This window comes from Lytechinus variegatus, chromosome 16, assembly GCF_018143015.1.
Source record: "Lytechinus variegatus isolate NC3 chromosome 16, Lvar_3.0, whole genome shotgun sequence".
Classification (NCBI taxonomy): domain Eukaryota; kingdom Metazoa; phylum Echinodermata; class Echinoidea; order Temnopleuroida; family Toxopneustidae; genus Lytechinus; species Lytechinus variegatus.
Window position 1 is genome coordinate 15,407,769 of NC_054755.1, and position 62,508 is coordinate 15,470,276.

General features: G+C 36.4%; 4 protein-coding genes across 4 annotated transcripts; 2 read left to right on the top strand and 2 right to left on the bottom strand.

Annotated features, from left to right (window-relative positions):
• The first annotated feature begins 895 nt into the window (after positions 1-895).
• Positions 896-10,834, top strand: LOC121429787 (putative per-hexamer repeat protein 5). Its single transcript, XM_041627018.1, has 4 exons — positions 896-1,067; positions 4,174-5,112; positions 6,630-6,869; positions 7,860-10,834. The coding sequence occupies exons 1-4, from the start codon at positions 1,002-1,004 to the stop codon at positions 8,130-8,132; spliced, it is 1,518 nt and encodes a 505-aa protein (XP_041482952.1). The 5' UTR covers positions 896-1,001; the 3' UTR covers positions 8,133-10,834.
• A 25-nt stretch (positions 10,835-10,859) lies between these two features.
• Positions 10,860-26,980, bottom strand: LOC121429788. Its single transcript, XM_041627019.1, has 15 exons — positions 26,341-26,980; positions 24,196-24,258; positions 23,669-23,725; positions 21,776-21,808; positions 21,355-21,447; positions 20,862-21,005; positions 19,402-19,672; positions 19,026-19,302; positions 18,093-18,329; positions 17,090-17,166; positions 16,799-16,906; positions 16,202-16,407; positions 14,711-14,779; positions 14,255-14,350; positions 10,860-12,004 (listed from the first exon to the last, which is right to left on the bottom strand). Exons 1-15 carry the CDS (start codon positions 26,532-26,534, stop codon positions 11,749-11,751), a joined length of 2,181 nt encoding a protein of 726 aa, XP_041482953.1. The 5' UTR covers positions 26,535-26,980; the 3' UTR covers positions 10,860-11,748.
• A 407-nt stretch (positions 26,981-27,387) lies between these two features.
• LOC121430249 lies at positions 27,388-48,085 on the bottom strand. Its single transcript, XM_041627527.1, has 12 exons — positions 47,896-48,085; positions 43,249-43,407; positions 39,903-39,978; positions 39,047-39,229; positions 37,325-37,450; positions 35,395-35,521; positions 34,827-34,985; positions 33,655-33,738; positions 33,135-33,217; positions 31,817-32,014; positions 28,151-28,264; positions 27,388-27,504 (listed from the first exon to the last, which is right to left on the bottom strand). Exons 1-12 carry the CDS (start codon positions 47,913-47,915, stop codon positions 27,388-27,390), a joined length of 1,446 nt encoding a protein of 481 aa, XP_041483461.1. The 5' UTR covers positions 47,916-48,085.
• Positions 48,086-49,770: 1,685 nt separating this feature from the next.
• LOC121430251 (testis-specific serine/threonine-protein kinase 3-like) lies at positions 49,771-54,562 on the top strand. Its single transcript, XM_041627528.1, has 3 exons — positions 49,771-49,793; positions 50,920-51,532; positions 54,311-54,562. The coding sequence occupies exons 1-3, from the start codon at positions 49,771-49,773 to the stop codon at positions 54,560-54,562; spliced, it is 888 nt and encodes a 295-aa protein (XP_041483462.1).
• The last annotated feature ends 7,946 nt before the right edge of the window (positions 54,563-62,508 follow it).

Genomic DNA, 62,508 nt, shown 5'->3' on the forward strand with positions numbered 1-62,508 from the left:
TTATCAGTGTCCATCGGATGATTGGGCGGATGATACCATACACCCATACCCAGCTATCAATCCATCATTCATTCTCTTCACTCGATCTTGAGTCATTTTTCCATCCAAGGAGATTGCTCTATCCGTCCATACGACAGCTTTATGATCTGTCCATTGGTAATAAGGCCACAACACTCTCTTCTGCCGCCCCCAACTTTCCGGCTCATGAGCTCGCATGAGTGTGTGTGAGCGAATTGATCTCCTCGAAATTGATACACAAATCATACACCATGGTGCTATAAATAGCTTCATGCTTACACATTACATTGGTCTGTTCTCTTCTTTTCTCGGACTTTTGCTTCTCCAAGTTTGCGTAGTCTTCTTCACGTACCTTGCTTCCCCGATTCCCCACGTGTTGATTGTAAATACCGTCTTAGGAATGAGACCCAAATACACATTGTATCTTGCCTGTACTCATGTTATTATTTGAACTTTGTGTATATTTTCATGATTGCATGTGACTGTGCTTTTTAAAGAAGCGAATAAAAAAGAATTAATAACTCTGGGTCTATAGCATAGAGTTCGGTCTTGTATATCCCCAGATAAAAATCAGACTTTTTACTGCTGAGCAATACTGAACTTCTCATTAAAAATCGAGATGCAAGTTTCCTTGCAGGGCTGCAAAATTTATAGCTATTTTGTCACTGTTTTCCCCCTTTTTTGAAATCTTGCCGAGTACGACATGACTGCCCCATCCCTCAATTTTCTCTGCTCATATCATCATGATATCATCTGCTTCAAAAATTCCCAAACGTGCATCAATACTCGCACTATTCGGTCTATATGTGTAGACTATACTCACGTACTTTGCACAAATCAACAGCTCGTACACATACAGATGGTGGTTTCAATTCAGCTGTGTAAAAGTTTAGATCTTTTCATCAGATGATTCGCCTCAACAGGCAATTGATATCTCTACACAAGTTAGATAGATCTAGGTCTAAAATAGAAGTCATATCATAATGGATTCGTCATTTTCAGACATTGAAGATGTATACCAGCGATATGCGTACGTTGAAGAGGAAGAGGTAAGTTTTTTTTTTTTTTTATTCTGATGGGTTCTGATGACTGCATGGCTGTCCGTCTCAATACCGGTACCGTACCGGTACTGGTACGCATGGTACGGGCGGGAGGGTCTGTGGATCGGACGATTGCTACTACTGGCTTAGTCAAGTGTGATGTAACCTCACAAGAGTAACAGCTCCGTGATAATAAACGTGTAAAATTTATGCATTTGTGGCTGGGCCATGAGAATGATATAGGTCGTCATCGAAATGTCATATTGAAAAAAAACATTCCGTAGCCTAGGTTAGGTCTAAGAAGTAGGATTTAATCAGATCTAGCCTTGGCTAATAGTATAAATAATACCGGTACCCTAGTCCCTATCTATATTGCCATGGCACTGCCACTAGTGTAGTGACTATGGCCACTAGATCAACTCGGCATAATTTGGCACTAGGGATATTCAACCTACCGTTAGTGAGGATAGATAGCGATTGCTAAATTAGATCTAGATCTACATGTATGTCAGCCTCTGGCTTTGATTAATTCCCTGTTTGGTCTCATCTCTATGGTCTAGTCCATAGTCAGATGGGACAGGGGCAGATTGAGAGACCAGGTCATCTTTCATCGCTAGGTTGAATACTAGTGCCGACAGATTGAATACTAGTGCCAAAAATCATCGCCATATAATTAGATCTCCCAGCGCACACAGTCGACTCGTTGAAGAAAAAAATGACAGAAAAAGAATACCAGCATTAGCTCTTTGAAATGAGATGGGTCTGAAATTTTTTTGGGGGGCCACTTACATTGACGAGTGGATACCATGCACGACCGGAAAAAAACGTAAAAAGGATGTCTTTTCCAAGACGGGCACGTTCCGTACATAATGTGAAAAGGGTGTCAAAAACACAAAAATAATGGAAAAAGTGTATCTATTTCGGTAGTTACAAGTTTAGGGTCAAATTTGTGGGGATGATAAAACAAAATGAAAATGTTTTATAAGGATGTCATTTTTGCCCCAACACTACGTGTTTAGAGTCCGATTTGCGAAAGGTGTGGAAGCTTGGGCCGTATTAAACCAAATGGTGTGTTAGCTGTAAAGGTAAAACCGACGACCGACGGAGCTGTGACATAACAATAAAATATCAAAAACCTTGGACTTGGACCTTTGATCCAATTTCATTTGAATCGTTCAATAACCATTTCGTCCAATATCCTTATTTAGTCCAATGTCCATTTGGTCGAACTTGATTCACACTTGCTGCAACTACCCCATTAACGTTTTTATACCAAGTGAGAATTGGACCAAATGGATGTTGGAGAAACTGTCAATTGGATCAAGTGGGTACCTGTACTGGCTATTGGACAAAATATCCATTGAACAAAGTGGCATATAGGCGAAATGGCTCTTGGACGAAGTTGCTCTCTTAGACCAACTGGTTAAAGAGTGTGCCTACTATTCAACAAAAATGATATTTGACCAAAAGGCATTAGACTACATGATCAATTGACAAAATGGCGTAAGATGTAGAGGCGACTACCACCCCCCCCCCCCCCCTCCACTCAAAGACAGATAAATACTTCCCCTGCCGAATCAAAGTTTCATTCTCAATAAAAAAAAATACTCATGGGGTTAACAGCAATGATGTCGGTGAGAAACATAATGTGATGAAATTAATTCTTTCATTTAATGTCATTACCGTTACAACACAGCGACTGATGCTTCGAAACAGTCATTATTTTACTATTATTCTTTGTTTTGGGGGAAGGGGAAGGCCTCAAACCTGATACCATAATTATTGATATTATGTCACAAAGCTGGCACATCCTCCACAATTTGGTACTAGTATCATAAAAAGCCTTCAGGCATAGGTGCACTATCAGCACTTTTTGCAGTTACCAAATTGTGCCGTGCAATAGTTACATAACGTTTGTGTAAATGGCATATTTTGGTAATTTACCAAAATGTGTTGTAACATTCTTATCCTCAATTAAAACACCCATCATCACCTGATGGATGTTATGCAGGGAGATGATTGGTTTAATACTAGTATTTGATAAAACAATAATTTTTTGAGGGTGGGAGGAATGGTGGGGGGGACTAGCTACTTGGTCACATCAAAATTAGTATCCTACGCATAATGCTGCCCACGATAGGTTATATACATTGTATTATATAAACCAATGCAGTATGCTGAAAACATTTCAAGCCCCTAGAAACACCATACAAAATCTTTAGTCTACAACCGTGGGTACTTTAAAGTTGTTTGTTCGTGAAGAGTGACTTTAAGAATGACTGGTTATCCATGATTATCATTGACCACAAGAAAGGATTTGAAAGGATCCCCAGTGGTTCTTAAATTCACTCTTTATGACTTCTGAATTCTGCAATTTCTATAGAATTTGTGCAGGAATTGTTAGGTTTTGATTCACGGACAAGTCCGCCCCAACCAAAAGTTGATTAATTGAATTCAGTAAATGAAGAGAAAAATTCAACTCACATAACACTGAAAATTTCATCAGAATTAGACGTTAAAGAAAAGAAACAACATTATAGAGTTTGACTTAAATGTGCACAACAGATATGCACATCCTTGTCAAGATCCAAATGAGAGGACTAAAGACATCTATATTTACATGTATTTTGTACTTCATTATTGCCTAGGTGTCATATGAAGAAAGTTTGTATTGCTCCCTGAACATGTGAAACAACACTTTCTGTTCTAGTCAAATTGGTCATTATTGTCTAATCTTAAAAAATTGAACTTTTGAATAATTCAAATGATAAAATCCCAAAGAAATAGTGAGGGACATCACCAACTCTCATTTGCATATCACTTAGTTGTGCATATAAGTGTTTTTTTTTATATAAATAAGTGGAACTTCACATTGTCATAACTTATTTCATATCAAATTTCAAAGAAAATTTCAGCATTATGCTTGTTTCATTTGTTCCTGTTGATTCAAATCAATATTTTGCTGGGGTAGAATTGACCAATTTGAAGGGGGGGGGGGATTTTTGGTCAAGCAATACCGCGTAAACCATTGTATTTCAATGCCTGTTTTGGCAAAGATTATCTATGTATATATATAGCTGATGTGTAATCACATCTTTGGTTTGTCGTTTTACAGCTCAGTGATATATCAGACCCAGCCGAATCACATGAAAATATAGGAGAGGAAGGAGGTACCCACAGACTGCAAGCAGGTAGGCGAGTAAGGAGGGACAAAGAACAAGGCCATGGAGAAAGCAGCGAAGGTCATGTTGGAGAAGGTACTGGTAAATCATCCAGAGGTAGTCAAGGAGGCAGAGGAAAAGGAAGACCCAGAGAAGGAGGCAGCAAAGGATGGGTAGGAAAAAGAGTAAGCATTGTAACAGGCACTGGCAGAGGAAGAGGCACAGGAACCAGTAAAGGACAGGTTGGAAGAGAATCCATAGGCAGAGGAAGAGGTGCAGGAACCAGCAAAGAAGGACAGGTTGGTAGAGAATCCATGGGCAGAGGAAGAGGTGCAGGAAATAGCAAAGGACAGGTTGGAACAGAATCCATGGCCAGAGGAAGAGGTGCAGGAACCAGCAAAGAAGGACAGGTTGGAACAGAATCCATGGGCAGAGGAAGAGGTGCAGGAAATAGCAAAGGACAGGTTGGAACAGAATCCATGGCCAGAGGAAGAGGTGCAGGAACCAGCAAAGAAGGACAGGTTGGAACAGAATCCATGGGCAGAGGAAGAGGTGCAGGAACCAGCAAAGAACATATTGGAGGAGGAAACAGAGGGATGAGAGGAAGGAGAGGCAGAGTGTCTCAAGTTGGGCGTAGAGGCAGAGGTTCTAGAACTGGACAAGGACTTGGAGGAATGGGTAGTGCCTATGCAGAAGATAGTGTAGAAGGAGGCAGCAGCAACCAAGGAGATGGTGGAGAAGGCCCCATTGAACGTGAAGGCAGAGGACAGGGCAGTGGCCGAGGACGAGGCAGTGGCCGTGGACGAGGCAGAGGTCGACGTGGAGGAGGAGGACATGATGCCGAGGTTGCTCGAATTGAAGGTCTGCGTCAAGATCGTCGTGAGAGATTGAAGGTTTGTTACACACCGTAATTCGACATGTATAGTAGTTCTATACACCTCAGTTCTCTTTTTTTTTGTAAAATGAAATGGGTCATAATAATTCATAACTCCAAAAAGGAGTCATCAATCCTTACTTGTTGCTTCTCCAAGATATTGCAGATTGAAGTGGAAAGTTGTGAAAAGAAGCCCCAAAAGGGTAAAAACATGTTTTTGCAGGGAAAGTAAGGGGGGGGGAACATTTCAGTTTATTTTCATTTGGTCTAATGCCAGTTTTTCCAATCATGTGTTTGTTTTTTATATCCCCCCAAATATGTCAGTTAGGGGGAGAAAAAAAATATACATATGTATGTATATACTTATATATTTATAAATATATAGTTATGCGTCAGTGTCATAATGTAGAAACAAAAGAGGACTTAATAGAAACGCCGTGAGACATAATCTTCTGCATCTGTCTTTATTTATAGATATAGATGCAGACCCTCAATAAGAGCAATTAAAGTATTCCTGGACAGGAATTTTGATAAAAACAGTTTTTACCTAGTCTGTGTAAGCAATGATGTTGATATTCATTAAAGGACAAGTCCACCCCAACAAAAACTTGATTTGAGAATATAAGAAAATTTTAGCAAGCATTAACACTGAAAATTTCATCAAAATCGGATGTAAAATAAGAAAGTTATTGCATTTTAAAGTTTCGCTTCATTTCACAAAACAGTTATATGCACATCTCGGTCGGAGTGCAAATGAAGAACTAATGACATCACTCACTACTTCTTTCGTATTTTAGTTTATGAAATATTTTAATTTTCTTGTCATTGTCATGTGAAATGAAGTTTCATTCCTTCCTAAACACAGGCAATTTCATTATTTTAACATTACATGCTTCAGGCAAGGAGGTTCTTATCGTCAAATTTGTAAAAATTGAAGTAGTGCATAATTCAAACAATAAAAAACAAAAGAAAGAATGAGTGAGTGACATCATCAACTCTCTCATGTGGATGTAACTGGTTAGTTCATATTTTGATAAAAATAAGCAAAACTTTGAAATGTCATAACTTCCTTATTTTACATCCGATTTTGATGAAATTTCCAGCATTGTGCTTGTCTGGTTTTTCTCCATTAATTCTAATCAGATTTTTTCTGAGGTGGACTTAACCTTAAAGAATGATTTCATTTTTTTCATATTTTTCTTCAAATTCTAAGGACAGAGCATGTGCTTTAGAGACCACTTGAGCTTATAAAATCAATTTTGGCTTAGATACCGTCCCCTTTTGCTATCCATTTTCAACATGTCTTACATGTCCTAACCAATTTCTTAGTTCTCCTGCCTAGACTTTCACTCTTTTACAAATATAAAAAAAACATCTAGGCCCATACAAACTTGACATGATACTTGCATAAGTGAATTTTCAGTGATGGATGTACTGGTTGAAAATATTTATTTTTTCAAATGAAAAAAAAAATATTCAATTGGGGTCATGCAGACTTATACCACATTAATTTCCCTTTCATTCTGCTTTTTTTAGGTGAAAGTAAGAGATATGACGAGGGAACAATTGGAGGACCTTGTCATAAGGCAAGTGGAGAGGGAGCCAGGGCTTATCATAGATTTAATGAACCAGGGCCAGGCAACACCCCCATCCCCAGGTGAAACACAACGAGACATCCCATCATGGTGTGTTTGCAACAATTGCACAGTGAAGCCTACAGATCGGGAGAATGTGTGTTGCGGATACACACCTAATGAGTGCCTCACAAGACATGGTGTAAGTCAAGTTCACTTGATGGAGAATCATATTAGGATGGGAATGTTTTAAGCAAACAAAACCAAAATAAATTCATGTCCTGCACAAGGGATTTGAAAGACCACAATTCCTCAAAATTGTATATGCAAGTATTCTCAGTTGTTAAACCAAATGCACATTTTGAGATGTACATAGTACACAAATAATGAAGATTTATGAGTGCAATGGGCAGAATACTTTAGGTGAAAGATGAAATGATCCATTCAACGAGGCGAAGCCGAATTGAGTGGTTCATTCATTTCATCTTCACCATATGAAGTGTTCTGTCTATTGCACGAATGAAAAGAACATTCATTATTTGGTTTATATGACACCTAAAATAGATTTTTTTTTCATGTTACTTATGACTTTTGATGCAAAATGTGCAAAATAAGGTTATGCTGTGGGAGCTCGGTCTGTTGACTATCACATAAACACTTATGCATGGGTGGCTCGGTGGCGTGCAATGGACAAACTTGTATGGATCCAAAATTGCACGGTTGATGACGTCATTGTAAAATGGGCTGAATGATTGATATTGAACAACCAATCAAGTGACAAGGAATATCTTGGTGTCATATAATTGCTTTTATCCCACTATGAATCAAACATCCTTTTCTTAGTCCTTGTGTGACTTTGCCCAACATCCAACAAAACCTTGGTGTTTTTTTCTCTTCTTTTACACAATTTAAATTCTTTCTTACATTTGTATCATATCAAGATCTAAATTGTCTTTTTTTTGGAAAGATTATTCAAAAATTTGTTAGCATGATGTAATGATTTTCAATAGCATAACTCATGGCTGAAAATTAGATTTACACCTTCTGTATTACATTCAAGATAAGTGCTTTATATACATATGTATAATGGTTATGTGGTGTGATTGTCCTTGTCTTTTTATAAGAATTTTTGTAACAAATAAAATACTAATTTTATAAAATATTATATTTCTTGTTATTTCTTTCTTTTCAGACCTTTGCTCTCATAATAGATGAGGCAAACCTGGCACTTCAGAGGGCAATGTGGAACGATGCTTACAACCTTCTTGTGGCAGCTGAGGAACCAGGCCAGGCCAATAAATCCATGAGGCACTCGGCCTATAGGTCCGTAATTTTTTGGCAGCATGGGACATTGGGAAGGGGTAATAGAAGAGTTGTCCCCAGCTGCTGTTCGGACAAGATTCATGAGAGATACCCATCCCCTAATGATCAGTACACTGGATTCATCCCAGGAAGATTTGTTTAGCTTGGTCTTCCTCATCTTCCGTTCAACTTCTGTAGTTCAATAGAAACCTTTATTGATTAGTGTCTTAGGTTTTGTTTGTTTTCACACTAGCTAACTTTCCGAAATTTCATTCTCTTTTAAAGCTCTATTCAAACACAAGAAGTGAAATATTTCTATAATGTTATCAAAAGGCAAAGTACACCTTAACACCGGGTCGGATTATAACAAAAATCAAACACAAAAAAAGTCAAGTAGAAATTACATCACTACGATTTATTCTGTTTGACAAGTTACATACGCATCAGGGGTGATATAACATGGACCACTGACAACACACATCACTTTTTTTTTTTGCAACTACTTCAACTGTAGGTAACAAACAAAGTAATTTCTCATAGTGCCCAGTTTCCAGGCTGACCATTTCTTTCCACAAGATAAAAATGAGTTGTTTTATACATTATAAGGTGCATATGTTATATGTCATTTTCCATGGTATATGTTTGATTCTTACGACATATTGATCAGATGAACCATATTCGAAGTAGCTTACTTAATTACATTGCCATGTCATTACATTATAGCAACTGACAAGATATAGATACATTGTAACTGTAGATCAATGCAATTAAAGTTACATTCATTGATCGAACTTATTTTGACATGCAACCTTAGTTGAAAACGTACTCATACATTGTATAAGCATGAAAGTTGTAATGATAAAAGGTAACCATTTCTGATTGAGAGAAAACAGACAAACTGTAAAATGTATCAGTGAAAGGACTTATATGAATGTATATACAATATGCAACTGAAGACCATTATTTTTTCATGTAGTTTTAATTCTAAACATTTATTTGTACCTTGATTATATGTATAAAGAATGCCATGATCATAAAATCATGTCTTTTGAAAGAAAAAAATACAACTTCCTTTTGGCGATGTAGGCAAGTTACACCACAGGTGCCTCATATAAAAGCATGAACAAAATTATGTTCTTCAAATGGTTGAACGGTTTGGGTTCAGTGTAATACTGGCTTCTGCTTATATTTAAGATTTTGCAATGTCATGTAAAATAATCATAGGACATATACTGTACAGCTATTCTACAGAGGAACATTATTTTTTGGTCGTAGAATTTTTTCCTTCTCAAAATATTGATGGTGACGACAGGGACAACATAAAACTGACAATAACAGAAATAAACAGGATTATATATCCAGCTTGTCACAAAATAAGAAAATATACTGCACTTTGAGCAACTGAAATACCCCCCTCAAATAAGTGCGACAAGATCAAATTAATTTTCCAATAGATGTTTTGGAGTATATTTTCACAAGGAGTTGAGTGTGACACGCAATCTAATTGATATGCAGTAGTGCATGTCATCTTACATAACATGACTTGACCATGTGATATTCTTAATAATGCATGCATTTGGAAATTTAAGTGCAACTCTAAATCTTACTTTTAAAAGATCTTTGTGAAACACCCCACTGGTCTACAAATTCCTTGGACTTTTGAAAATAAAAACTGTAATATTTACTTTTGCATGTTTGCTATATTTGATATGTTATTCTTCATTAAACCAAACCAAAGATATTTGTTGATCTTCCCCGATAAAACGTGTGGTTGCTGGTAATTTGCATATCATGGTTACAAGAAAAGGAAAGAGTTTAAAAGAAAATGTAGAGAAGGCAGAGGGGGATATTTACATCTTCATTGAGTGAAAAAAAGGTAATGTGTCGCAAGTTACAGCAGTTCTAAAGTTGATTTTGAGCAACTTGTGTGGACAATACTAATTATTTTCTTCAATGAAATAGAGTACCCAAGTGATGTCACAAAAACCTTGGCTTTCATCGAATTCAATACCATATTTCGGTAGAGCATGGTAAAAAAATTCCTATTAGCCGATTTGGTGGGAATCAGTCCATGGGGCTCGAAGATAAGACCTTATATCTAAAGGCTCCATGAACCATTTCCACCAACTTTGGCTTAGAGGGGTTTTTTAATCATGCTATACCAAAATGTGTCAAAAATGCTGACATGCAAAACAGGAAAATTGGTGACATGAGTCTTTGGTACTCTATGTATGTATGTAATAATGGTATTGTTGTTCTTTGAAAAGTAGGATAACCTACAATACTGTGAAATGGGGGGGGGGGAGATAGGAGTATTATCTACATCAAATGAAAAATTTAAAGTGGGAATTACAAATGGTTGATTTCATTCAACCAAAGTTTGTGATAATAATATTAAAATTTTATTTTTTAATAAAAATAAAACGAAAACTACCACAAAAAGGGGGGGGGGGGAAAACCGTCTTCAATGCACAAAAGATTTCATTGCACAAAAGCAGAGTTCAAAATCAATCACCAATTTAATTTGTGCTGCTAGAACCTGGCTTGCAATGTTTCTTGCAACGACCTATTGCTATGGAACTTACAAACGGCCATCTTCTCAAAAACAATTTTGGTGATAATATTCTCCCTATTACTGATAAGATAGGAAGATAAAACCAACAATACCTTGAAAAGTGCAAAGAATACTTGAACAATGTTTGCGGTTGATCACTCAGAACATCATTCATTATGAGAATGATAGAAGACCCTGTGACCTTTGACCTCATTCGACCTTGCGACAGAAAAGTCTTTCAGGGGAGCGTTTCATCAATATTTTTGTCTGACAAGTTGTCAGATCTGACAACTTTCCTTGATAATGATTGGCTGAGATCGAGAGACACTGTTACCATAGTAACTGTCGGATAAAACAGTACTTGTCTGATAAAACGTCCGACAAGTCCTTTCATGAAACGCTCCCCAGATCTTTGTCCTCCTATGTGCACACATACTAAAAATGTTCTTTAGCTATCGCAAAAAGATATATTCTTTGCTACATTGTGACCTCTGTGTCATTAAAAAATAATCGCGTCATTATCATTGCAATATGTACACAATGTAAGTTTGAATTGGATCCCAAAAGTCCTTCAATCAATATCATGACAGTGACATATTCAGATGTATGCAATGACCTCTGTAAATTACATCACATGATCTGAAACACTACTCAAATTGTCACTCCTCAATGTAAACCTTGACTAAGACACTGACCCGTCAGATGTTATCATGAAAATGGAACCACAAAGGACAAACGCCCTCAAAGATTAGTGCCTCTGCCAACCACTCCAAGAAGATGGAGTTGTGAATAACAAACTGATTTCAGTTGTCCATATGGTTTCATGTTAATTATGTTTTGCAACTTACTCCAAAAGAAAAAGAAAATTAATATCAGCTATGCAATACAGTCAACTATTCCAACAAGTTTAAAATTCTTTTATAGTGATTTTTTTTTACGAAGACAATTTAATATATTTTTTACATTTGTGCACAACTGCATGTATCATTGTGTTCCTTATGGTGACTGGTCTAGTATTTTGGGTTTAAAAAATAAAAATAAGCTCATTTCTGGATATGTACTGGTTTACAATCAGAAAAGGAAATTGATATCAAGAATTAAACTTTTAATTCAAGCTTCTCAGATTGGATGAAAGAAAATCAACATTTAGCTTTGTTTCCATTTTGCAACCTTTTTTTGGAATGATTCCAACAATGGGTCCGAGATGGTCATGTTCCTGAAAAGTTTATACGGCAAATCTACTCCTCCTTCTCTCCAAAATTTCTTGAACATTGGGTAGAGGCATTGCTGTTTCAAGTCGTGGCCTTATACGGCGTGGATCAGTTTCCAGCATCTCGATAGGGGAGGAGAGTGGCAGTGGATCATTTGCGCGCATGATGAAGATTTCCTCCATCATTTCTCTCAGGTAGGGGTAGGTTTTTGCTTCTTTTACACCAACGGCTACATACTGCCTTGCATGCTTGGACCATCTGATTTGGTGCCTGTTAATTGGAAATATGAAATAAGGTAAATGTTCGAATACCTTCATACTAATAAAAGGAATATAAGGAGAGTTTACATGATAATAAGATGAGGAAGACAATGAGGAATAATTAAGTAGGGGAAGGCGGGTAAGTTGTGACACTTTTTGCCTTTTGCATGTTAGAATTGATATGATTAAAGCCAAAAAATTTCATCAAAATCGGATAACAAACCCAGTGGGGGATATACCCTTAACACGTTTGGCTAGTCTTTAAAAAAAAAAGTTTTTTTTTTTTTGGGGGGGAAACACACCCTAAATACGTTGGACCCTGCGATTGACCGTTGACTAGTCTTTCAAAACCTCCCTTTTTTGGAAAAATGAGTGTTTTTGATACCCTTTACGAGTCCACGCGCGGACTGTCCAAAACTTAAAAAACACCCCTTTAAACACGTTTTTTGGTCACAAGTAAGTACAGCAATATTTAACTGCCCCCCCCCCCCCTCCTGAAAACAAATTATAAAGTTATTGAAGTTTAAAGTTTAGCAATATTTTGTGAAAACAGTTGTCATAAATATTCATTAGGTGGGCTGATGATGTCACATCTCTTTCCGTTTTCTTATGTTATTACATACAATCATATTTTTTTCATTATTTCATACTTGTGTGAATAATGTCTCCCTTACAAGAAAGTTGCAACAATAAATATCTAACCAGTTGTCAATCCAATTTTTCTAGTTCTTGGAGGTAAAAAATTAAATAAACCTAATTTCATAAAATAAATACAAACGAACAAGTGGGGATGTGACATCAGCCCACCTAATGAATATTCATGATGACTATATTTTCACACAATATTGCTAAACTTTAAATTCAATATCTTTGTTATCCGATTTTGATGAAATTTTTAGCATTATGCTCAGTGAAATCTACTCTATTTTTTAAGCAATAATTACTTTCAGCCTGGACCATCCCTTTAACTTTCTACTGCCACACTGAAAGTCAATTGTCACCTTTGAAAAAAGAGATTTCAAGTGGCTCAATTTGCCCCATCTGAACGGTAAATTGAGCCACCTTTTGGCATAAGTTTAGCCACAAAAAAAATGTACAAAATGTATGGGGGAAGAACCAGCATGTCAACTTTTCTTTAATCCTAAAATGGCCGGGGGATGGGGGAATGGGTTTGAATCAACTCCCTCCCCCCCTCAACATTTTCTGCGATCATTCTGCTGCGCAAACTTTTTTGACTGGGCCACTCGCAGAGTTTTTTCTTTTAAAGTCTCACAAATCTTTTGAGACCAAATTTACGACACCCGGGTACGCGATTCCGAAATTACGCAATATTTCGTAAGTGCATGTCAGACCAAAAATTGTTCAAAAATGTGGAAATCGATGCAAATTGAGTTTTCTCATCTTATTCATAAAGATGTGATTATTTTTATGTTAAACAGCTGAAGAATGCTACAAAGAATATTTTTACCAAAAATTAGCATTCTAGGATCTTTACTTAATGAGAGCAAGTTTGATTTATGTATAAATAAGCATTAATAATTCACATAAAATAAAATCTCATTATTTTGGAAAATTTTACCATACAGCCTTGTAGATTACATCACACACTAACATCGTCAGAGGGGGGGGGGGTTGAATCAACCCCCCCCCCATAGAACAGCCAAAAAAGCCCGGCCTAGTTAGGGTTAAAGTCTTTTAACTCGCTAATTCTCTATAAATACCAACATTCTCTAAAAGGAAAACAACAGTCATGTAAATCTGCTATTTTCTGCCTCCATATTGCTGGCTTTTTAAAGATGTATTTTTCATGTACATTACCATAAGTTTTACCATGGCCCACCTTGCCCCATGTTCGTTTGCTCAAATTAACCAAGTATAACTTAAAATTTCGCATCCACACATTTCTTATGCATCTATCGTGTAAAAAACTACGACAAAAGTGAAGATCCACCTGGACAACAATGTTGTTCTTATGTCTTTCTTATATAGATGTATCCATGTAAAAACACTTATTTCACACCCTTTTCTACTTTTTTTTGCTGAAATTTGTATTTTTCCATGAAAAAATGTGTTGGGGTTAGGGGTTATGCAATGGGTCATCAATACATGACACCACCACAATGTCTGACTCATTCATTATTGACCTGGTGTTGTGGCTCAACTTGCTCCTATGCTCAACTTACATCCACGTTCCCCTACATTTATATGCTCAAAATGTACAATTACTTCCTATGACTATGACAGAGTAACTTTGTACTACCTTTTTTCGCCATTTGCATCCTTCTTGTAAGGTCTATCCTTGTGGGCTTGGTAATCAATGACTGCCATAAAGTTTCGTGCCCGAAATGCACGATACCTGAAAGTGAAAATCGATCACATAAATATGTCACACTAACTGGTATACTTATGAGGTTCAATGCATTGGGCAATTGTAAAAACAAAAGAAACAAGATCATCTAGAGTGTAAAATATTAGGAAGGGGCCAAACTTTCTGATATTTAATTGTAAATGTACATACAATGAAACAAGAGATATTTACATGTACTAAACAAATCCAATCTTTCCTAATTTATTTTTTTGCTATTCACCTGTAAGTAAAGAAAAAATCTTATTGTTAATGTTATGACCCAAACTGAAACTTTTTTATTTGTTCTTCTAAATTGAAAAATGAACAATTTAGATACAATGAAAATTATATACAAAAATGTCTACTTACCCAAATGAATATCGCTTTGAAGCATACATAAGAATGTGATTGTTCAGGCTTTCAATGGTGGAAGTGTGCCTGGGAGGACATAAATACCAAAAAACATGTAGGAAATATTTATTTAACAAGAGAGTCGATAAGCAAGTATATAATGCGCCTGCCTGTAACAAGCAAAATGGATTTATCGGTCAAGCAAGAAAAGTAGAAGGTGGCGACTTTACCTTTGACTGTCTTAACTTCAAAATCAATATAATTCCTTGGATCTATGCTAGCATCATACACACCAAATTTTATGAGCCTATAGCTTAAGTTAAACTAAAGTCATCGTGTTAACAGGGACATCAGAAGGGTAAGATATAAACATGTCAGTGTGAATTTGACCTTCAAATCAAAGATTTCCTGGGATCCACACAAGTATCATACACACCAAAGTATATGAGCGTAGATTAAGTTGAACTGAAGTCATCGCGTTTACAAGGAAAAGTTAACGATCAGATAGATGGACGGACACCGATCGTGATACCATTATACGTATAATGAAAAGCACATACAATCAAAATCCAAATGTAAGTATGGAGACCATCTTTGGTATATTTTCAGCACATGCAATGAATAAGAATAGAATTATAAATCCATGCAGTTACATGTACTTGAATTGTCCGTTTTGTTCTTACAACAGTAACCTTTGATGTTAGGGGAAGTCCATTTCCATAATGCAAATAAATGAACCAAGAAAACAGTTCGCTATCCAAGAACAAAGTATGTCAATGTATATGATAATGCCTTTGATCTTCGATTTCATGATGAAAAGCATTTGCCAAAAGGGTGTTCCATCCCATGAGTGGTAAGATAAAATAAAAACAGTGTCCCTCTTATATGCATATAAGATTCAAGTTGGGGTATTCAGTCATGACCAGAATTAGTCATTTTCTTTTCAACACAAATTCTAATCAGATCATTGCTGTTCCCATTTGCACAAATGGAAAAGTTGAGCCTTGAAATAGAAAGTTATTGTGAATTGAAGATACTTTCTGGTAATGATTTCTGTAACCTTTGAACCCACAAGATCTAAAAATAAGCAGACCATTACTCCTATATATACATATATACTTCAACCAAGTTTGAAGTTGATCAGTCAAAGATAATTGAATTATTCTTAGAATTTAAATGTGACATAATGCCTCTGGCAATCGCCTTCAGCAACCAGAACAGTTCGCAGACTTATCACGAATGAGGAAACGTACACTGTCACCAATTGCTCTTCTGAAGGCCACTTGATAAGCTGTCAGCATAGAAAAGTTGTTCTCATTTTGAAAGCTTCTATATAAACAGTCACAAACCAGTCAACCAATCAAAAGTATTTCACTGAAATTGTCAGCATTGACTATTATTCATCATCGCTGACCACTTTAATGAGAAAACAACAAATCCTACCATCAAGAGTATGAAAGTTCCAGAAATACTGTAAGCTATGGAAATTGTGGAAATTAAATAACTCACCTGAATGTCACATATCGCTCAATGTTTGACAAAAACCGCTTCTCATAGCATAACTCTACCAATGCACGATGTGGAGGAGATCCTGCTTGCAGCCATTCCTCCCTCTCAGGTAACTCCTCATGACTGCAGGTCACTGTGCCTTCACCCAAGCCAGAAACCCACTCATGCTTGTCAGTTACATGATGGGTCAGTCCTCTCCATTTTGCCTGAAGAAAGAAAACAAAATAAATTTAGACTTGAAAAGAAAAATTTCACTGACCTGCACCTTCTGAACTTCCACCTGAACTTCAACGGTGGGGGGGGGGGGTGTAATCTCTGATACTCCAATAATACATGGGCTATACACAATAGGCCAAGGGAGTATAAAAATGCTTTAGCCTAAACTGGAAACATAGTGAATGGGCTCAAGCCTAAATGGTTATTAGACCACAAGTGTAAATGAGAAGTAGACATATTGATTTTAAAGTAACTGGGATTAGATATGCGGGATAGGAGAGCAAATGCAATGTATAAAAAGCAGGTGTAGACCAATTAGCATTTTTCTAAATGAGGGGGGGAACAATACTTTCTTTTCACAAGTTGGAACATCAAACTTACAAGAAATGCTCGACTGCTCCTGCCACATGTCTCGGCGCACCACCAAAAGTGAAACACGACATGCCTCACCCAATACAATAGTGCACATGTTGAAACCTTGCCTGCTGCCTGCAAATGAAGAAAAATGTTGTAGAATTCCCTTAATAACAGGAACAAACACAATTGTTAGTGTTAACTTACACTCAAGTTTTCAATTCATCACAAAAACATCATGTATGAAAAAGTCATTATAGAAAAAAAATAAAAAATTTATAAATCAATTGAAATTCCATGTTTGTTCTCTCTGCTTACCTTGGTTAGCTTCTTTCCAAGATTTTTCCCAGCATGCCATACATCCCCGGAATGACGAATGGTGGGCCTTTTCTCTCCTGTTTTTAGGATTAAAAAAAATTATTAGTTATATAATTTTGAATGGAAATCAGTTGCCTAATCTTCATTTATCAAAGAACTAAATTAGTAGCCTAAGTTGTAGTAACAAGGCTGGACATATACGATGGACAAAAATGAAGGGGTACTGTACAAGGAAATCGTGTCCAACTATGTGCATCTTTATATGAAGGTCACAACATTATTGTAACTGCATATTCAACAAATATTACCATACATTGCATCATGTTAGTGCTTTCTCAAAGTTGAAACATAAAGTTTTAATGTCTAGGGCCCCGTAACACAAAGGTTAGCGATTAATCATAAATAAAGTAGCCTATCAGATTTTTGCTTAACAGACTGACCAGGAACCAATCAGACTATCCATTGCAAATCTATTTTGGGTCCCTAGATCAATCATATGTCTTTTAGTTAATTGCAAATTAGTGATTGATTGCCAATTTTCTCCTTGAAACAAGAATTTTAATCTGATTTGCTACAGCTAACATTGATCTATCAGTTGTAAAATTGGAACATAATATTTGCAATTGATCGCAAATATTTTCTTGCAACACCACCTTCGGCAATCAAATTAGCGATTAATCGCTAACCAAGTTTAACAATTAATCATGACAAGCTTTAGCTTTCAAATTCCTATTCCAGATTTTACTAAAATAGAAAAAAATATGAAGATGGTCTAACTTATGTAGTAAAAGTAAACTTACAAGTTCTATATGGACATTGTTTCAATGGATTTGAAATATGCAATGATGAAAAAAACTTAATTTATAACTCATTCATTATGAGACAGTCAAGAAAGCCAAAATGTGCCACTTAATTTGTAGGATCAAATTAAAAAAAGAGTGTGGTAAAATGGGTAGTCATTATGACGCTACAACAGAATTCTCTCACGTCTGTCCATACATACTCATATAGCGGGTAATTGAAGGATGAGCATCAGTCACCAGTTCATCAACCTGCACCCCTTCTTGTTCAAGTTTGTTAAGACCCCGCTTCAATCCCTCCAACTCCATAAGTGGGCTCTTCCCCCCAGTTTCTCTCTTTTCAACCACCTGCACGTCAACTACGTCTTTCGTGTCATGTGCCATGAGAATGTACGTCAGGTATCGCGCACAAAATCCTGGTGAATCATTGCGACCATCACCTACCCACAAAACACAATTTTGAAAGCATTACAAATGTGAAGTAAATTTTCATTATTTCTCATTTCATTTCATTTCATACAGAGATGTATTCAGATACAGTTTACATGTACATGTTTACAAGAGGATTGAAAGAGACTGACTATTGAAGAATCTTGGGAAAAGTACACCTGTTAGTTGTTCTTTCTGCTTAGGTTCAAAATCTTTCAAAATTTTCAGTACTGACCTATCAATCGAAAGCTGATAATATGCAAAAGAAGAGCATTCCATTACATTTCAAGAGGGGGAAAAAATGTGGCCGACTGACTGACCAAAGTAAACTGCAACCTTATGCAAGATGTTTGGTTGGGTTTTATCATATTGACACCTGCTATAGATTAAGCCCGAGTATGACCTGATGTACATGGAGATGACGATCCTGATTTGGTCAAATTTGTACTGTTCAAACATATTAGACATGACTGTCAGAATATAATGCACACCTAAATGGCAATAATTATTTTTAAAATTCTATGCTATTCTATTTCTAAATATTTGTTATTTGTCTGTCCCTACAAGAAAAAAAAACCTTGTTCAGAACTTCAAACAATAGAAACACAACTACAGATTTTCTGAAAATATGAAACAAAACGAATCAAGTAAAATAAAAAAGTCACCTTTCATAAATGACACAATTGAAATAATTATTTATTACTTACCACAAAGAACTATCCTTCCCTCCTTGTGTTTGGACAACACAGTTGCCTGCACTTCCTCCCATTTCTTCTCGATGGTCGGGGCAATGTACTTACGCTGGTGTGCATAGAAAGTTGAACTAGATATCATGTTCAGGGACATGAATCTGGCTAACAGGCTCACCTTATTGAAATTATTGCCTGTCATGACAATAGCCGAGGCCAGCTTCATGTCTCCCACATGAGACCTTTGTAGGGTTTCCTGCCCACACCAGCTTGTAACATGGCCATTCGAGCAAACCTGTCATAAATGAAAGATGAAGTAAATTAAATGTTTAACACAGAAAATCGAGTAGATTTGACAAAAATAATTAATACAGCTTGAATGACACATACTTACCCATTTCACATGCACAGATGTGCCAGATGGTGTCAATTCGACATCTAAGTCCTCTCTGCATTTGCACGATGACCTTACTTCTTTACATAGGCTTTTGAGTCTGCTCAAGGAGACAATACAGAAGTTTGTTTCTGCAGCCTGTGTTGGTGCGACTTTGGCATGGAGGCCACTCCTTGTGAATGCCTCGCATGGTTCGTCGAGCTGTTGGGGAGGTAGCTCCCCAATGACCTCCTCCTCCGCTCCAATAACATCAATGTCTTTAGGGAGAGGTCTGAAAGAAATACAATATGTTGCAATCTGATTAATTTCTTTTAACCCTATCTACATGTAGGTGGGTGGGGAGTTTCCTTGGAGCCCCCCCCCCCTCAACAGTTCGCACACTATTCTTGCCGCGCAAAATTTTTGGACCGTGCCGCTCACTAGCTTTCTTAATTCAAGTCTTACACAAGTTTTCATACAAACTTTGCAACATCTGGGTATGCAATTCCAATATTACACAACGTTTTGTAAGTGCAGACCAAAAATTGCTCAAAAACATGATTTTGTGTACAAAGTCAATGCAAATTGTGTTTTCAACCAAGAAGCATGTATGATTATTTTCAGATTTGCTGATCTAAATAGTTTAGTTTCAGGTCAATTATGGTTTCAAAAGAGTCAACAACAAATTTCAAAAGAATTGAATAATGAAAAACAAAGAAATGCAAAAGAAATTACACAAATAAATATTATACATAAAAAGTTGATCTGACATCACAATATTTTCGGCATACACTTGCTAAGAACACCATGAAGTGTTTCTTCACCATAATTCGATTGGAACATTTGGAGCTTCATTTATTGATTCAGAGGAAAAAGTATGATTATGCAAACTAATTATGCATTATCACTAGCAATTTGCATTAATAAATCACTCTACAATTTGGTAGACAATGTCAAGACAATTAGCATCATCACTAGCAATTAGCATTAATAAGTTACTCTACAATTTGATAGATACTGTGCAAGACAACCTGCATGCCAATTTTCGGCACGGTCAAAGGCCAAAATTTCAAGGGGAGGGGGCCTAGGAAGCAACCCCCCCCCCCCCCCCGCCCCAGCCATATGAACTCCACATGCGACATCTGAAGATACCATATCTGACATGAATGTATACATACCAGTACATGTACATCATGTAGAATTACAGTTTATTAAACACACCTTATGTTTCAACCAACTGAAATATTTTTGAGCAAATTGATACTGGTACTTGATTAGATGCAACCATGTCAGCTAAGGGCAGGTCATTTACATGTATTTTTAATCTTTTTAGAACAAGGACACTTCTCTAGAGTGAACATTTTCAAATTATTTTTCACACTATTCATGAAATAGTTTTCCATGTTGATCTGCCATTAGAAAAGCAAAATTCTTGTAGCAAACTACCTTGTACAGAAAATAGCAAACTAAACTCGACTTACCCTTCATGAAAGGTTATTTCAGGTTGAAATTCGCTTTCAGGTTCAAAGTCACTGTCACCTTCATACGCAGTCTCATATTCATCCTCCTCCTCCTCCTCATCGAACCACTCTGATGTGGCCACATGTGAATAACTGATGTTGACACTGTTGTGAAAATTTAATTTAATTAACAGACCAGGTAGCAGGAAAATATCACTTGTAGTAAATACTGTCAATGGATTTGCTTAGGTTATTAGAGGCAGAATATTGCATGATTAACAAGGTACATGTATTTCCCCGTTATATATGTTTCAGGAGACATTTCATTCTATAGAGACATAATGACAATCAAATTGCAAAAAAAAAATTAAAATAAAAAATGTACACTGATTGCACCACGACACAGCCATATATTGCCATCATGAAGAACTGCATGAAAATTTAAAAACAATGCTCTTCTTTCCTTCTTGGATATAAGTAACCGAACATATGAATCAACGATGGTAAAACTTACTCAAATCCCTGATTGACCAGTGTTTGCTCTTCAAGCTCTACTGTTGCACATTCCTCCTGCAGCGAATGAATCCCAGACACAGTTGGACTGGATCTGAATAAGTCAAAAAATATTCATGCGCGCATGATGAAAGGTTACAAGGTTTCACGTTTATTTTCCAAACAACTATTTATGTTTTAAGATACAAAATATATTCATGTCCTTGTACTGACCTACACAACACTTGAGCATGTGTCCCAACATCAGATCAGGTCATGACAATCCTATCTATCATAAATACACACACATGACCCAAACCAGTGTGAAGCAAAACATTTATGTAGCGGACAGAAACAGGAAGGACAGACGTTCAGGGAATATGATGCCTTCTATCCAGTAACACTACAGGTACTGCGGAAAGGGCACAAAAATGAATGCTTACCCATTTTCAGAGGGAGGACTGACAGCTGTGGAACTGTGTGAAAAGAAAAATATAAATCTTTAAAAGTATGACAGAGATTTTACAGACTAATCCTCAACTTCATTATACTACATGTATGTTCTTCATACAAAGAAGAAATATTCCATCTGCTGATACATGTACATGTATGTGGTGTACTATTTCTGTATAGCAGATCACCCCCCCCCCCCCCCCGGAAAAAAATTGAATTAATGAAAATCAGCTGACTTCTCGACGATACAATCAATGTCAAAATTGATGCTTTCACCAATGCCACACCCAGACTTTGTGCTTCCTAAAAATATTGAAAAGTACTCTAAACAATGGACGATAATGAACTATTAAAGAATATTAAACAATAAGATAAGCATTCGACTATCTCACACATACAACTTTTATATACCTGTGACCTTTAATCCAAGAAATTACTTACCGGTAACCATTTTTCAAGAGACATCAGTAAAGTAACAAGTAACTTTTAAGTCTTAATTCATATATGACCGATTATTCAAGTTTGGAAATTATGTCACTTGTTAGATATTTAGTTCTGAAGTCGGGTGACAGAATACATGTATTTTATTTAATTAAGTTCATTTTTCGGGGCTCGTCAGACACTGTAGGGTTATGTCTACATTTAACATTTAGCATGAAGGTTTGCATGTATACTCTTTTACGAAAATTTGCATGTATACTCTTTTACGAAAATTTTTGAAAAACCCTACACAGCAACGGGAAACTAATTACAAAAGTTACAGGAATTTTGTGAAAGAGCAAATTCGAAAACGTAAACGTGAATATTTTAACTCCAAATTTAACAATGTACGTGGAAAGATAAAAGACACTTGGAATGTTATCAACGAATTCCTTAATAAACCAAAGCCGCGTACACAATGTGAACAGATGGTGAGCAATGGTCGTGAAGTAGAGAATAAGCAATCCATTGTAGACATGAATATTTCAGCTCTGTTGGATGTAATTTTATCAATAATGCCCCTAGTAGTAACAAAAACTTTTGTGATTTTTTTAGGTAACAAAAACAGCCATACAATGTTCTTTAAACCAATAACAGGAAAAGAGATTTTAGATATTGTGTCCACTTTTAAAGAAAATAAAAGCCCAGGTCAAGATGCTATTACTGTTAAAGTTTTTAAACGATCAATTAATTAATCTAGTAATATCTTTAATAGGTCTTTGGAAGAGGGCGTATTCCCAAATTGTGTATTTGGCCAAAATTCATAAATGTATCATTATTCCTGCTTTTACTATTAAATTAAACTTAATTAATTTTGCCTTATGATCAGAATTAAGTCTGGAACGATTTCCATCGAAAAAACAAGGAAATACATAACAAATACAAAAAACACAATAAATACATAAGAAATAGATCTTGGTACCAGAATTTTTTTCATTCAAAATTGTTAGGAATGCTATAAAGAATATTTTCACCCAAAAATAGCATTCTACGAGCTTTATTTACAGAATCAGAACAAAAAGCATGATTTCATGAAAAATTAGCATAATTCATTTAATAAAAAACCTATGAATTCAGTGAAATCAAAATGCATACATTACGTCATTCTCTACCATCATGCAAATTTTCGTGGTGATAGCAAAATCCGAGGCTGATATCTTATGGGGGGGGGGCCATTATGGCCCCCTCCCCGGAATGACAAGAATCAAAATACCCCTGGTCTCATTAATGAAAATCTTGTTCTCTGTGAAATTATCTAATAACAAACCGCTCCAAGAATCACTGATATTCATTCTGCAGATAGTATATATATGAACTGATTCAAAAAGGTATTTGGGAATAGTGATCCTGCTTGTACTTCAATAATGCCTACTTCTAAATAATTCTCAAATACAAAAATGTACCTGTGTAGATGAATGTCTTTCATTCGGTAAAGTGGTGTGGATGCTGTAACCGGCAACCTATTGAAATAACAAGTAAAAAGGTAAAAAGGTTGAATATAGAACATAATGAAGACAAAATCTTTATTATCTACGGTATTATCCAATATCCATAAATTCAATCATAATTGTTGTATACCTTTATAAGTCATGCCCACTTATACAAAACTTACACAAAAAGTGACAATTTTATTTTCACAAAAAGATGAATGCACATCACACATTGTTTCTAATTGCACCCATGCACACTTCATTGTCAGGTGTGATAAATCACTGAGATGAAATTAAAGTAAAACAAAATTATCAATTTTATGTGTTCCATCAACTTCCATGCCTATTATTGACTCTCGTGTATGTGCACTAGCCTGTTTTTATGAGTGGTGCTTCATTTGATAACGTGATTACCTAAACTTGACAAATGTATCACATGCAATTGTTCTCAAATATTTGCAAATGTTGATACTGTAACAAATATTGTGATGAATACTCACATCTCCATATCTCTAGTTCCATGGGCAGATTCAGCAGATTTAACTGGCGTTTGCGTGAGAAACCTGAAAAAAAATTCTATATTTAATTTTTGAAAACATGAACCATACATGTAAAGCTTGATAACAAAAGAGGCTATATCCACTTTCAACCCAAACTGATTATTGTTTATAAATGCATCCATAGGTATTGGCACACTGGCAGATTGGGGGGGGGGGCATTTCCAGCCTCTGCCCCCTCCCACTGAGAGTCATACATGTAGTCAATGTTACATATTGTCGTTTATACCCATATTCAGAACCCCTCTCCCATCCCCCCCCCTTTAATATTCAGTCACTGCCAATCTAGAGTAAACGAAACCTGTGAATTTTGCAAGAGATTGTTCACTGCTCTTGCACCAATCAAAGGATTTTTACCTTGAAACACCAATGTGATATACAACTGAATAGGCAATTAGATAATCATCTACCGGTAATTCTATTCCCATTCCTTCCCAATGGTTTTTGTATGAGAAGCTCACATGCCTCAGCAATAGTGCTGAATTTTACTATTGCAAGCCCAAGCCCAGGAAAAAAAACATTTTCTTACTCTCACATGTCTCATCTGTTCTTTAATTTCTACTTATCTGTATGTTATTCAATTTCAAATTGTATTTTTTACTTACATTGTACAATTTGGGTAAGGTTTTTGTGGCCAAATAATAAAAGGACAAGTCCACCCCAACAAAAACTTGATTTGAATGAAAATAGAAAAATTCAACAAGCATAACACTGATAATGTTATCAAAATGGAATGTACAATAAGAAAGTTATGGCATTTTAAAGTTCCACTTCATTTCACAAAACAATTGTATGCACTTCTTGGTCAGTATGCAAATGAGGAACTGATGACATCACTCACTCACTATTTATTTTGTATTTTATTAGTTGAAATAAGAAATATTTTTATTTTCTCCTCATTGTCATGTGAAATGAAGTTTCATTCCACCCTGAACACATGGAATTCATTTTTTAAACATTTTCTTCTTCAAGGCAAGGAGGCCCTAATCGTTAAATTCGTAAAAATTGAAATATTGTATAATTCAAACAATAAAAAACAAAAGTAGTGAGTGACATCATCGACTCTCTCATGTGGATGTAACTGGCTCGTTCTTGAAACTAATTTGTTAAAAATAAGTGAAAATTTGAAATGTCATAACTTTCTTATTTTACATCCAATTATGAGGAAATTTTCAGCAGTGGCAGTGCTTGTGTGATTTTTCTCTATAGATTCAAATCAACATTTTTCTGAGGTGGACTTGACCTTTACCAACAAGAACAAATAATAAAAGGGTAATTCCAAAAATATAATCAACCTTTTTGTATGTCCATCCACTTGTGAATGGAAGTGCCCCCCCCCCCCCCGCCCCGGGCTAAGGCTACGTCTCTTCTGCTCTTTTCCCCAATAGTATCTATCGATATCAAGGTATTTTACTTTAATTTGGAAGCCTTTCGTGAAACAGGTTTAGTAAGAATGGAAGTAGAACTAATTCGGCCAAATCGTGGTTTAGGAAACCACTCATAGATTTGTGTACGCGCATTTGTGTACAAAGTGAATGGAGGTGGAAATAGGGAACCGTGCGTGCGACTGAATAAAGCGCTGCTGTGATGAAGGAACGGTGGTTACCTATATCACGATAATGCCACTAATTCCATGGTTGGTGGATAAAGATATAACTAACTTGTCCAGGTGTTAAGAAACGGGCCCCAAAGAGCTCCCTAGCCTGGCATGCTAGGCCTAGCCAGGCCCTAGGTTAGGATTCATCTTGCACAGTAAATGTTGATATGAACTGAAGTTAGCAACCAAATCATGCGAATATAGTTTCGCATGCGGCATACTGCCAATTTGTTCGCCAAATGTTCGCATGATTTGGTTGCTAACTTCAGTTCATATCAACATTACTTTTCTGTGCATGCACGGCCTAACCCAGAGCTCGCGAGCGGGAGCTACCTGGGACTGGTTAGGTGAATTCAAGCTATCCGCGAACAAGTATTGGTGATGAGGTGTGCTGGTAATCGGTAGTTGTGAAACTGCATTAGCGCCGAAAATTCGATAAATATGTGAACAAAAGGTCTCATTAAATTTTTTTTTTCATGAACGTTACTCACATTGCCAACAATGATTCCGCCAGCTCATCGCTAGTGTCGAAGCCTCCCCTTTCCTTGGCTTCATTCCACTGAAGGAATGTTTTCTCCATCAAAACTACATGCTTCCTCTTTGATCTTTGTTCTCTTTCTCTTTCTTCGTACCGAGCTCTCGCCCTTCTCTGCGCTTCCTTACTCCTTCCCCTCGATTCTTCCATTTAAATTTATCCTTATTGTCGGCCGTTATTAGATCCTTTCGCGTGCGATGATAATGTCCCGTTGTGACTGTGAACCGGTAGCTCGTGTTCGAAGCACAAACAAGTCGCTAGCCGGCTGGCTTCGGCGCTTTGAGCTTGCACGCACCGTTCGATGTTTGCTTTCTACTAGTACTATACTCAGCTACACACATACGGGTATTTCTTGATACTGCGCATGCGCGATGACGTATTCATCAATATGCATAACGTCGTAATGAATATGCATTATTCGAACAGTGTTCTAATATCAATTTATTTTTTAACTCGAGAGGGCGTCAACAAATTGGTCTCGATTAACCGATACGGCCATGATATATGTTTCACCCCTCAATATCATGAAAATAGAAAAGTTGTGCAAGTTTCATTTCCGTGATAAAATAGAGCAATGATATAGGTATTTAATTAATGTTATAATTTGAAAATTGATTCATTGCCCTTTTCTGAGAACAACCAATCATACACTATACCGTTAAGTTTATAGAAAATGTGGTTTCAGTAGATGTAAACACTTTTTTTTTATATGGACATTAAGCTCAAAAGTAATCAATGTTTTCACAACTGGTAATGTTCTATAAAAGAATGAATTAAGCTTCCAATTAAATTCAAAAGTCTGATTGTTTCAAATGCTTTACTGAAGTATTGTTTCCATTTGATCATTATTAAGTTTTCCTTTTTCACTGCTCTATTAATAATTTTGAATCAACTATTTTACATTCAATCCCAGTAATTCATCACAGTTTGGTTTTCCTACCAAGGCATTTTAGATATATCTATGTTGTACCATCCATGTATCTCCATAAACTGTAATCATTTGCTAACTTGCTAAGCTATAATTACTTACTACTTCAATCTTTTTGAGTCCACTGCCGATAGGATCTGCTGCCGTCAGGCTGGTGTTTGCAGTAATGATGCTAGGATTAGATGCATAGATCTGCAAGAAAAATAAAAATGACAAACTTCAATTAATGGCACAACTGGAAAAATTTATGAATCAAAGATCCAGGCCCCGTATCACAAAGGTTAGCAATTAATTGCTTAACGAAATGGGAAATCAAGATCATTATTGCATGCATACTTTGCTCAGTAGACTGACTAGGAACCTATCAGAATTGTCCTTTCAAATCAGCAATTAATCGCTAGCCTGTGTGTTATAGGGCCCAGCACTTACTACTTTCTGGCTGCTGGGTTTTTTAAGGCAACTGTTTGACCGAGGGTGGGAAACTTTTGAGATTTCCTGTTATCACATTTATTCATGATTTGCAGTTGTTGAACTCAAAATGAATGAGTGTTAATCTTCATTCCTTTCATGAATGGGAGTTCGACAGATTGCTTGCTTCAAACCAGTCCATCCAACCAACCCTGAGTCAAAACCAAAGTGACACTTTAGAGTAGAGCAATTGTTGCCAATTCCACACACAAATCCACCTACGAATTAAATGACCAACTTCAACCCTGGGTTTAACACAGGAGCAAATGTCTTTCACTCTTGTGCACAAATTGACTGTGAGTAGTTCAAGTGATGGTGTGACGTAGTGCTACAAAGCACAAAATGAAAATGACCAAATATTGTATCTTACCATAATGTTACTATTCTGCCACAGACTTGGTATGTATGATGCTCGTAATGTCAGACTGTCTCCAATATCAATGTAAAATAATTCAGATCCAAAATCAGCAGTAAATAACAGAAACTAGAGTGGAAAGCAAAAAAAATGAAATGTAAATTATCTTTTGCTCTATTTTTATTAGGTAGGCTGATGTCAAATCCCCACTTTCCTTTTCTTATGTTATTACTTTACATGAAATCATAATTATTTCACATGTTTAGCGCTATTATCGATAACCTTTTTATCGCTAGTCTTGTCGAATAATACCCGCTATTATGTAGGGACATGACAGTGATTTTCTGCGATTTCACGGAAACTGCATTTTGAAAGAATCTATTCAAACAGAAAATCATGGAAAACATATTTTTCCTTAAAATGCACCGAACGCCAACAGAAGTTACTCCAAAATCTTGACAAAATATGAATACTAACTATCTGGCACAAAACACGATCTCACCCCCACTTTGCTTGCTCTAATCATGACAATGCAATCCTCGTGACTGCACTCGACCCCATTCAATTGTATGGAATAGATTCACAATCGTAAGCTCAATTTTAGTGAAGTACCAACTAAAGTACAAGCAGCACACGGCCATGTGGTGCTGCCCTCTACGTTTGAAGATGAACAGCACTATATCAAAATGGCGGATAGGCAAAAGGCATTCACTGCTCATAACGATGTCCAAAAAGCCCCAAAATTATCGACATGTGTCCCTGCTTAGGCGTTATGTACAACAAGTGGAATGCCTCTGGCCGTCTCACCTGCATCACACGATTCAACATAGCAGCAGTGCTGACTTTGAAAACTACTCTAACTCGCACAAGAAGTTCAGTGATACTTGGTTACTCTTATTTCCACGTTTTATGAATTAGACCAATACACTTACAGAGATAGGATGGCAATTCAACAAATACCCCCAATGTTGCCAAAATTCATTGACCTCACATGACCTTTGACCTTGATCATGTGACCTGAAACTTACACAGGATATTTAGTGATATTTGATTACTCTTATGTCCAAGTTTCAAAAGTCAGATCAATAAACTTGCAAAGTTATGATGGTAATTCAACAGATACCCCCATTATGGCCAAAGTTCATTGACCTTTGACCTTGGTCATGTGACCTAAAATGCGCAAAGGATGTTCAGTGATACTTGATTACTCTTATGTCCAAGTTTTATGAACTAGACCAACATACTTTCAAAGTTATGATGGTATTTCAGAGATGCCAACTTTTGGAAATCAGAATTAGGGAGGATTTGCAACTGCCACCAAATTATGTGCGCATAGCGCACATCTCGAGCGCAGAGCGCTCGACCCTTGCGGCCGGGGTCCAGGGCCCGCCTTAGGGCCCTGGAAGCTCTGGGTTTCTAGATGCTCTCTGGTGCAATCTGACCCTTATTTTGGGGCATTTCACATGTTTTCAAATAAAAATTGTTCCCACTTTTTTAACATAAAAAATATCAAATATGCATTCTTACATGTAAAAAAAAATGAGGGGACAAAAGAAGTACCTGTTCAACAATAATAATTAATGAGGAATTATCACTATCGGCTATAGGCAGGTTATGTTCCACTATAAATCCAGTAAAGAAAAGCTCAGCGCTGGTCCCTTGCTTGGTGAAATAAAGTCAACAGGGTACTAGTGGAGCTCGAAGATCTTGTCTTCGTAATGTCCGTAGGCCTATGCTGTTTGCTCCGGCTCCCGAACGGTGCTTCCGAATATCATCACGACCTCCGTACTCAACTGAAATGTCCACGCTGCAAGTTGCGCAAAATGCATGGTAAATTCCTCTTTCCGACCTCCGAATACACAGGTACTGGAGACTGTATTCAGTCTTATACTTCTGAGACCATTTCTTGGTCTTCTTTTGTTGATTTTCCGCCATTTCGTGTCAATATCAACCCATCAATACGCCAAAATCACACACCGATATTCCACCGCACGACTTGACAAATCCAGTGGCCGCAAGCGCACACACCTCGCGAAGCTAGTCGAGCCTACCGGCCTGGTGCACAGTGGATTTCCGTTGGGCATATCACATGCACCAGCTTTTCGCTGCTCCTTATTTGTCTACCTTTAACACACACAATTTAGTAGCAGTGAACGTAATGGAGTTACTACATGTTAAAGTTAGCAGACGATACATGTCCTTCCAATCCAATTTGATCAATAAAAAATCGTAATTTCGGGAGGATAAGGATGGTAATCGTAAGGGCGGGAGTTGGGATGAATTTTCGGGAGCCTCCCGATGAAATCGGGAGGGTTGGCATCTCTGGTATTTCAACAAATACCCCCAATTCGGCAAAAGTTTATTGACCCTAAATGACCTTTGACCTTGATCATGTGACCTGAAACTTGCACAAAATGTTCAGTGATGCTTAATTACTATTATGTCCAAGTTTCATGAATCAGATCCAAAAACCTTTAAAGTTTTGATTGTAATTCAATAGATTCCACCAAATCGGCCAAAGTTCATTGACCCAAGTGACCTTTGACCTTAGTCATGTCACATGAAACTCATGCAGGATGTTTGGTGATACTTGATTAACCTTATGTCCAGGTTTAATGATCTAGGTCTATATATTTCCTAAGTTATGATGACATTTCAAAAACTTAACCTCAGGTTAAGATTTTGATGTTGATTCCCCCAACATGGTCTAAGTTCATTGACCCTAAATGACCTTTGACCTTGGTCATGTGACATGAAACTCTAATAGGATGTTCAATAATACTTAATTAACATTATGGCCAAGTTTCATGAACTAGGTCCATATACTTTCTAAGTTATGATGTCATTTCAAAAACTTAACCTCAGGTTAAGATTTGATGTTGACGCCGCCGCCGCCATCGCCGTCGGAAAAGCAGCGCCTATAGTCTCACTCTGCTATGCAGGTGAGACAAAAAGGTTTTTTATATTAATAGGTTATCATGCAAGAGGTTTGAAGGTCTAACTGCACACCCACCTTTCAAGAGGAAACTCTTGATTATTACAGTACAAATGATGAGCAATATCTGTACTTTATTGTTCGAAATAGCTATCTGAAATTAAAAAAAAATCTTTTTGCCCAACTAATTGTGGGCCTGGCATCCACTGTGCAGCACCAGATTGACACACTCTATCCCTTAAACTGTTAAACGCCAAACAGGGTAGTAGTATTCCCATCTTTTAACGTTGTTTTGTCTGACGTGGCCGGGTTTTGAACTCCCAACTTCCCGGTTGTGAGACGGGTACTCTACCAACTGAGCCAACACACTGGTACAAGTGGGGATATGACATCATCAGTTTGCTCATTAAATATTCATGAAGACATGCATAGAACTGTTATTTTCTAAAAAAAAATATTGAATATGAGTTTTATTGTACCTTTAATACATTGACAAATTATTTCACACCCGCTCCTGAAAGAAGAAAATTTTTAATCATCACGAACCATCAAAACTTGAACTTTATGCATTTTATATTGCATAACATATTGGGCAGCTGCACATATATTCTAAGAGCTTTCTAAATCTTTCATGTATTTTCCTCAAACCTTCACAAATTTCTAAAATTGTTTTTTCTGGTATTTCAACACAAAACATTTTTATCAGGGTGAACTTCCTTCCCCTTTAAATGACAATTGAGTCTTACTGGACAACTGGGTAGGTCATGGTCCTGTTCTTCAAGAACTTCTGATGGATAGATGAGCTCTGAAGTCAAATAAACCAAGCTGTCTGTTGATGCACCATGGGAATCCATATCATAATGCTGTGCATTCATGATGAAGATATTGCTCTGTTTGTCAAAGCTGATAGCAGAGTTAGGATTGACCAAGTCATCGGCATGGAGCTATTAGGAGATTTAATTGGTTTTAAAAGATTGATTTTCTTAAATGACTATTATTATGATAACTATCATTATTTTATATACTGAACTTTTACCAATTGGGTAAAAAGCACTTATTGCATTGAACTAACTGTACAGAAATTTAAATTGTTCATGATTACGATAATAATATTCATCACGCTAGTATATTGAATTATCTTATAATAATAGCCATGATAATAATAATAATGTATCCTATATTATATATAATATAATATAATATAAACATTTTTTTTAAGTACACCCCTGTACAAGATACAGAAACAACAAGTGGAATGCCTCAGGCAGTATAACTTGCATTGTGTGATTTATTATAGCAGCAGTGCTAGCTTTGATAGCACAATGATTAATTATCCACAAAAAACAACCATTTATATAATGACATACTACGTTCATTGATCCTACATGTATATGACCTAAGATTCATGATAGATGATCAGAGATACTTGATTACCCTTAGTGCGAGTTTCATTAACTAAATCCCTAAAGTTTCAAAGCTATGAAAGCAAATTTCAACAAATACCCCCAACACGGTTAAAGTTTATTGACCTTAAATGACCTTTGACCTTAATAGTGTGACCTGATGCTCATTCAAAACAATAAACAATACTTGAATACTCCTTTGCCCAAGTTTCATGAACTAGCTCCATACAATTTCAAAGTAAATGATGACATTTTTGATAACTTAAACTAGGTTAAGATTTTGATGTGGATTTCCGCAACATGGTCCAAGTTCATTGACCCTAAATGACCTTTGACCTCAACCATGTGACCTCAAACTCGTGCAAAATAATCAGTGATACTTGATTGCTCTTGTGTTCCCCTTCATGAACTAGGTATATATAGTTTTCAAGTTATGATGACATTTCAATAACTTAAACTTTGTTAAGATTTCAATGGTGACGATGCTGCCGTTGATGTTGGAAATAAAGCAAGACAAAAATGTTATACAACGCCTACTAGGCTTGTTATAAAGGAGCAAATGGGAGGCTGAATGGCAAACTTTTGTAATGGTGCACAGGAACTGTTGTAAATGCTTACAGTGTATTGTTCTATAAAGGAACCGTTTCATGGCATTTCTTACCTCTACCAAATGTGTCTCTAGATTACTACGCCCATAGAACAGTCTTCCTTCTGATGTCAAAAAAGCAAAATCTCCATTGGCACCTAGGGTTATCAGATATCAATGACAACTAGGTGAATTATGGCAAGCCACAAAACTACACAGATGTAATATCCCTCAACAATGCATCAACCAATCTCTCTAGTAATTCAAAAGGGTGGTTAGAGTATTTGCTACTTTAAAATCAACAAATCTATAGAAAAAAATCCTCTCAAAATTAGCCAATGACAATGAATAAATTGTTTGGATTAGCACACACATAAGAAGCTTGGAACGGACAGAAGAAGTTGAAGAGAAAAAGTCCCACATAAATTTTATTTATGATATATATATGGTAAGAATTCACTTGGGACCCATTAAAAAACAAGGTGGTTTATGAACAATTAGACTTGCATGATTTTGTGATCAATGAAATATGCAACATGATCTTAAGATGACAACTGGATCACACAACCACACTTTTGTCAGCTTAACTCCTCACCTGGAATAAGTTCTTGGATATATTCACCATGATCATCTTCAAGATGTTCCATTAGATATTCACTGGCTCTGAACACAGACTGACCTGGAGTAACCAACATATAACATCATCATCAAGATGTTCTATAACAGAACCCCCACCCCAAAACCAACAATAGGTCACCCAACATGAATTTCAAGATCTTTACTTTGCTTGAAAAGTGCATCCTAGGCTTTGAAATGATATATAACTTGTCAAAATTAATCCCACACAATTACTTGATTGAATGCAGGAGTTCAGCGTATCTGAGATAAACTTCCAAGCAGTCCGAAAAATGCAGTCAAAGAAATTCTTGTTTTTTCTCTTTATTCAACTCTACAACTTTAAATTTTGACATTTATGAAGGAGAGAATTATCAAATTCAAATTTTTTGTTCATGACAATAGAAAGTAATGCGAAATAACTACAAAGCATGCATTCATTGCAATAGCATGACTAAGAATAAACAGAATGTACATGTACAAAACATAAATCATTAATTTTGATTTATTAACAAGTGGAACACCTCTGGCAGTCTTGCCTGCATTACACGATTCAATATAGCAGCAGTGCTGATTTTGAAAACAGCTATTGAATAATTATTCATAAAAGAAAACATTTATATGATAATAAAATACTATGTCCATTGACCCAAAATGACCTTTCACCATGATCATGTGATCTAAGATGTGTGCAAAACAATCATTTATACTTGAAATATACTTATGTCTAGTATGTTTCATGAACTTGATCCACAAACTTTCTAAGTTATGATGCCAATTAAAAAACCTACACGGCAAAAATGACCAAAGTTGACCCTAAATGACTTTTGACCTTGGTCATGTGACCTGAAACCAAGGCAGGATGTTCAGTAATATTTGATTACCCTATGTCCAAGTTTCATGAACTAGGTCCATATTTCGAAGTTTTGATGTCATTTCAAAATCTTAATCTTAGGTTAAGATTTGATGATGACGCCGCCGCTGTCGGAAAAGCGCACCTTTAGTCTTGCTCTGCTATGGAGGCAAGACAAAAATTGTAATACGCAAAGTGAAATTAAAAAAATATGCAAATGTCAGTGGAACTGTATGTTATGAAGACTGTGACACATAGATAGTAATGCCTTGTATGCTACAAGTTGAAGATGACCTTACCTCCAGTCTTTGAGATGAATAGTTCTTTTGGGCCCCACATCAAGAACTCCCCAAACTTGTTTTTAAGATGGACAATATTGAGGTTGTCACCATGGTGAGAGTAAACTATAGCTTTCATTGACAGCTCAGTATGATCTTCCTCTCTCTCTGGATTTCTACCTAAAAGGCATCGAAAGAAGAAAAAAAAACAAAATTGATAAAAGTACAAGAATAATTAATTTTAGTTTTTATATTATCATACAATGGATATATTTTCAAGGCAGTCTTGCAAAAATTAAATTATTATGATTTCATGTTTAAAAAAAATAAAGAGCAAGGTGAGGATCAGCACCACAACTCATTACATAATCATATCCAAACTCATTAAAACATGCAAAAGTTATCTTTAAAAAAAAAAGAATTTCAGCTTCTAAGGTCTTTCAAATAATACACAAATTACAAAAACTTGAGAAATAGTAATAGTAAAAAAAGCTTAAGTTGTACAATAGTCCCTGCTTTGTCCAAGCCTCCCTCATAGAAATTGCAAAGAGTATTGACCCTGAAAATTGTAAAGAAAATACTGTTTTACCTTCAAAGGGAACATGTAAGTAGTAAAATAAAGCTTCTTGTGTATAATCTTCCTGGTTTTGAGTCAGTAACAGAAGAGCCACAGAATGCCAAGGTAAGATAGGAACAGCTGCCAACAGTTCATGATCCTAAACAAAGAAGACAAACTTAAATTAAAACCATAGTTTTCCATTTTCTAAAATGCCAATTCCGTGTTCATCGGTGTTCTAAGCACCAAATTCTGTGTTCTTTGGTGTTCTAAACACATTCTGTTTTTACATGTAGGTGTTCTAAGCACCGCATTCTGTGATCTGGGGTGTTTTAACTCATTGAGTGCTTCGTGCACGCTACGTATCCTACTATAACATGCCACACTCGTGCTCGCACGCCTACTATTGACTGCTTTGTGCTTGCATTGTTTCCTAGCTTCGTGCATGACTGCGCACATTTGGAATTACAATCATTGTTACGCCGTTTTGCATTGTATTGCGCATCGCACACATGCCGTAATTAGCACTATTGTGGGCAGTGCGAACTCTGCTTTCTGACAGATCAACTTACTTACGCGGTTTACATTCGACTTTTTCGAGCATTTCTACATTTTTTACAAGATATGGCTCTGCCTCTGAGTGGGAAGAGATCTAGATTTTTTTATCCATACAAAACACTCCACGAAATGGTACTACTTGATACAACTCATATTTTAGCGGTAAAGATAATAACCAATCCACATAATGAGGACACCATTATAAGGGGTATGAAATTTCCTACAACTTTACTACACAATATTTTGTGGATAAACTAATCGTTAGAGAGTTACAAGCAATTGTAATCATGACTATTGAAAGGAGTGAATACGACTCGCGATCCCAAAATCAATGTGGCACAGGGGGGTTTTGTGGCTGGCACAGGGGATTAGCATCGGATTAGTACTGTGGCGTTGGGTTAGTAGTGTGCGTGGCATGTTAAGAGTTAAACACCACACTGTGTTCTTGAGTGTTCTAAACATCACATTCTGTGATCTTCTGTGACATGAAAAAAAAAACATGTTGATAAAGCTTCCGTACATAGGGAAAATCTTTTAAAACAAATGAGTTTCTATCAGATAGTTCAGAGCAGATGAAAGACATGCTAAACACTCATAAAAGGTTTGCTGAGCAGATTTTTCAGTTATGCAGTTTTGCTTTTGTTTTCATGACAGTCACCATATGCAATCTTTGTCATGGCCTGAAAAATTGTTTTTAAAAATTTCTGTTGCTACGTTCCTCCTGGATTGCAGAACTGCAGAATCAAATCAAAGATTGATGTACACAGGGCCCTTGCATAATTGTCAGTATACTGCTTGAGCTTCAACTTTTAATTATCAATTAACAACAAAAAATGTGTTTCATGTAAAATCATAATTATCAGTACTTATGGTTACCAAATGGGTCAAAAGTACATTTACTTAATTTAAACTATAAATATCCTCCATTCTGCTACTGAGTGTGATAACACTCTGAGAAAGAGTTTAACACACTAAGGTACACAACTTTCACAAGTTAAAAAATTACTTTCCTTCTGTTCTTCAAATTGGCAATCATAATGAATTTTCTACTCATTTTCACACATTAAAAATATACAATATGTACATGTATAAAACAGGTCAACAAATCTATACAGAAAAATTGCCAATTTGCAATTTTAAATAGTAACTTTGTTTTCATCACATTTCCAATTTAGAGATGAAGTGATTAGCTCAAGTTAAAACAGCTTTTACTCAGGAATGACACCATACTGTTCTGTGCATATTAATTTTCTCACACATTTTTCTCTTTTTATTATGAGAATAATATACATGATCATTTCAGGATAGAGAGGCCCTGCAAAATAGCCTCCTAAAGAAGACACTGAACCTCAATTTGTTAATGAATCATGTAGAAAAATGCCAATCTTTTATAGGAAGAGTATACCTGCAGATCATGTGGTAGTGGTGTTCCTTCGGGTTCAAATTTTCCTCTTTCTATGACAAATATGTTGATCAAGCCATCATCTGGTGCAATCCGTTTCCCTATGGCAAACACAGCATCGCTCCAATCCTTGTAAAGAAATATTTTGACATCATGATTACTTTCTATACAAATAAAAAGGTATTTCTACTGTACACTTTCTGAGGATTCATCTATAAAGGGGCTACATGTACAATAAACAAATACACAAGCTTTAAAAATTAGAATCATAAACATATACAAATATTTATCAAGAAAGTATAATGAATTCTCTAATATGCTTGTGAGAAGAGATATTGTTGGAATGTTTTAAGACTGTTCAGATTCAAGAGAGTGCTTGGAAGAAGGTTCTTCTACATGCATGACTGGTTAAGAGTACAGTGTTGATAACCAAAGCATGTCCTCGACAAAGTTCATTGACCCTAAATGACCTTTGACCATGATCATGTGACCTGAAACTGATGCAATATCATCAGTAGTAATTGATTATTTTTCTGTCCATGTTACATGAACTGGGTATATATACATTCTGTTAAAAATTTGAAGACATTTTAGTGGGCGTGTCGTGGTCTAGTGGTTTGACTCTCGTCTTTCAAACAGAGGGTCGTGGGTTTGAATTTGAGCCATGGCGTGCTTTCCTTCAGCAAGAAATTTATCCACACAGTGCTGCACTTGACCCAGGTGAGGTAAATGGGTACCTGCAGGAAGTAATTCGTCACAAAGCTGTGTGCACCAGATTCAGAAGACTAGCTGAGCCAGGGTTATTATTATTATAGGATATGATATAGGCAACCGAAAAACAAAACTCGTCAATTTCATCCTTAATTATGCCCAATATACTGTATATAAGAATTATGTCAAAGAATGTAATGATAAAAAGAAACATGTGTTCCATGGAAACTATCTATTGAAAGATTTGAAAGCAGAAATAAGATTTCACCTAAGTTTAAAGTATAATCAGAAAAGATTTAATGAAACTGAGTTGCGGAAGATACGTTTTTACTTTGAGTGAATACACTACCAGTCGCGGTTTTCATGGTCCGCTGTTGGTTGGCCTGTTGGAGCCGGAGAACAATGGATTCAGTCCGATGAATCTATTGTTCTCTGGTTCTCGACGGGTGACAGCGGGCCGAGGAATTGTGACTGGTAGTGTAAGTAACATATTTTATTGTATTTTTTGTATTTCTTGTAAAATATTGTTGTGTGATATGTGAATTTTGTTAATGTAAAAACCTGTATCTTTTGATATTTTATGAATAATAAAGTACCTCAATTGAGGATAAATAGAAAAAAAAGCTGAGCCAGGGTAATATAGGAGTGCCTAGCAAGTTGGATACATGTACGTGCGCTATACAAATCCTATATTATTTCATTATTTCAAAACATTAACATTGGTTAATTTCAGTGTTGACAATGCTGCCGCCGTCGGTGCCTGAAGCATCTCTCTGCTTTGCAGGCAAGACAATATTGGACCTCCTGCGTTCTTGCAAGGCGCTCAGCATTTGATTGGAGAAGGGTAATAATAACATATGTTATGCAGAGCTGGTAGAGCAGTTTTATAACTGAAGAGGCTGCCCTGGGTAAAATGTTATCATTGTTATCAGTGTGATTACTATTATTCAAATTTGTCCACATCTGGAAATCAGACCAAGTGTTATAGACCAACCCCAAATATAACCTACATACCTCACACCAAGTGTGTTGGCAGCAGTACTGTGAGAATTCCAGTGATGTCACTCTGTAATCAGCTGGTATAATTACTTCTTGATATTCTCCAGTTTGAAGAGTGTATATGAAGACTGTCCCATTGATGAGAAGGGCTATACTCTCTGATCGTATTACAGCACTTTGGACAATAGGATCATCAACCTGTGAATCAAAAAATAGCACAAACTCCAATATGCATGCATGAATAAAGTTTAAAGTTGAACCCTCAATTAGTTTAGTTACTGCAAGAACTTTATAATGACATTTAGGCTCATGACCGTAAAATCTATCCAGATCACTTTCACCCCCAAAGGCCAGTATTATGAGCGTTGAGCAAAGGACGAAAAGATAAACAACAGCTGCGCTATTACGTAAAATTTCTCTGCCTGTAGTAGGACCTTCGGAATGAAATTATTGTATTCCATATTTAATCACGTTTTCTAAGGCATATTGTATTCAATAACCCAATGTTAGTGCATTTTCAATTTCGAACGAAGAAAATCGACCTCGGAATAAGGAAAGTAAGCAAATAAAAATGACGGCATGCTTACAGGGACCGCACTCAGCGCTGCGCATGCATCCCATCGTGTATGGCCCCCTGCTGTGACTGTATATGCCGGGCTGTTGTTTCATCTTCGGACGAATGTCAAGAAACAGGTGTTTTGATACTTAAATTGCTTTCTTGAGGCAGTTACGGCTGGAGAAGAGAATTGATGAGAAGGGGAACTGGGGAATAGTGTTCTCAAATGGAAGTTTTTCGTCATGTATTTTTCATAGTTGATGCTAGAGGGATATGCTATTGTACAAAGAGCAGCTCAGGTATAATAATACTTACATGAAGCAGATTAGCAGGGATTCTCATTGGAGCCATTGGTGTCACAAATGCATTTTGGGATAAATAAGCATACTCGCTGCAAAAAAAGAAAAATATTAATGACTATACTTGTGAGTATACATGTAATTAATTTATAATATTCTTCAAAAACTTGGGCATGTTCTTCTCAATATCATCTTCCTACTTACTTTGCCATTTGCACTTTTTCTTCTTGATTAAGTTTTATCAACCAATTACTTTACAATAGATTATTTGCAAAGATCATTCATCACAGGCTACTTTTTTAATCTTTGGGTGTGCTAAATAGAACCCATTTTAATGGAACAATTACTTGAGAATCAAGAGTTACTAGTAAACTATTTGGCACCTAGCTGCCACCCAAAAACCAATAAACAGTCATCTAAAAGGAAGTTCAGGATTTGATTAAGCTTAAATGGACATCTTAAGCTTTCAAAAGATATGTTACATGTCAAAATTGATTTTAATAATAACCCACCCAAGAATTTTATTGAATGTTTTAGAAATTCAGTGAGTTTTTGAATGGTGGGTCACATTTGATAGCAGATCTCAACTAGGTTTAGCCATGATGGTGTTAATGGATCTGAGAAATTAGACCATCTGAAAGTAGATAACCGGAAAACTTCCATGTAGAAACACGGCCGTGATCTGGCAAAACTACGTATCTCCTTTTTTGCCATTCCGAGATATTCGACCTTGAATATTTTACATTGCTTCTTTTGCTTTTCTTGGAAAAGTGGAAAATGGTATATTGATTTTTTTTGTTTTCCTTTGATCTGCGGAACTTATATAAGCTATTGGCACCAAAAACTAGTTGATTTACACATTTAATCTTCTAATTTTCCACTTTTTTTAAAACATACGCACTTTTGCCTGATAAAATCGATGACACACTCCGAGCTTTTTATCAGGCAAAACTACGTATGTTCTAACTTATCAGGCAAAACTACGTATGTCACAAGGTACGCGGCCGCGTGGCAAATGTTTATCAGGCAAAACTACGTATGTCACAAGGTACGCGGCCGCGTGGCAAATGTTTATCAGGCAAAACTACGTACGTCACAAGGTACGCGGCCGCATGGCAAATGTTTATCAGGCAAAACTACGTATGTCACAAGGTATACGCTGCCGCGTGGCAAATATTTATCAGGCAAAACTACGTATGTCACAAGGTACGCCGCCACGTGGCAAATGTTTATCAGGCAAAACTACGTATGTCACAAGGTACGCGGCCGCATGGCAAATGTTTATCAGGCAAAACTACGTATGTCCTCCGCATGGCAAAGTTTTATCAGGCAAAACTACGTATCTCTTAAACATTGCGAAATTATCAGGCAAAACTATCCGGTGTCTCTGCCGCGCATTTTTACACATACGTAAAGCACATACGTTACACACATTGAAGCATGCACACACAATCGGCAAACGCACGTGCAGCCGCGGCGGCAGACCATCATGCAGACAGTTAGCTGCACGTTCGCTCTGCGGTATAATTTACGAGGGCGACCGGTAAAATGCAGAATTTGGGAGATACGTAGTTTTGCCTGATAAATCACCTTCTTCTTTTGCGGCTATTGTTCTGGCAAAACTACGTAAGTAGACTTACATAGTTTTGCCTTTTAATTCTCGTCAAAGCTTGAAAAACTACTTTTGTAAGTCGACTTACTTAGTTCTGCCTTTTAAATTTAGTGATTTTTTAGAGAATTTTACAAAAACTGGGTTTCGAATCTCCCAAAATAATTGGAGTTAGAATTTGAAATTTTGACAGATGAAAGAGCGTATTTAATATTATAAGAAACACTAAAAAACTGAAAAACGCCAAAAAATTACTTACGTAGTTTTGCTAGATCACGGCCGAACAGACGCGATGCAGTCCAATGATAAACTAGATTGCGCAAATTCAGTTTCTCATGGCCACCTCTGGGAGATGGTTAATGCTGTGTAAACCATTTAACTTTCTGTACATAGAAACTCATGGCCAAAAAACATATCGTGTCTAGCAGAAGTACGTGAACCCAGAAGTGCAATTTCACGGTATATTTGCACATTATTATTATTATTATTACTTATTATTTGTACTGCGCTTTTCCCATTAGGCCCAAAGCGCTTACAATGAATTGATAAGATGTAATGTATAAAAAAATTACAAAGTATGAAAGAGATGAGTTTTTAATGACTTTTTGAAGATTGCTAATGATGGAGACTGTCTAATTATTAGTGGTAGGTCATTCCAGGATTTTGAAGCCGACACCGTAAAAGTTCTGTCACCAGCTAATGTACGAGTTAATGAATATGTGAGGCGAAGGTGATCACTGGCCGATCTAAGAGCTCTAGTTGGTGTATAAAGATTCAAGCAGTTACGTAAATACTGTGGAGCCTGTTTATTCAATGTTTTGTAGACAATCAAGAGTAATTTGAACATAATTCTCTGTTTAAAAGGAAGCCAGTGAAGAGAATTAAAGAGTGGTTGGGAAGGATGATCACGGGGAACCTGTAAAATTAATCGTGCTGCCCAATTTTGTAGTCATTGAACTAGGACTAATTGATTAGAATTGTAGAAAGGAGCCCATTGCAATAATCGATACGAGACAGAACCAATGAACGAACAGCATTGTGACAGGCAGACTGGTCAATAAACCTTCTGATTCTAGAAATGTTCCTTAAATAAAAAGTGACTGTGCTACAGATATGAGAGATATGGTACGACATTGACATGCGGGAATCAAATGACACCAAGGTTTCGTATTTTTTCTGATGGTCTAATGAGTGTACCATCAACATCAAGTTGAACATTTGGAAGATTGCGCAAATTATAAGTAGAGGCCGCAACAAAAAATTCAGTTTTATTGTCATTTAGTTTTAGTTTATTCACTATCATCCACTGTCTTATATCTGATATACAATTCTGGAGTTTAACCAGTGCATTATTGAGAGCTCCAGGAGTCTTCGGATCAAAGAAACATATAATTGTATGTCATCAGCGTAAAAATGATAATTGATACAGTGATTTCGGATGATATCACCAACTGGAAGAGTATATATTGAGTAGCCTATGGGTCCGACTATTGACCCCTGAGGGAGTCCAAATTCTAGAGTTCATTATGATTCTGGCCTCTTCAATCTCGCCAGATGACAAACCACAATGCATGGCAAGGTCATAGGTTGAATTCCCAATTGAAGCGGTGTTTGTGAAGCGGAATGTGAGTTAATCGGATTATTCGCTCTGTAAAAGCAGGCTGTTTTCAGGGCGATATGTTTTTTTTATTCCAGAAAAGATAAACCGTTTTTAACAATTCTCTGTAGAAACACGTCGAAAGTCGATACTTACAAGAGAAACATCTGAGCAGTCTCTTCACAATTAGACAAGAGCCGCGGCGTAGGGCCAAGGTACCTGAGAGGAAGTGTTTCATCACTTATTCCATCTAGCAGAGAGCTAGACCATAGTGGTAGTATTTCAGCTCTGATCACCGCATTTACCAGAAGAATTCTGAAGTATAAAAAAAAATCACATTCTTATATATATATTTCTTATATTTTTTAAAGGACAATGATGTTCCAGATTCCTTTTGTATGAGCCTGGTGGAAGGCTGGGCCAAAACTAGGCCAGGGTTCCATTGCATAAAAGTTACTATTAAGCCAGGTATTACATTAACTTTGCCATCCAATGGTAACGATGATTAACAGCCAATCAGAATCAAGAATTCCATGCAAGTTACCACTGTATGGCACAGATACCCTGATGGTAACTTTTATGCATAAGGGCCCAGATCTAGGTCCACAATGCAGACAGAAAAGGAATACCATTCGCATTTTTCTAGGAATGTCCTCATTTCTAAGAATCTTTCCGGTCACCTCTTGGAAGTTTCATCAAGCAGTCAAATGCTATCTCTCACTGAGTGTGGATGTCAGTCCCCCCTCCCCCCCCCCCCCCCCCCTATAACTTAGACCCTATTGCTATACACTCAAACGACCAAAAAACATGCCTGTAAAAGTGTAAAAGGATACTTTTTGAGATCATGTGCATAACACATTTAGGGTGTCATAAAAGCAAGTATCGGGCAAAAGCAGTATACAAGTAGTCGAGGGGGAAAATATATTTTACAGGTTTTATGGTACTGCTTAGGGGGCAAAATTGTCCAAAACGCGCATGAAAATACTCAAATACTAGGGTATGGATTTGACCAAATGATAAAACTTGTTTATGGTGGGTTTGTAAAGCTGTGCCTGCATGTGGTCACGCATTTACACCATCCCCATTTTTACACAAGTTCATAGACACCGAGTCTGGAATAATAGCTGTTCACCAGGCCCAGGGGCATTTTATGACAAAGAATCAATTTTTATGAGAAAAAAAAAAGGGTGAGGTGTATAAACAAATGATCTTCATACTGTACTATCTAGATCTAGGTCAATCTCTAGGTATGTTGCAAAAGCACCTTCTAGGTGCATTCTGAATGAGGCATTGAGTGTGCTGGCTAGAATTGCAGGGCGACTGTGGGGGCATTGCTTTTTATTGTTTTATTATGTGCAAGGAAAGGTTATTCCCCATGGCATCATTGTTTATACGTAGTTGAATGTTTATGGCTGCTGTATAGACATGAAAAAAATTCTCACTTGGTGATCTTGCGACTCTGTGTGCTACTGGAACTTTGGCCCTGCTTTCAACCTCTTGCTTTTCACATTTACAGGTATCATCCCACTCTAAAATGTATTCATCCCAATAGACTATAGAGCAACATTTAAACTATATTGTGGTGAAATTTGAATGAAATCTACTGACGCTTAAGATGTTTTATTATGTCCGTTTCGGCAGCGTCTGTTATTTTTGGGAGTGTTTTGGGGCACTTCCATATGCAAATGCATGCGCATTGCTGTTTTCAATTAGTGCACCTTGGTCCCAGTTAAGATCACAACTTTTGGCTTAAAAAACAAAGGAATACATAAGAATTGAATATAGGCGATTTATATGACCTTAAAACTGCAATAACTTACTTATTTCTGGGGCTATTGAGATAAGTGAGGTGTTAAAGGTCTTGATGAGCTCTAAATGATGCTATGAAGAAAACACCTTATTTTTTAGTTTTATTTTTTTTGATTGATTGATTGATTGCATTTATTCTTTTTCATTCCAAATTTAACAAAAGTTACAATGTAAAGCATAACACAAAAATATCATATACAGAAATGAAAAAAGGGAACCCACTGGAAAGCAAAGCTTGTTAGTATGGGTTCCCTGCAATAAATAGTTAAAGTATATCTTTGATCGATGAAATTCAATTCGTAAATTAAAAAGGTTTGTACAATGAAAAAGAATACCAGTGGGGTCAAGCTTTTTATGTTTACTAAATAAGTTACAATTAACAGAAAAAATGTTATATCGTGCCCCTGCTGTATAAATAAAAAAAAAACCTAAGTTCAGGAGTGTTGGAACAGACAATCACTTGGACAAGAGAGGACGAATACTAAAAACAAAACAAAGACAAAAACAAAAACGGCACACACACAAACAAAAAAACAAAACAGAACAGGACAAGACAGCAAAAAAAAGAAAAGGAAAAGAAACAAAATGGCACACACACACACAAACAAAAACAAAACAGAACAGGACAAGACAGCAGAAAAAAAGGAAAAGAAACATAACAAAACACACTACAAAACATAGACGGACAGAAAGATTATAAAAGCAATAGAACTAGACATAAAGATGACAGGAAGAGAGAGAGAGAAAAAAGAAATGTGAGAGGAGAGGGAGAAAGAGAAGAAGGAAGAAAATAAGAAGGGAAGAAGAAAAGAAGGGAAGAAGAACAAAAGAGGTGGTAGCTGCTTACACAGAAATGTTTGAGTTCTGGGGTTTATACTGAAGGATAAAAATTTTCTTCAACCCTCGACTGAAACTTAAATGTGTTGGTTTGTTACGTAATGATTCTATAAGGGAGTTCCATAGTTTGATACCTGTAAAAATAAATGTTTTATTCAAGAGGATTGTTCTAGCTCTTGGTGGATGAAAGAGCCCGGCAGACCTAGTAGGATAATGATGAATATCGACATTTTTAGTAAACATGGAATAAAAAATATTTGGAAGTTCATTTTTATCTAAACTATACATGAGTTTTCCGAGATTGTATTGATACAAGTCACCAATCTTTAAAATATTATATTTATAGAAAAGTTCGTCAGTGTGTGAACGAAAATCAGCATGACAAATAATACGAATAGCCTTTTTCTGCAAAAGTAAAATTCTGTTCAGGAGGCAGTCAGCACAATTCCCCCATGCTGTTATACCATAGTTTAAATGAGGCAGGATCAAAGTTGAATACAAATTAAATAGTATATGAGTGGGAAAGAGAAATTTTACTTTGTTTATGATACCAATATTTCTCGAAATAATTTTACAAGTGTGATCTACGTGTTCTTTCCAGGAAAGATTATCTACTGACTGATCTTAAACAAAATAGGAGTAATGCCGAAAATTTGTTAAACAAATTATAATTTCCTCCTATAAAAGCCTCTTAATTTACTATCTATTGTCCACGGCGGACGGCATTTGAATAGTAATGAGTCAGAAAGAAGAGGATCGAGGGTATTTGAATTCCAGTTCATCGTGGCTTAACCGTGAACCAGAATAGCCTGGTGGTTGAGTCGCTGCCCGGAAAGCAGTAGATGGCAGGTTCGAATCCCACTGGTTCCAATTTTTTCTGACTTATGATTTATGATTTTCATACAGATCGAGCATACTGATCTTATGATTTTCATTACAGATCGAGCATACTGATCTTAAACAAAATAGGAGTAATGCCGAAAATTTGTTAAACAAATTATAATCTCCTCCTATAAAAGCCTCTTAATTTACTATCTATTGTCCACGGCGGACGGCATTTGAATAGTAATGAGTCAGAAAGAAGAGGATCGAGGGTATTTGAATTCCAGTTCATCGTGGCTTAACCGTGAACCAGAATAGCCTGGTGGTTGAGTCGCTGCCCGGAAAGCAGTAGATGGCAGGTTCGAATCCCACTGGTTCCAATTTTTTCTGACTTACGATTTATGATTTTCATACAGATCGAGCATACTGATCTTATGATTTTCATTACAGATCGAGCATACTGACTGATCTTAAACAAAATAGGAGTAATGCCGAAAATTTGTTAAACAAATTATTTTTGTTGTTGACTTTGTTCTTGCTTTATTTCAACCTATAAAGAAGTTACTAATAGTGATAAGAGGTCAGAGTGACAGCAGAGTGTGAGTTAGACAGCTGGCAGCCGTCTGTTTCGAGGAGTTTTTTAACATTTTATTTTTTAATTTCTCCTCGTACACAGACGGCTCGCTATCGTGCAGCCACCATTAGGGGACTTGCAATGCAAAATCCCCCCATCGGGGCTTTTCAATTTTTGTCTTCAATTAATAAAAATTTTGAAAATTAACGTGACCAAAATGCAAATTTATATTCCCTCTTGGCATTAATTGCCAAAAAACGGAGAAAAATGAAGTTAAAAGGAACAAAAACAGTGACTTACCTCGGCTGTTGCCCAAATTCACTTTCCCGTTTTATCCGATCTTAAGTACGTAAACATATGGCCATTGAGTCCCCTGTACAGATCGCGCTAGAACTTCGGTCTCTGACTCTGTATTTGGTGAGTGAAGCCAACGAAGTTCAGCTGAACAACCAACAAAACAGAAACCGAAGCTTTTGGTCTAAGTGTGAGTGTGCACCCGCTATACTGGTATCCAAAATGTTCGGGCAGCAAATTCACGGGTCGGTAAATTGCAGCCAAGCCAATTCGGCGGCAACGGTATCGGTACCACTGGCCCTGGCACTGCCCGATCCGCGCCCCGGCGATAGCGATGCCTGGGCCCTGGCCGATGCCTATGCGCTGGTGCAGCATTCGCGTGGGGTTATTACAATTACATGAATCAAACTTTAAAAATCAATCATTTGGTACCGTATCTCAAATTATCACAACTTTGCTCTACTTACATAGATAACATCAAAATCATCTTGTGGAATTTTGAGTTGGGCCTCACACGCAGGCGCAGGCAACACCATCAGCAACAATTCAACAAAAAGTTTCCGATCACAATCATGTGATCTTCAATTGCTTATCACGTGTTTTAGTACGTCACGAAACCATGACGATAACACGGCATGTGATTGGTTGAAAGTTTTTGCTAGAAGTACTTTAATCCCCATATATCCGGAGTTTAATACTCATTTTATCGTTAGTCATCTACAAATTCTTGTTTTGTCTAGGGCCTGCCTATGGATTGAAGTTGTTATATTATACTTAGCGTTGTCGATGCGTATGACGTGATAATTAAGACCAAAAAAAATTGCAAAGGCATGCGCACGTTACTTGAGCAACAAAACAAACGTATAGTCCAAGTTTTCTCGAGTGTTTAACAAAATTACATCAGACATAAACTTTAAAAAAGCAGCTGGGAAATCCTGAATAATCATGATTACAAAGGGGGTTACAAGACTTCGGTAACATAATGGAAAATTCTGGGCCCCACTTGGAGTTGTCTACTAAGTCTGATTTGATTACGGTAGTAAAACAGAAACGTCACCAAAGTGGAACCGTCACAAAGATTCGCTCTTTCAGCAAAAGTGCAAACGACAAGAATAAAACCATCAATATAAAAGTCTTACAAAATTCGAAGGATTTAAGGGAACTATCGACACAGAGTGCAACCAAAGCTTTTGACTTCAGTTTACATCGATCTAACCATAAAGACGTCCACGTCGCCAATGTTGTCTTTCCCACGTCGGGAACGAATTGCCTGAAGCACAAATCCGTACCTGGGAAGGGACATCGTTCTCGTGATCAAGAGGAGGTACATTCTCCCACCCGACATCGTCCAAGTCCTTCACCGCAGTCGACGAAACCAAAAGCGACACGCCCTTCTAAAACCCCTCAAGTCAACAAACCAAAAGGAGACAGTATCGCTGCCGATAGAAAAACGGGTCAGTCGTGTCAAACGAAAGACGTTCGCAATAAATCCCGCCAAATTGATAAGTCGGATAAAGATTCGACTGTTAAGAAGGATGTCAAAGCCAAACCGCACGAGAGCAATCGAAAGAAGCATTCCAAACCGCCTCAATTCCCAACAGAAGATGACGTTAACTCGACAGCTAAGACTCTCAAGGCTCGTGGTTATATCTTAGAAGGTAGACCTGATATCACAAAATATTTTTAGGTTTCAGTTTTTGATTTAGCCTAATAGTATACTGGGCAATAGCGTGATGAGCCAAACATTTACAAGGGGCAGATATGGCGGATAAAATGGGGGCCTGGGAACCAATTTTGAAAAAAAAAATGACAAGCAAACCAAAAAAAGGCTTTCTACGACAAAATGAAGATGAATTTTGGTCAGAAAAATTGACTACCCCCCCCCAAAAAAAAAAAAATAAATAAAAATAAAAAAGGTAATAATGATAATTGAATGAATAAATGAATATAAATAATAAAAATAAAAAATGTTTTCGCTGCAGAATATCGATTTTGGGGGGGGGGGTTGGGGTTGTTGTTGTTTTTTTGGGGGGGCATGACCCCAACGCAACAACTCCATCTGTACACTAATGATATTTGTTGTTTCAGAAAAAGGCTGAAAAATAGTTTGTTAAAAATTAAGAATATAAAAATTGAAAAAAAAAATTTTTTTGTTCAATTCGCCAGCTTCTCGCAACTTTTTTTTAAAAAATCGGCGGCCATGCCTGCATGCTGGGCCCCTCCAAAGGTTTGACCACATTACGCCACTGGTGGACTAATGTATTTTGGGACTTTTTTGTTCTCCCGTTATCTTCGCGAGTCTTTGGGGGGGTTAGGGGGTCAAGGTATTAGCTTCAAAGAAAATGGTCGCTTTAGACATAATCAAGTAAGGAGTTCGCCAGTCATAAGTAAGGTCATAACAAAAAAGAGGGTTGATATCAATAACCGGGTTGCCAGCCATACCTCTGTCATTTTACACCATAGTCAATTCTTTAATACTGACCCTAATTTGATTTTAAAATGATTTAATTTGCAGGTCGTATTCATTTCCCCTCACCCCGGGGCAACTCCATATAGAGTATCAGAATATATTCTCCTATATAACTATTTTCTTTTACAATGTCATGAAGATTATTATAGGATAAGTCCACCCCAACAAAAAGTTGATTTGAATAAAAGGGGGAAAAATCCAACAAACATAACATTGAAAATTTCTTCAAAATCGGATGCAAAATAAGAAAGTGATGACATTTTGAAGTTTCACTTAATTTCACAAAACAGTTATATGCAAATCTCGGTTGATATGCAAATGAGGGAACTGATTACATCACTCACTATTTCTTTTGTATTTTATTATATGAAATGAATAATATCTAATTTTCTCCTCATTGTCCTGTGAAACAAAGTTTTATTTTGCCCTAAACATGTGGAATTATTATTAATTAATGGTTCAGTCAAGTTGGTCTTTATTAAAATTGAAATATAATTCAAACAATAAAAACAAAAGACATAGTGAGTGAGGGATATCATCGCTTCTCTCATTGGCATGTGACTAAATTGTGCATATAACTATTTTGTGAAAAATAAGCAAAACTTTAAAATGTCATAACTTTCTTATTTTACATCCAATTTTAATGACAGCTATATGCTTGTCTGATATTTTTGTATTTATTTTAAAAAAAAAAATTTTCTGAGCTGAATTTGACCTTTAATATTTTTAGCCTGTTCGATTCGATCATGTGTGATATTTCATCAAGCACTGGAGTTTAATTTCAATTGTAGCATATAAATTCTCTGATTCCCTCTCAAAATACCCAAACAGTGGCAAAACATAACGAGTCTTCCACACAAAAAGTTTCCGAAGTTTAGATTTACGCTACATAGGAAAAAAAAGAATTTGATTTTATTTTTGAGGGATTTTACTCAAAAGAGGGGCTTCAATAATAAAGATCGTATCGTTCCCAAATTGTGAAAATAATACAGCAATGCCATCGATGATTTAACTTGTGAAGTCATTTGTTTAATTTCCTGATAGGTAAACTTGGAGAGGGGACCTACGCCAAGGTCAGAAGAGCATACAGTTACAACGAAAGATGCCGGGTTGCAATCAAGATCGTGTCCCGTTCCCGCCTCAACGCCCGCTTCCAGCAGAAATTCCTTCCTCGAGAGCTGAAGATCGTGCGGACCATGCGACACCCGCATATCATTGAACTCCTAGAGATGTTCGAAAGCAACGGTGTCATCTTTCTCATCATGGAGTTGGCTAGGCATGGGGATCTTTTGGAGTATGTCCAGAAAAAGAACGCCTTAAGAGATTCTGAAGCAAGAACCGTCTTCAGCCAGATCTTATCAGCCATAGAGCATCTTCATCTACATGGTGTCTTTCACAGAGATCTGAAATGTGAGAATATCCTTCTTGATTGGGGGCCGACGGGGATCATGGCCAAATTGACTGATTTCGGGTTCGCGAGGGAGTGGTGCGAGGCTTTTAAACCCTGTTCGACGTTCTGTGGCAGTGCTGCGTATGCTTCACCAGAGGTTCTTCAAGCGATTCCTTACGATCCGCACTGGGCAGACATCTGGAGCTTGGGGGTTGTGCTTTATATCATGGTGAGGTTTTTTTTTGTCATTGTCCCATTCCCTTTTATAAAGAATAATAAATACCAACCGAATAAACTTAACAATCTTGGGCAAGTTTTTTCCCCATCGAAATGAAATATCATTACCAATTAATGTATGTATATATGAAATCATTGATCTAAAATGTAATTGACCCTGTGTAGTTTTTACTAGTCATAATTTCAGCTAGGAATCCGCTTCTGACTTTCCATCTAAGCAGAGATCCGGAAGGATATGCTCTTTTTTTCTTTTTTTTAGAACTAAGTAATTTATCCCAACTAATAGTGGAAGATGCGCAGGATAGTAATAACAAGGGGAGCGCCTCTGGAAGTCTCGCCTGCTTAACGCCATTCAATATATAGCAGCAATGCTGACTTTGAAATACAAGTAATGAATAGATATTTTCAAAATCATTCATAACATATTACGATAATAAAAAACTATGTTCATTGACCCTAAATGACCTTTGACCTTGGTCATGTGACCTGAAACTTGCATAGGTTATTTGTTTGCTGATATTGATTGCTCTATCTTATGTCCAGGTTTCATAAACTAGATTCATGAACTTTAAGTTATGATGGCAATTCAGGTAATACCTTAACTTGGCCAAAGTTTGCTGACCCACGCGATGACGTTTGACCTTGGTCATGTGACTTGACGCTCAGACAGGATATTTAGTGTTATTCCATTACCCTTAACCAGGTTTCATGAACTTTATCCAAAATTATGACGACATTTCACAAACTTAACCTTGGTTAAGATTTTGATTCCCCCAACATGGTCTAAGTTCATTGACCATAAATTACATTTGACCTTGGTCATGTGACCTGAAACTCCAGCAAGGTGTTCAGTAATACTTGATTTACCTTATGTCCTAGTTTCATTACCTGGTTTCATTTACTTCCTATGTTATTATGTCATTTTAAAAACTTAATTTTGGTTAAGATTTCAATGTTGACGATGCACCGCGGTCGCCGCCGTCAGAAAAGCGGCGCCTGTACAGTGCGTATCAAAAAAGGGACAGTTTTGAAGTCTATTAAAAAAATTCTTTGAAATTATGATATCTATATGTTATGATGTTAATAGATGCTCTGAAATCTTATCTTTGAAATGCCATTTTAGAAAATAATTTTTGTTCATGCTTGAGCAAACACCGGACGTTTTTGTCGGGGGTTCAAAAAGAGGCTTGCGCCAAAATGGTAGGAATTAGAAATTTGATGATCAGACTTCTTGCTAATCAGCAGACTTCCTTTGTATTACCTTTGCCATTATTTTCGAATTATGCTGTCAAATTTCATTTACAAATTTATCTATTTACTTGAATAATTTTGTTTTTCGTTTAAACTTCTTTTACCTTTGAATTTTCCTCCATAAGTAAGAAAAGAAGGCTTTTTGTCAACCCCAGCAAGAAGATTTGCATTATTAATTGAGAGAACTGGCAATTATACAAATTCTTTTATTGTGTGAAACCAATTATGTTATGGTACCTTTAAAAGACATGAATCCTATTTTCAAGGGGTTATTGATTCCTTGACCAAGTTTGTGCTTTAGAGGACAAACAGGTAAGGATTCATGTCTTTCAAGGGCAATGGTGTATTGAGTCAATTTTGATGGAGCTTGATATGCCAGATCGGGTAAAATGTATCAAAAAGTTGTGAGTGAGCAAAGCGAGCAAGCAAAAATTTCTAATTTTTAATGAAAATATCAAAAATTGTGATAGATTTTGATATAATATTCAGAAATTAAACCATATTTCACTTTCTATCTTTTCTTTTGATTCCTTTCCACTTTTTTTCTTGGTCATGATTTTTTTATGGGGGGGGGGGGGGACCCCGAGCCACAGCCCATCTGTATGCCACTGTTCAAAGGCACTATAACCTTTGTAGCACACAATAAAAGGATTTGAAAAAAAAATACACGATCTCCCATAATTCAGTTTATTTTTATTTTTTGCTTAAAGAAGGAATATTCATAGATAACTGAAAGAGAATATATTAAAAAGAAACAACAGAACAATTCAAGCAAATAAACAGATTTTAAAATTAATTTTGACCGCATAATTCAGATCGAAAGGAAGACTGCTGATTAGCAAGAAATTCGATCATCATATTTATCATTTTATGCCATTTTGGCGCAAGCCTCCTATTTAACTCCAGACAAAAACATTCCGTGTTCGCTCAAGCATTAACAAAACTATTTTTTAATGGCATTTGAAAGATACGACATCAGAGCACCTATTAACACCAAAATATAGACATTATAATCTGAGACAAAAATTTTATAGACTTTTCAAATCTGTCCCGTTTTTTATACGCACTGTATAGTCTTGCTCTGCTATGCTGGCGAGACAATAAACTAAGCTAAAGAGGAAGAAGGTCGACTTGCGATGGCTCTATATTTTTAAAAGAATATTCCTTTACGTCCAATCATCCTGTTGTAAAACAGATTCTAGCGATTTCTTTCAACTTAATATCCTACAAAATGTCAAGGGCACTTATCATCAAATTTGTTTATGAGTTGAAATTTGGAGCAAGTTCATTCCATTTGAAAAGAGCAAGAAGTCACACGTTGCAAGAAAAGTAATACTAATTAAGAAAATAAATCATTTACTTCTTTTTCTTTGTTATTGTTGACGTATCTTGCAGATTATATTGTGTTGATTATGTACATGTAGGATTTGATGGATCTTGGGGTCCATGAATGACATGAATACTGTATAAGTGTGTTTGTTTTGATGAAGCAATAAAAGATTTAAAAAAAGATCTTGCATGTCTTGTGTCAAAGATCACAGGTAGAATGCCATTCGATGACAGCAACATCAGAGAGGCTCTCGAAGACATGCATAACAACCGTCTCAACTTCACTCGACGTCGTCTCATCTCCATCGAGGTCCAGCGCCTCCTCCGTGCCATCCTGACGTACGACCCTCGTCAACGGCCAGGGGTCCAAGAGATTCGGGACAGTCCATGGATGCGAGGCCGATGCACAATGGCCAAACCTTCGCCGAGAATCTCGTCGAGTGTGGGAGGGGTTTAGGTGTTGGTTCAACTCAATGTTGGCATTCATTTTGTTTACCACTGAAAATCAGCACATGAAGGGCGCCATCTCTGAAATCACTTCCTCCAAAGATGCTCTAGTCAAGGAAAGATGCCTAATGCTCTGTGCATGCTCACAAGTACTGTACATACATATATAAACATGGGCTAAACTTTGAAAGTGAAGATTGGAGAAGACAATTTTTCATAAAATACAAGATCTCTGATGGCTGCAAAGTAATGTCAATTCTTGCAAGTACTTGGCCCCAAAAGCCCCAGGACTATAGAGCATCTGTTATCAAGGAGAGCAAAATCAATTTTGTTCTTTATCTGTGAAGCCGAAAAACAATTAAATTAGAAGAAATAATGAATATAATTTCAATAAATGATAAGTGCTCTGTCCAAATATATTTCAGTCCATACATCTACATCCTTATTTAAATATGAGTCTTCCTTGTATCTTTGAAAGATGAGGAAAAATTAGGAAGAAAGTATACTTTAGGTTTGAAATAAACTTTGATTTGATTAAAAGAAACAAGGTCAAAACAATCAGTTCACATACATGTATCATCTTATTATTTTTCTACAACTTTTGTATAACCACCGCCCCCCCCCCCAACAAAAAATAAATAAAAAAGCAGTAATGTAATGAATATATAATTTCTATGTCAAATTTCCTTCCACTTAGACTTAATTTCAAACTTCATATCACATTGATTTGTATTTCATGAATAGTCTGCTATAACTATGTATAATTGGGGGGGGGGGGGTTACCATCAATTTTTTTTTAATTTTCTCAATGTAAATTTGCATAAGCACTATCATTTCACATACATACTACAAAGCAACAGTCAAACACAATACTTTGAGAAATATAATCATATTTAATTGCTAACAACTTTCTTGAAATACAATTGTACAATTCACATGATTGCATTCAATAAAATAAGAGAATATTTACATCTCTGCCTGCACAATATAATTTTTTTCGCGCATATCAACTACGCGAAATATCACTTGTATTATTTGATAAAAGATTAATATCAACAAGCCATTTCATCAACATAAATGCAATGTGATCAGGGTTTGATTTCTCTGATATTCATCTGATTTTAAGGTAGTTATTCAGGATATTGGATGTGGTGGCGGCCTCCATGTAAAAGCACAATTTGACATGACTGATGCTCCAAGGACACAAATTTATAGAATTAACACCCCTCAAGAGAATGCTTTCAAAATAGCATTATGCTTTGTTTACCAGTGAAGATATAATGAAAGGTAATTATTTCAGAAAATTGTCACTGGGTAAATTCTGTGAAGCAATTCAAGTTCCTCATGACTTTACCAATAACAATTCGCTGTTGCAAAAATTATACTTTGCATCATGTTTTACAACTGTTCACTTAATAGTGTGGTACGGTATGTCACTGACACAGCTCCCGTAGGACTAGCGTGCCAAAATTGATTTTTATGTTGTTTTGGCTTCAATAGGGTCCCCTTAGACCAAAAACGATGGGGGTCAAATTTTCAGACCCCTCCTTCCCTTTGTGGGGGGTCCTTTTTGGCGCCATAATGGCCTGTACAAAGCCCAATAGGATAATCCATTGTTTTCAACCTTATTTCTCACTTTTCTTTGCCAATTATATTTTAAAGTTGTCTGAGGTGTATGAGAATGAATATTTGATGATGTTGTGATGTCAATGTTTTTTAACTTTTACCATACGGGGGCGGACTTTATGAAAAATGCCCAAAAATTTTAAAATATTGCCCCAAAATATTATTTTTCCCTTTTTTGGCACTAAAATTAGGACAAAAGGATTACAAAATGAAATGAATATGTCTTGTTATACAATCCAACAACAGAGGAATATATCACATGTAATGTATATCATTATTTTTGGTCAATTGATATAAAAATCATCCCCATTTCAGGATTTTATGCAGTGAAAAACCCTACTACAACACTAGAGGGCGCCATAACTTATGATAAGCACTTCCCTAAAAAAATCAAATTCTAGGCACTGTAATTTTATCAATAAATTTGAAAGCTGACACATTTCAAGAGCAATTATTTCCAATGCCGATTCATAGTATGGGCATCTAATTTGTTTTGATTCTCGCCCCCCCCCCCACGTGGGGGGGGGCAAAATGGCTGCATTGGGCTAAAATAAAAAATCATGGATTTTTTTTTTACTTATAAAGTGACCTTAATTTGGTTTCTATTCAAAGACTTTTAAGGGTGAAGAAGTATATCGGGAAAAGTTACGAGGACCCAGAAATCCAAGATGGCTTCCAAAAATGGAGTTTAAAATGGCTGTTGATACTTTAAATGGACATAGCACATTTTATATACCTGAGATAGATGGAATCGGTGTCTAGATCACGGTTTCAACGATCATAATTGGGACAAGAATACCGTTTCCTTTCTTTATTTATTTAACTTTTGGAGGCCATCTTGGACTCAACATACCGGGACAGTCGGTGGTCCGGTATGTTGAAAAAATCCAAGATGGCTTCCAAAAATGGAGTTTGAAATTGCTGTTGCTGCTTGAAAAACCGATAAAGTTTGTTCAATATCCGGGAATATGAATGTGTGTGACTACCATGGAAAAGTGAGTCTAATAATACATTAGAATAAGTTACAAGGAGAGTCGTTGGTCGAGTATGTTAAACAATAGAGTATAAAATAGCCACCGTTATTTACAAGTGGACATGTAATATCCATCAAGAATATGGTTTCATGTTTAAACCATGATTTTTAAAGTCAGAAAATTAGTTAAAACCGTTCGAGTGTTGTGGCCCCAGTGGATTGGTCTTTTGACTTTGAAAGGGTCGTGGGTTCGAATCCCAGCCATGGCATAGTTTCATTCTGCAAGAAATTTATCAACATTGTGATGCACTCAACCCAGGTGTGGTAAATGGGTACCCGGTAGAAATTCCCTGAATGCGCGAAGGAATTCAATGAATGCTAAAGCGCCTAGGCAGCCCATCTAAGGCAGGGGTAATAATAATGGCAAGGCCTGCTGGGAGAACAGTTTTTAGAACTGAAGTGGCTTCCCTAGGTAAATATACCTATATTATTAATATTACCATATCATAACAAGGACAGTCATTGGTCTATGTCGGAAAATCCAAGATATCGTGAAGAAATCTGAGTCTAAAGTGAATGCTGTTACTTAAAAATGGACATCGTTCATTTAAAATTCACCAAGGACATATGATTTTGGTGTCCACTCAATGGTTTCATGATTATAATAATAATTTCGATTAGTTACAAAGATATGCACTTGTCCATTTTGCCTAAAAATCCAAGAAAGTTTTCAAAATGGCATCTAAAATGATTCTCAAAACTTATCAATAATGTTCAGAGTTTATACAATATTAATATGTGAGGAATAATTTGGATGTCTACATGGTGGTATAAAGGGTTAGATATTACATTCAACAAATAACAAGGATATTTAGTTTTCCATTTTGTCTAAAATCCATGGTATATTAAAAAAATCATCAAGTGGGTGCTATTAAAATCTCATGAATCAATATGATAACTTATCCCATACATATAAGTGTAGGCACCAACATATTTCTCACAGGTTGGTATTGTCTGAATAATGTCTCCACTTTTAAGTAACAGTAGTCATTTTGGAACACATTTTTTTAAAGCCCACTTGGATTTTAAGGCAAAATGGATAACTGCATAGTCATTGTAGCTAGTCCTTAATATGTATTTTTAATTTCAACTCTTGAAATACTAGTGTAGACACCAAAATAATATCCCCAGGTGTATGTTTAATGTTCTATATCCACTTTTAAAGTAATAGCAGTCATTAAGCAATCTTGGATTTTTGATAAACTTGACATCCGACTGTTCTTTCAACTTGAAACAATACTTGATCCTTTAAACTCTAGTGTAGACACCAAAATCAAATCCACGATGTGCATTTCTAATGAACTATGTCTACTTTTAAGAACCACAGTCAATTTAGACCCTGCATTTTGGAGGCCATATCGCATTTTTTGACATAGCAGACCACTGACAGCCCTTATTTACTTATCCAAATGTTTTATTTGACCCTTGAAACCATTGGTTTAGACACCAAACTGGGGGCCGTTTCATAAAGCTGTTCGTAAGTTAAGAGTGACTTTAAGAACGATGGTGATCCTTTCTTACGCGCTAAACCATCCCCTATGGTGTATACCATTTACCAAAAGAAAGGATCACCAGTCGTTCTTAAAGTCGTCTTATCTTATAACAGCTTTATGAAACACCCACCTGTATCTCCTAGGCCGATATGAAATGAACTTTGTCCGCTTTAAGTATCAGCAGCCATTTTAAGATCATTTTTTGGAATTCATCTTTGATTTTTGGACATACCAGACCACTGACTGTCCTTGTAACTTATCCTATATTACACTCTAAAAATGAAGTGCTAATTTGGCTCTTAAAGAGCGTGTATAGTGACTGCACTTCCGACTAGACAAATCGGCACTCCGAAGTGCAGTCACTATACACGCTCTTTAAGAGCTAACTTAGCACTTCATTTTTTAGAGTGTACTTAACCCAAACTAGTGGTTTAAAATTGAACATCGAAATCACATTTCCATGGACGATATGAAATCAGCTATATCTGCTTTAATTTTAGCAGCCATTTCAGAATAATTTTTTTGAAACCATCATGGATTTTTGGACCAACCAGACCACTCACTGTCCTTGTAACTTTTTTCCAATTTACTACTTCACCCTTAAAATCATTGAATCAAAACCAAATTGCGGATTTTTAGCACACGGCAGGCTTTTTTGATGTCATCTTATATTTCCCAGGTATGCTGGGGTCCTCATATTCACTCTACCCTGTGTCAACAGATTATTTTAACTCCTCGACCATGGAGTATGAAACTAACTAGGATTCTAGGGTGGATAATGAGTCGTATTCATTAATTTTAAGGGAATGGTGGCCATCTTGGATACTATCTTGAAAATAACCACTTTGCCTGATGCAGATTTTGGTAGATTTTTAGTATATTATTCCTGAGGTCAATTAGTACTAACAACTGCTGAAAAACAATGTAAGTTCGGAAGTTCTCTAAACATCACATGTTATTTCAATAATGAATATGTGCATATGTGCGCGTGTGTGTGTGTGGGGGGGGGGGCTAAAATTATATTTTATGTGTTTTTTCTGTCTATCAGTAATTGGAAATTAGCCGAGAAGTACATAATTGACAATTCGAATAGAAGTCCTTTAATCGTAAATTCTACTCTAGAACGAGTGGCCGAATGGTGAAAGTTGTATGCCAGTCAGTTGGGGGGGGGGGGGGGGGAGTAGGGAATATGGTTGGTAGGATGCTTGTCCAACTTGAAGCCTTCAGATATAGGCATTTTAGCTGTCTAGGGATGATAAAATACCATAAAATAATTAATTGTTTAACCGGGCGCAAAATTACTAATACTCCTGATTTTAGTGGGTCTCGATATAGGTGACCCCACCCTCAGGCAGTGGGTGAGGGTGGGGAAAATTGGAACCCTATCATTTCGTGATAGATTGGACCCAAGTGAATAAAAAAAAACTGTGTCATGATATACCGTACCACACTAATATCATCATGATAAGTTATGGCGCCCTCTAGTGTTGTAGTTAGGTTTTCACTGCATAAAATCCTGAAATGGGGGTGACTTTTACATTAATTTACCAATAATAATCATATAAATTACATGTGATGTATTCCTCTGTTATTGGACTGTACAACAAGACATATGCACTTCATTTTGTAGTCTTTTTGTCCTAATTCTAGTGCCAAAAAGGGGGAAAATTACATTTTTGGGGTAATATTTTACAATTTTGGGGCATTTTTCGCAAAATCCGCCCCCGTATGGCAAAAGTGAAAAAATATTGACTTCACAACATCATCAAATATTCATTCTTGTACACCTCAGACAACTTAAAAATAAAATTGGCGAAGAAAAGTGAGAAATAAGGTTGAAAACAATGGATTATCCTATTGGGCTTTGTACAGGCCAATATGGCGCCAAAAAGGACCCCCCACAAAGGGAAGGAGGGGTCTGAAAATTTGACCCCCATCGTTTTTGGTCTAAGGGGACCCTATTGAAGCCAAAACAACCAAAAAATCAATTTTGGCACGCTAGTCCTACGGGATGACACACCATACCACACTATAAATTCAACTGAATAGTTTTCATCTAGGGCCAACAATATATTTAACCTGCCATATTTCAAAGCAGAATCTGTATTTTTCTTTTAATCTTTTAATTGGAAGGGAACAGTTCATAAAATGTTAACACATTAAAATCTTTTAGTTTCTGTTACATATCACTACTTTCCTTCTGGTTTTGGCAGGAGGATGGTTTATTAAAGGCCAAGTCCACCCCAGAAAAACGTTGATTATTTTTCACAAAACAGTGATATGCACAACTCAGTGACATGAAAATGAGACAATCGATGATGTCCCTCACTCACTATTTCTTTTGTTTTTTATTGTTTGAATGATACATTATTTTGTTTTCTACAGATATGACAATAAGGAAAAACTTAAATGAACCATAAAGTATTAAACAATGCCAATTCCAAATGTTCAGGGAGAAATTAATCTTTATTTCCCTTGTTAATTAGAAAATTTCATATAATAGAATACAAAAGAAATGGTGAGTGGATGATGTCATCGGTTCCCTCATTTGCATCAGGAGGTGCATATAACTGTTTTGTGAAATTAAGCGAAAATTTAAAATGTCATAACTTTCTTTCTTCAAATCCGATTTTGATGAAAATTTCAGTGTGATGCTTGTTGGATTTTTCTCCCTTTGTTCAAATCAACTTTTTGTTGGGGTGGACTTGACCTTTAAATGTATGTAGAAGACCCACATCACTATCTTACAAGCGTCTAATTTTGCTCATGAATTAGAATCTTTACCACAACTTTTTTTTTACATTTGGAACAGTCCAAACTTAACAGAAACAACATCTTTGAAACAGTCCAAACTTAGCAGAGACGACATCTTTGTAACAGTCCAAACAACTGTGTAATTTTGTTTACTCATGCCAGAGCAAACTGGTGTGCATTATTTGTTTTAGAAATAGTGATGTGGATCCTTGTGAAACAGTCCATATCTCAAAACATTGCCAGGTCACTAGTACTAGTCATTAGTACCTGCCACTAGTAAATTTCCCCGTTACTAAATTAGTTAACTGGTCACATGATATATTTCAACCAATCATTTGTTCGGGATCCTTATCACCATTTTACATCATCTGCTTTAACATTGCCTCATATCACAAACAAGCAATGAATCATTTAGGCCTGCTAAGTCTGTTTTTTTTTAGTCAAATCTCTTGGGGCTCCAGAAATCTATTCAACCTAGTGCAATTATTAAACTTGCACAATATCAACTAATGCAGACCCAGCTGGACTTAAACCAGGTCCCACTTCCCTGCTTAACAGTAATACAAATATATATTCATAATTCTACTGGAACGTATGGAAGGCACTGATTATACTGTTGTGTAACCTGGAACAAAATTTCTGAGGAGTGTTATATCTTTGAATAAATAAACATATACAGAAACTATCTTACAAGTAAATATACACTGGAATTCACGTTGAAATATTCATATCCCAATCTACCTTTTATTAAAATGACCATCAAAAAATAAATGTGAATAGTCACTATTGGGGTGTTGCAAGAAACTAGCGATCAAATGCAAGTCTATTTTTGGTCCCTTAATCAATCATATGTCTTGCAGTTAATTGCAAATTAATGATTGACTGCTAATTAGATCCTTGAAACAAGAAGTTTAATCTCATTTGCTACAGCTTACATTGATCTATCAGTTGTAAAATTGCAACAGAATATTTGCAATTGATGGCAAATATTTTCTTGCAACACCCTCTTAGTGTAACAAGTCCCTAATGTATCAATGTGAATAGGCCTTC

What these genes read in the sequence shown, in the direction of transcription:
- LOC121429787 (XM_041627018.1), top strand. Translation starts at nt 1,002, where the DNA reads ATGGATTCGTCATTTTCAGACATTGAAGATGTATACCAGCGATATGCG. An exon ending in ATCGTCGTGAGAGATTGAAG is followed by an intron (nt 5,113 to 6,629) that starts GTTTGTTACACA and finishes TGCTTTTTTTAG; the next exon opens with GTGAAAGTAAGAGATATGAC. An exon ending in AGTGCCTCACAAGACATGGT is followed by an intron (nt 6,870 to 7,859) that starts GTAAGTCAAGTT and finishes CTTTCTTTTCAG; the next exon opens with ACCTTTGCTCTCATAATAGA.
- LOC121429788 (XM_041627019.1), bottom strand. Translation starts at nt 26,534, where the DNA reads ATGGAAGAATCGAGGGGAAGGAGTAAGGAAGCGCAGAGAAGGGCGAGA. An exon ending in GGAACTAGAGATATGGAGAT is followed by an intron (nt 23,726 to 24,195) that starts GTGAGTATTCAT and finishes TTATTTCAATAG; the next exon opens with GTTGCCGGTTACAGCATCCA. An exon ending in AGTCCTCCCTCTGAAAATGG is followed by an intron (nt 21,448 to 21,775) that starts GTAAGCATTCAT and finishes TGACTTATTCAG; the next exon opens with ATCCAGTCCAACTGTGTCTG.
- LOC121430249 (XM_041627527.1), bottom strand. Translation starts at nt 47,915, where the DNA reads ATGATTTTGATGTTATCTAT. An exon ending in TCCCTGCTAATCTGCTTCAT is followed by an intron (nt 39,230 to 39,902) that starts GTAAGTATTATT and finishes TTTGATTCACAG; the next exon opens with GTTGATGATCCTATTGTCCA. An exon ending in TAGAGACACATTTGGTAGAG is followed by an intron (nt 32,015 to 33,134) that starts GTAAGAAATGCC and finishes ATCTCCTAATAG; the next exon opens with CTCCATGCCGATGACTTGGT.
- LOC121430251 (XM_041627528.1), top strand. Translation starts at nt 49,771, where the DNA reads ATGGTCGCTTTAGACATAATCAA. An exon ending in GTCGCTTTAGACATAATCAA is followed by an intron (nt 49,794 to 50,919) that starts GTAAGGAGTTCG and finishes TAACTTGTGAAG; the next exon opens with TCATTTGTTTAATTTCCTGA. An exon ending in TCATGGTGAGGTTTTTTTTT is followed by an intron (nt 51,533 to 54,310) that starts GTCATTGTCCCA and finishes CTTGTGTCAAAG; the next exon opens with ATCACAGGTAGAATGCCATT.